Here is a 60948-nt window from a genome sequence, read left to right on the forward strand (position 1 = left end):
CCCCCACACAACACATTTAAATGTAGTTGGACTCCCAAGAGACTGTGATCTACTCACAGTATAAAAAGACTGCCTGTGACCTACCCATTCTCATTTGTTGTTGAGCTTTTGGGGGGGATTCCAGGGTTTGGGTCCAGAGTTCCCTCTGTTTGTTTGTTTGTTTGTTTGCTCGCCTGCCTCTTTTGCATCCTCTCCCTGCATAGAATCATAGAGTTGGAAGAGACCACAAGGGCCATCGAGTCCAACCCCCTGCCAAGCAGGAAACACCATCAGAGCACTCCTGACATATGGTTGTCAAGCCTCTGCTTAAAGACCTCCAAAGAAGGAGACTCCACCATACTCCTTGGCAGCAAATTCCACTGTTGAACAGCTCTTACTGTCAGGAAGTTCTTCCTAATGTTTAGGTGGAATCTTTTTTCTTGTAGTTTGGAACCATTGCTCCGTGTCCACTTCTCTGGAGCAGCAGAAAACAACCTTTCTCCCTCCTCTATGTGACATCCTTTTATATATTTGAACATGGCTATCATATCACCCCTTAACCTCCTCTTCTCCAGGCTAAACATGCCCAGCTCCCTTAGCCGTTCCTCATAAGGCATCGTTTCCAGGCCTTTGACCATTTTGGTTGCCCTCCTCTGGACACGTTCCAGTTTGTCAGTGTCCTTCTTGAACTGTGGTGCCCAGAACTCGACACAGTACTCCAGGTGAGGTCTGACCAGAGCAGAATACAGTGGCACTATTACTTCCCTTGATCTAGATGCTATACTCCTATTGATGCAGCCAAGAATTGCATTGGCTTTTTTAGCTGCCGCGTCACACTGTTGGCTCATGTCAAGTTTGTGGTCAACCAAGACTCCTAGATCCTTTTCACATGTACTGCTCTCAAGCCAGGTGTCACCCATCTTGTATTTGTGCCTCTCATTTTTTTTGCCCAAGTGCAATACTTTACATTTCTCCCTGTTAAAATTCATCTTGTTTGTTTTGGCCCAGTTCTCTAATCTGTCAAGGTCATTTTGAAGTGTGATCCTGTCCTCTGGGGTGTTATCCACCCCTCCCAGTTTGGTGTCATCTGCAAATTTGATCAGGACGCCCTTGAGTCCATCATCCAAGTCATTGATAAAGATGTTGAATAAGACCGGGCCCAAGACAGAACCCTGTGGCACCCCACTAGTCACTCTTCTCCAGGATGAAGAGGAACCATTGATGAGCACCCTTTGGGTTCGGTCAGTCAGCCAGTTACAAATCCACTGAGTGGTAGCATAGTCAAGTCCTGAATCCAAAAGGTCAGATCCCAGATTTTTTTTTGGACAAATCTGTCACTATTCATGTCGTTTGCAGGAAAGTATCGGCGAAGGATTTCAAGCAAGACTACAAAAAGAAGAAAAGGATCAGATTGCATTTAATAACAGCTCCATTCCATCTTGTGGTAAAAGCAGTGCAATTTGGGAAAGACATTTTCATCCAACAAATCAATTGATAACTACACGAAAGGCTTCCAGCTTCCCTAGTTTGTATGGGTGGCAAGCCGTTGACGAAGAATGAAATCTTTCTCCCATCCCCAAAATGTAATTACCCATGGAAGATTTATGTTTCATACTCCAATATGCAGAAGCCACTCTCAATAGATGTTTATAGATCACAATGAAACTTTAGCAAACACAGACAGAATGTAATGGCACACAGATAGGTCACAAAGAGCTGCTCAAAAGGAGGAGCGCAGGATTCGTCCCTCGGTGGAATTATTCAAGGCTTCTTGTTGGATGAGAAGGCATTTGCAAACTCCAAAGTATGCAGAGCTGCAACAAGTGAATAAATAGCAGCAAAATCCTTAGCATGTTAAGTGAGAAGCAAGTCCCTCTTTGTTCAATGGGGCTTACTCCCAGGTAAGTGGGCATGCAACGCAGATTTTATCTGCAGTGTATTGTGGCTGCTGCCGTGTAGCTCTTTCCACTGATTGACTGAACTGGTGTAATGGCCCAAAACATTCCAATGGCTCAGGGACAGCTCTGGGGAGCTCTGGGTGCCAAGGCACCCACAAAATTTGGGCCACCCAATGCTTCACGAGTGTGACATCACAGGGTGTGCCAAGTCCCGATGGGGCTTGTCACAGCCACGGGAGGGTCCGATGGGGCCCATTGTGCCGTGTGATGTCCCATGTGCAAAGCACAGGATGCCATGCTCTCTAGGCACCCCCAATGTGGGGCAGAACCCAGCATCTTTGCTCAGGGAACGAACAAATCTTTCAAAGTGTTTGCAGTTCTGCTTCTGTCAGGAAAGGAGAAAATGGCTGACTTCTGTTGAGATTAAAACTTCACAGAGACTGCGGAAGTAGAAGCAGTTTTGTGGTATGCACTGAGAGAAAAGTCCCAGAGTAAGATCAATGCTTATCATAAAGGTAAAGGTAAAGGGACCCCTGACTGTTAAGTCCAGTCGCAAATGACTCTGGGGTTGCAGCGCTCATCTTGCTTTACTGGCCGAGGGAGCCGGTGTTTGTCCGCAGACAGCTTCCGGGTCATGTGGCCAGCATGACTAAGACGCTTCTGGTGAACCAGAGCAGCACACGGAAACGCCGTTTACCTTCCCGCCAGAATGGTACCTATTTATCTACTTGCATTTTGATGTGCTTTCGAACTGCTAGGTTGGCAGGAGCAGGGACCAAGCAACGGGAGCTCGCCCCGTTGCGGGGATTCGAACCACAGACCTTCTGATCAGCAAGTCCTAGGCTCTGTGGTTTAACCCACAGCGCCACCTGCGTCCCAACGCTTATCTTACCCTTCCATTATTATGTGCAGTCTTTCAGGCGCCACATGCCTGAGGCCAAAATGGCCAGAGCAATTTACCTTTGTGGTCAGTTTGGCAATAGCAGATCCAGAGAAACCTGAGCCCCTAAAGGCATCACTAGAGCCCATCGATAGACTCAGTCCACTCTGTGTGCCAGCCATAACAGCTGTAAAAGTCAAGTTTTGTTCCACTTCTATCATAATCCCTTGAGATGGGTAACATGTTTTCGGGGGTCACCTGCTTACTCCCCAAATCTTCTAGCTCATTCTAAAGGCAAGTGTTGAACACGAATTCCAGCGCTTGTCTAATATTGCTTCCAACACACATTCTTGGGTGGTGTTAAGTGAACTTGACTTATGAAAGGTCCCTGTGGTTTGGAAACAAAACTGCCGTCCATCACTTCTGCTGCAAAATACATAAGCAAAAGTTCACTGAAATGCAAAACTGTTGTATGGTTTGGCGTTAAGAAAAAGGCACTTTTGAAAAGCAGCATGGACAACGAGTAGAAAAAGGTCAAAGCCTTATTTTTTATACCCTTATCTCATTTGTTGCAAAACTGGCATGTCGTTACTCAAAACTGTGATTTAAAAAATGAGGCGATCACATTCTGTTTTACTGCTGTACAAAATCAATTCCTTTATATTTGAGACATGCAGAGGCCAGCATTGCATATATCTGCAGCCTGTAGAGGGGAGGGGACAATGTAGATGTTGATTGCAATGGGATGCAACTCATGTAGCAATGCACTGATCCAAAGTCCGCTATGGGTGGAAGAGTACCCGATTCAAATCATGTCCCAGGGTATGGTCTGAAGGAGCATGGGGCCACCAGCTTGCTGAAACCAAGCAGATTGGGGTTTGGTGAGCACCTGGATGGGACACCACTAGAGATGGCGGAGAAATCAGATTCAGTTCACATTTAAAGGTGAACCTACCTGATTCACACTTTCCGAAACAATACGCAAACCGAAGCACAGCTGTCCTTCGAAATTCACACTTCTCTGAATTTTGCAGTGCCCAAACCCAGTAATGTCGACAAAAATGCATGAACTAAAGAGTGCATAAAAATGCTTCATATTAGGGGAAATAGCTTTGCAAAAAAAAAAAAACAACCCTGTGTGTATTAAGCAAAATTGCATTCAAAAATGTGTATATTAGGACAAACATGCACTCAGATGCTAATGAATTGTCATGAGGACTTTATAAAATGCAAACTGATGTATAAATGTGAAGAACTTGAACTGAAGACTGGAAGGAGAGGTAAATAAAAAGGTAAAGGACCCTTGGATGGTTACGTCCACTCAAAGGCGACTCTGGGGTTGTGGCGCTCATCTTGCTTTCAGGCCGAGGGAGCCAGTGTTTGTCCACAGACAGCTTTCCTGGTCATGTGGCCAGCAGGACTAAACTGCTTCTGGTGCAACGGGAGACCATGACAGAAACCAGAGCGTACGGAAACACTGTTTATCTTCCCGCCACAGCTGTACCTATTTATCTACTTGCGCTGGTGTGCTTTCAAACTGCTAGGTTGGCAGGAGCTGGGACAGTGCAATGGGAACTCACCCCGTCATGGAGATTCGAACCACCGACCTTCTGATTGGCAAGCCCAAGAGGCTCAGTGTGCAAATCTACACCCTTTTTTAGATCTATGACATCACCTAGCTCCTAGCTGCGATTGGTCAAGCTACGGGGCAGGGCCAATTCCTATTTCCTTTTCTTCAATCCATCCCCCATGTAGCAGTGGGGGGCTTTAAGCTTTCCAGTCAGACCTCTACCATTGCACACCCTCGTGTTTGCGTGAGGGTCCTTCCAAGATGTCCTAGCCACCAGCCTGAATCTAAGAGAATGAGGAAGATGGGGTGCATTTATTTGACCTGCACCAGAACCAGGAGGACCCCCCCCCCAAACCAGCTAGGGGGACAGCTTGCTGTAGGTTTTAGCCCCTCCACAGGCGATGAACAGAGCTGTTGTCCAACCATCCATTCAGCGCTGCCCAGGTCACCGGGCGTCTTCCTCTAAGAACTTCAAGGTGAGTTCCAACACCTATTTTTCTTGGGGGAAAAGCACTTCTAAAACAGCACCCTTGTTGGAGCTCAGAGGACATAATGGGACGCATAAGAGGGTAACCTCTAGGGTTATGTTGGGACTGACCCATCTGGAGTTTCTGCAAAACTATTGCCATCTATTATGCCTGGAAAAGAACAGAGTGCCACTGCAGATGTTAGAGCAGTGATGTAATGTGTTGCCATCCCTTAGCAGAATATGGCCTTCCTTCCTTGCAGTATGTCATCTTGCATAGATTTACAGGGCTGCAGCTTGGATTCATTGCCCGGTCAAAATAGATTTTGTGCCAGAGCCCCATTATTACAGCTGACATGCAATCTTCCATGTTTAAAGTTTCATAGTCCCCGAGTCGACAGGTGAGGTCTTGCTTGCAATAACGAAGAAAGCGCTGTCAGTGAGATGTAATAGAGAGAGAGATTACTGCAAGGGCATTTATGCAGAACGCGCTGGAGGAAACCTCGTGGATGCTCCTCAAAGTGGCCGTTTGTCACCGGTTTGGGATGAATTCATGAAAGACATTGTGAAACCATGCTTTATAATTGGATGCCTCTGGCTGCAGCTCAGTGCAGCATAGCAGACACAGGGTTCCTGTCCCTGTGCTTTGCTAGTTAGCCTGGCATCTTCAAAAAGTTTGTTTTACAAAACATTGTCAGGGAGATGTGTGACGTCCCCCACAAGGTTTAGGGAGGGTGCAAGTTGTGCGTTTCAGGCTCTGGGTCATGATTTGTGCAATGTCAAAACTATACTTGTGGAGAATGAGCTTATTGCTGAGCATCACAGTCAGAACTTCACGGACCAGTTTACTCAGCCATTTCATGTTCTTTATGGTATGTGACCATAAATGGAGCTGGACCATAAAGAAGGCTGATCGCCGAAGAATTGATGCTTTTGAATTATGGTGCTGGAGGAGACTCTTGAGAGTCCCATGGACTGCAAGAAGATCAAACCTATCCATTCTTAAGAAAATCAGCCCTGAGTGCTCACTGGAAGGACAGATCGTGAAGCTGAGGCTCCAGTACTTTGGCCACCTCATGAGAAGAGAAGACTCCCTGGAAAAGACCCTGATGTTGGGAAAGATGGAGGGCACAAGGAGAAGGGGATGACAGAGGACGAGATGGTTGGACAGTGTTCTGGAAGCTACCAGCATGAGTTTGAGGAAATTGTGGGAGGCAGTGGAAGACAGGAGTGCCTGGCGTGCTCTGGTCCATGGGGTCACGAAGAGTCGGACACGACTAAATGACTAAATGAAAATAAATGTTGTGTGACGCAGAATGAACACCTTTTTGACCATTGGTTCCCAGATCTACGTCAAATGGCAGCAGGAATCCAGCCATTCACACCACAATCTGGAAGGACTCGTTCTAATAGTCAAGAAGATTATCTAATTAATATACCAACCTCTGCTAATCTGGGCCCCTCCAAAAGTGTTGGATATAAAAAATATATTGGACTATGGCTGCCATTCTGGCTGGGGTGATGGGAGTTCAAAACATCTGAAGGCTGGTATTTTGATGAAGGCTGGGGTATACTTTTCTAGCAAAGTATGTGCTCTTTCATTATTGTATTTGTTTGGTCTCTTTGAAGGACTTTTTTTCCTCTTTGAATTTGCAATTCTGATATACTTCATAAAAGTACAGTTTTAAAAGAATAACCAAGTGCATGTACGATCCAGCTCCTAGCATAGCTTATATCAAGCTTCCTCAGTCTCGGCCCTCCAGATGTTTTTGGCCTACAACTCCCATGATCCCTAGCTAGCAGGACCAGTGGTCAGGGATGATGGGATGATGGGAATTGTAGTCTCAAAAACATCTAGAGGGCAGAGCTTGAGGAAGCTTGGCTTATATGATTTAAACAATTACATAATATAGAAATAAATTTTCAGTGTTGATGTTGGGATTTCAGTAAATAATTTCTCAAATTATTTGTAGCAAACTTCATTTTATAACCACTCACCACTATTACTTGGGTATTAAAATTTGATATCCGATGAACAAAACAGAGGTGTTGAAGTTTAATTAAATCCATTAACTGTTGCTCGCTTACATGAAACGACCACTAGAGGGAAGAAAACACTTAAATTTTTCACTCTTTTAAAAACAAACCGACAGTTGAATCCACAGTACAGTGGTACCTCGGGTTAAGTACTTACCGTAATTCATTCCAGAGATCCGTTCTTAAACTGAAACTGTTCTTAACCTGAAGCACCACTTTAGCTAATGGGGCCTCCTGCTACTGCCATGCCGCCGGAGCATGATTTCTGTTCTCATCCTGAAGCAAAGTTCTTAACCCGAGGTACTTTTTCTGTACTTTTCTGTACAGTGGTACCTCGGGTTACATACTGTCAGGTCTGCCTCTAGATCCCAGCTCACAGAGGACCAACGCCCGGTGGATATAATATACAAAGTCTTTATTGAAGTTTAGTTTCCATTTCAAAGCTCTGGGCGCGCAGACCCACGTCTCGACGCTAGACCGGCTAAGTCCCCTCTGACTCACTGCTCCTCCCACACCAGTTTAAGATCCTCGCCCGGCTCCACCTCCTACGCTGTTCTTTCCTTCGCTGGGTCCTTCTGCCCTCTGGGGTCTCCTCCTTCCTGGACTCCTCTGACGCTGACCCCCCTTGGTCTTCCCCTTCCTTCCGGCGGGCTTTAGGACCTGGCTCCCTACCCGGGCTCCCTGCTGTGCCGCTCGCCTGTACATTTGAACTTGGCGCGCGCGCCCAGCCAGTGAGTCCTCCGATTCGCTGGAGAGGCTTGTGGAATAACTCTTTCCACTGTCACTGCCTGCTCCCCCCTCGTACTCCTCCTCCTCACTCTCCATTTGCTCCCCCTCCTGTGTCTCTCCTTCTGAACCCCTGACACATACGCTTCAGGTTACAGACTCTGCTAACCCAGAAATATTACCTCAGGTTAAGAACTTTGCTTCAGGATGAGAACAGAAATCGTGCGGTGGCAGCAGGAGGCCCCATTAGCTAAAGTGGTACCTCAGGTTAAGAACAGTTTCAGGTTAAGAACAGATCTCCAGAACGAATTAAGTTCTTAACCAGAGGTACTACTGTATCTTATGTTCCCATTATCCATTGAATTCCAAAAGGTAGGCTAAATGAGGAGCCAAAATGACCTCTATGGACTGTTAATCATCTGATCCAAAGCTACCCTCACAACAATATTTGTAAGTAATATTCAGTGCTTTTTTTCCTAGAAAAAAGGTGCCGGTACTCACCATGAAGTTGTTACAGTAAGTGCCACACCTTTTAACAACAAGAATAACAACAACAACTGTGCCGTAATGTGTATCCTTGAGTGCCCCCCCGGGGGGGGGGGAGCACTGGTGATCTCCGATATTCAGCATCAGCATTTGACAGAATCGATATGTCCTTAACAGATTGGTAGTGTTGCTATACATCCTGGAAAACCCAGACATGTCCTTTTTTAGGGGACCAACATGCCCATCCAGGCGGATTTTTACATTTTAAAGGAAATGTCTGGGGTTTGGGGGGGGGTCGGGTTCAGGCTGTTCTGCACACCATGGCTGCTGCCATACTGAGCCAGGAAAAGAGGCACAGAGGCATGGCAGCAGTGGCCCCACGCGCCCGCACCCATGCACCACTTTCCCTGACTCTGGCTGGCAGCAGCTCAGGCTATCCTCTTTTTTGCTCTTCAAGATATGGCAACCCTATGCCTATGGATTGGAGAACCGTGCCTCCTCCTCCTCCCCCAAGCTGAACAAGTGCTAAGTAGGTTTTGTGAAGGAGGCAGGAGGACTCCAGCACCCTGACAGAGCACTCATGTCTCCTTCCTGTTGCATGAATTTATGTATAGTTTTTTTTGGGGGGGGTTCCCCTCCAGCAGATATCATACACATGCAGCCCACTACCAAAACCAGCACAATCACTTTTGTGACTTTTGTGATTTGTCCCCCAAAACACTTCATCACAGTTTCTTCCTATCTATTCAAAGGGCCTCTGCTGCACGATACCAAATGTAGGAATTCACTGATAAATGTATCTATGTACTGGCTCACTTGGAAAACTTCCGAAATTCATATAGACCTGTGAGGTCAGCTACTCAGCAGCCCCTCTGCCTGAGTGATTATTCCTGGCCTCCTGATACCTGAGTACCAGACAGGTAGCCATTCCAGAAATAACAAACCCAGATGAAGACAAAATGGTATGATTAACTTGGCTGGGAAACAGGGAAATGTAAATGTATTTTTTGTTACACTTGATGGGTGTTTGGTGGAGGGCAAGGAGAACCATGGGGCAGGGTCCAGGATGCTCAGATTACTGCCACCAGACCTCCCCTTTCATGATGTAACCATGATGTGTGAGTGATGTAGTTTGGGGAAAGTGTAACGTGGGGATTAGCAGCTAATAAAAGTTTGGGGGCTCTTTTGTTTGGGGCTTCCATCTTGTTCCACCTTGTGGCAGTTGGGAGTCCTGTGGCGACAGTCTTCAATAAAGACCAAGCCTACTGGCTGCTGTTTTGCTCAGGTATTCCTGGCTGGTGTCCTTGTTTTTTGTCCAAGGGAGCCCTCAGATTTCTCTGTTAACATCCCCAAAGCCCAGTAAGGGGCTGGACCAGTAATAACATATGGCAACCTGAGGGTTAATCTGTCATGTTTCTTGGATAGCCCATAGAAGCTGGCATCTTCCTTAATGGGAGGCCATTGTCATGCCATCTTAGTGTAGTCAGCACACTTACAGGTCTTAATTACCTTCTCTGGAGGTTCCTATGCTGACATAAGTGTGTTTAATTCATATTATTACAGGCCTTTGATTCTGAAACAGGATGTGCCCAGGGCACAAACTTCCTTTCCTTCCTTGGGGAAGGAACCACACATGTAAGACAGGAACAGTTTTCATCGTGAGTCCCTCTCCCCATGCAACACCATACCCTCCAACATTTCTCCAATTAAAATAGGAATGTCCTATTCTATTATTATTATTATTATTATTATTATTATTATTATTATTATTATTATTTTATTACCCCACCCATCTGACTGCTTTTGTACAAATCTATGGTGCAACTGTATTTTGAATACAGCAATGAGTTCTGTTTAGGTCACCTCATGTTAAGAGATGGAAAAGGTTAACAGAAGGGCATCCAAAATTATCAAGGGGGTGGAGTTTCCATGAAGAAAGATTGCAGCATTTGGGGAATTTTTAGTTTAGAGTCAATGAGAGTAAGTGTCAGGTGTCAGTGAATTCTATCCCCCCGTTGCCAGGAAAAGATAAGACAGGGAAAGTTCTTACCAATGTCTTTTATTCCATATTCACAGAGAGAGGCTTAGAAATGCAGCCTCTTGGAGTTATTTTGTTGCTCTGAGTAAATCTACACACACACACACACACACACACACACACACCTTCTCTCCACTTCCTCAATCATCAACAGCACCACCCACCTTATGGTGGCTGCTTAGGGTCATTTGTCTCTGAGACCTTTGTTCTCCTACTTTCAATGCCCACCAGGTTCTGGGAGCAGGGATCTGGAATGCTTTCTATTTTTAACGTGTCAGCCAGCTGCTCCAGCTCTGCCTCCTCTTCCTCTTCTCCCATTATTTCCCAACTTTGCCCTTCATTTGCCTCTGAGCTGTGACCTCCCGCAAACCAGTGGTTTTTTTGTTTTTGTTTTGTTTTTTATTAAATATTTTCTTTTCTTGATTTACAAAAGTGTGTGCAATGTCTCTCTCTCGTATTTCCCTCCCCCCATGTAACATTTTTACAAATCAGTTTCATTTGTTGAGACATTAGGAAGAAAAGGGGGAAAGAGGTGGAGGGGGGAGAAAATGGGTGGGGGTCAGGTGGCGATGTTTCTATTTTACTTACTATATGTAGGGTTTGGTGTCAGCGTTGCTTGTGCAGGTTCTTTGCTGTTCACTTGTGTTCTTTTGGTGGTGAGAGAGGTTGGGGCTGGCCTAGGGTGTGGTTATTCATTTGTGGTTGGCTGTGGTGGTCTTTGTTTTCGTGTGTGAGTGGGGTGGGTGGGTGTTTTGGATCAGGTTAGCCATATTGATTTGTATGCTGTTGATGGATTTCTGTCATTGTCTTGTTGGGCTTTGTATGTGACAAAGGAGAGCCATACCAGGGTGAAGGTGTCTTCTATTTGTCCCCGTGTCAGTTTCAGTTTATTGGTTAATTTTTCTAGTTGGGCTGTTTCCCATACAGTGGTACCTCAGGTCAGTGGCGTAGCGTGGGTTGTCAGCACCCGGGACAAGGCAAGTAATTTGCGCCCCCTAACCCTGAGTGAGCCAGGTAGGGGCAGAGAGCTGCGAGTGCGAGCGCGCCCCCTCCCCCGATGTTGCGCCTGGTGTGGCCGGCCCCCCCTGCACCCCCCACGCTACGCCACTGCCTCAGGCTACATATGCTTCAGGTTACAGACTCCACTAACGCAGAAATAGTACCTCAGGTTAAGAACTTTGCTTCAGGATGAGAACAGAAATTGTGTTCTGGTGGCACGGCGGCAGCAGGAGGCCCCATTAGCTAAAGTGTTGCTTCAGGTTAAGAACAGTTTCAGGTTAAGAACGGACCTCCAGAATGAATTAAGTACTTAACCCGAGGTACCACTGTACTATTTGGTACCATTGGTCCATGCTTACTCCTGACAGGTCTCTCCAGTGTCTGGTTATGGTGTTTCTGGCTTCTGAAAGTAGGTGGGTTATGAGTTCTTTGTGGTGTAAGTGGGCTTGGAAGTTGTCTTGGAAGATGTTTGGTAAAGTCAATTCTGGGGTGATTTCTAATGCTCCTCAAAAACAGTATTGTAAATCTATACTGTCTTCCTCTTCTCTGGAAGGTTCACGCTGGGGCAGCGATCTCCACCACTCTTCCTCTGTCTAGTCCCTGACAGTAAGAGGTGTCATGATACAAGTTCCCCCCCCCCATCTGTCATAACACTAGAACTCTTGGACATCCAATGAAACTGAAGGTTGGAAGATTCAGAACAGATAAAATAAAAGTCTTTCTTCACAGTGCATAGTCAAACTATGGCTCTCTGGACTAGATGGGTCATTGGCCTGACTTAGCTGGCTCGTCTTATGTTCTTAAGGTAAAGGTAAAGGTAAAGGTATCCCTGACCATTAGGTCCAGTCGTGACCGACTCTAGGATTGCAGCGCTCATCTCGCTTTATTGGCCGAGGGAGCTGGCATACAGCTTCCGGGTCATGTGGCCAGCAGGACTAAGATGCTTCTGGCGAACCAGAGCAGCGCACGGAAACACTGTTTACCTTCCCACTGGAAGGTACTTCTACTTGCACTTTGACATGCTTTTGAACTGCTAGGTTGGCAGGAGCAGGGACCGAGCAACGGGAGCTCACCCCGTCATGGGGATTCGAACCGCCGACCTTCTGATCAGCAAGTCCTAGGCTCTGTGGTTTAACCCACAGCGCCACCCACGTTATGCTCTTAGGTTTTACCAAAATCTGCTTCTGAGCCTTATTTGTGGCCCTGTTCCTAGCTATACTCCTTGATGTTGTTTCTGATACACACTGTACAATATATATGTCTATAACAACCTCATTAGAAACTTCACATCCTATATATGTTAAAAGCAGAACCATGCTGGACCATAGCAAGCTCATCCCTGCTTTATAGAAGGGAATCCCCTAGGACCAATATCCCCAAGACTGGGTTTCTGCTGTTCTTCTTTGCACTGGCTTAAATTTGTGCTGCAGTGATCCAAGAAATTAACATTTGGTTATTTCAGGCAGCATAACTAGAGACATTGCCTGTGTATTGACCCATCGATGAATGTTTCCTTTTTTAAAAAAAAATTAAAACTGCTGCCAGACACAGAATTATATCTTTGCTTATAAAACCCCAATTAAGGATCAATGTTGGCCAATTAAAAAATTTTTATCAGCAAGGTTTAGAATCGGCCAGTGATTAATAGGTTAGCAATTAACCTTTTCACCTTTCCCAAGTTGGAGAGTATATATTTTTTCCACGGCCAGGCGCTTGTTCAATTAAATATAGATTAATGGTGCCCGTTGCTGAGTTTATCATCTTTCTGGCTCACGGTTCATTCGTTATCACATAGATCGCTGCGACAGCCCACGCTATCTACAGATGCACCTGTTTTCATTTGGCCTGCCTTTCCAATACTTTGGCTATCTTTCGGACACCCGCTAGAAATAAGAATCACCCACTCAAATATGTTTTTATTAGGCTAATAGAGGTCATCTCTTACTCAAACCCCGAGAGTCTCTGAAATTGTTTCTCCCATTCTCCAGTAGCTCAGTTAAGGTTGCCAACTTCTTACCAACCCTGCTCCAATGCCTTTAAAAGCAGGTGTGCCACACAAAGATTTAGCAATAAATAAATACATAAATAAGGATGTTCTATGTTTTAAAGGGATTGTTTTATTGTGTATTTTAATGGTGGGTGTTTATATTTTTCATGATTGCAGGGTTGGTTTTTATACTTGTAAACCACTTAGAAGCCTATGTTGGCATTCAGTGGTATATAAATGAATAAATAATAATCCACTTGTAAGGTAAATCAGCATTTTTATTCACCCTATTGTGTGGGGTGGAGTGGGTGTTATCAAGAGTGGCTTGCCCAACTCTGTCATGAGTTCATGGCAGAGGCAAGATTCAAACCGGGGACTCCATGATTCCCTTCACCGGCTCCTGCAGCTGCAAAGAGTACATTAAAAAGAGAGAGAGAAACAGCTCAGAGTATGATATCAAATGCTTATTAACAAGGGGTACATTTTATGCTTCCGACAGCAGCATGCCTCTAATCTATTATACAGCGAGAAGAGAATTACATAAACCTGAATTCCAAGCATGGCTAGCCTGCCTAACAAACCCCATTCCCCTGAATGCTGAAATAATTAGGATACTGCTCATTCATAAAATTAAAGCCACAGATGTAAAACTGCAGCTGTGCGAGGGTGGGTTTTTGGTTTTGTTTTTTTGGTCGCCATTCAGAGCAGGGGGAGAAATTACACACTCTTGTGCACAATTCTGTCTGGGGAATGAGTGAGAGGCCAGGATTGCCACGCATGTCAGAATTCTTTTCTCTCTCTTCCCACGATGTGTTTATGTTTTTTGGTTTTGAAAACTTAATAAATGAAAACATGCAAACAAAACAAAAAACAACAGCTGTACCTTGTTGCACGTAGAATAAAACAAGCAGAAAGTTCGGTATACTTTAGTAGACATCAGAATAAAATGTCACATGCCTCTGCGACTCTTACTTCCCCAATGCCCCTTTGATGAATCTATTTCATTATGTCACAATTCTTGTACACGGTATAAGACCCTCTATGCTCTGATATCCAAATTTACAAATGAAGAGCCCAAGGATTAACCTCAGGCTATGCAATAATTCATAGAATCATAGAATTCCAGAATTGGAAGGGACCCAGAGGGTTATCTAGTTTAGGGGTCAGCAAACTTTTTCAGCAGGGGGCCGGTCCCTCAGACCTTGTGGGGGGCCAGACTTTTTTTTGGGGGGGGGATGAACGAATTCCTATGCCCCACAAATAACCCAGAGATGCATTTTAAATAAAAGTACACATTCTGCTCATGTAAAAACACCAGGCAGGCCCCACAAATAACCCAGACATGCATTTAAAATAAAAGGGCACATTCTACTCATGTAAAAACACGCTGATTCCCGGACCATCCGCGGGCTGGATTTAGAAGGTGATTGGGCCAGATCCGCCCCCCCCCCCCCCCGGGCCTTAGTTTGCCTACCCATGATCTAGTTCAATCCTCTGGAATGCAGGAATATGCAGCGGTCCCAAAAGAGGATCAAACCTGCAACCTCAAGGACTGCCTCTTTCCATATGAAGCTACCTGGACCCTGAGATCATCTTCTAAGGCCCTCCTTCGTGTGGCCCCTCTTTGAGAGGTCCAGAGGGTGGCAACACGAGAACAGGGCATTCTCTGCAGTGGCTCCCCATCTGTGGAATGCTCTCCCCAGGATAGTTCATCTGGCACCTTCATTATACACCTTTAGGCGCCAGGCAAAAATGTTCCTTTTTAACCAGGCCTTTGGTTGATCCGATTTATATCCTATGCCCTTTAAAATGTGTTTTTGTAGGGGGAGGGGAGTGCTATTGGGTTCTTATTTTTATTTTTATTAGGTATTTTGTGGTTTTATAGCTTGATTTTATTCTGTGAACTGCCCTGAGACCCTCGGGTACAGTGGTGCCCCACAAGACGAATACCTCGCAAGACAAAAAACCCGCTAGACGAAAGGGTTTTCCGTTTTGGAGGCGCTTCGCAAAACGAATTTCCCTATGGGCTTGCTTCGCAAGATGAAAATGTCTTGCGAGTTTTTCCGACTCCCCCCCACCCTTTTTCTAAGCCGCTAAGCCGCTTATCCGCTTATCCGCTAAGCCGCTAATAGCACTAATCCACTAAACCACTAATGGGCTTGCTTCGCAAGACGAAAAAACCGCAAGACGAAGAGACTCGCGGAACAGATTCTTTTCATCTTGCGAGGCACCACTGTATAGGGTGGTATATAATAATGATGATAATGATAATGATAATGATAATGATAATAATAATAATCAGCAGCAGCACGCTCTAATCCAGGTGTAGGCAACCTAAGGCCCATGGGCCAGATGCGGCCCAATCGCCTTCTCAATCCAGCCCACGGACGGCCCGGGAATCAGCATGTTTTTATATGAGTAGAATGTGTCCTTTTATTTAAAATGCATCTCTGTTATTTGTGGGGCATAGGAATTCTTTCATTTTTTTTCCTTCAAAATATAGTCCGTCCGCCCCCACAAAGTCTGGGGGGACAGTGGATCGGCCCCCTGCTGAAAAAGGTTGCTGACCCCTGCTCTACCGGCTGAGCTATCCAGGGCTTTGGTATAGTGCAGCCCAACAGTGCAGGAAATGCCAGCAAGCAGCTTCGGTCCCCAGTAATCCCAGTTCAAAGGATCTCAAGTTGCAGAACTAGGACAATGTCAGGCAGGCAGCCAGAAATAAATCACACGGAGCACATGAAGTTAACTCTTTATTAGTAGAATTTGCTCCCCCCCCCCCCCCACTTTCATGCCGTTTCTGCTCCTGGAAGACCAGAAGGAAGGGGAGCAACATTTTGAGTCCACTCCTTTCCAGCCTCTGCTTCTGCCTCTGCTTCTGGGTGGCTCTCCACCACAGCTTTTTCCTGCTCACTAAGCCCTGTTACCTCTTCAGCTTCCGACACCTTCTCCTCCTACTCTGCTCCCTCTTCTTCCTCTGACCGCTCAGTGCCGTCCCACCACAAGTCCCTAGGCTCTGAGCCTTCTTCCCTTGGGGGCTCTTCACCTAGTGCCCCCCACCATTCCTCTGTGACCAGCCAGCCTGTGATATTAACATATGAGAGAGCTGGAGGTGAAATAGTTAAACAAGTTATCCAATCAGAACCCGGGGGTGGAGTCAGAGGGACTATAAAACCTGCTCTGGGAGGGGTGAAGGGAGGAGTTTGTTGGGTGGTTGGTTGGAGTGGGAGTGAATTGGGATAGAGTCTGTGGGTAGGTTGAGTTAGTGTAGCGAAATAAGCTGAGTCAGGAACAGTTAGGAACTAGGAAGACGAGTATATCTGAGAGGTGGTTTAGTGAGTGAGAGCAGGTAGCGGAAGTTATAGGTCTGGATAGGCACCCCATGATTGTAAGGGACCGATACAGTTTATGAAACCACAGGCTTGTTAAACTGCAATAAATCAACAGAAGCTCATGTTCCAATTTAACCCTGACTGGACTCAGTATTGTACCAGGTAGGGCCTGGGTGGTGGCAGCGAGAAATAAAGTGGTGGCAGGGACGTCCGGGTTGGCGCCATCGCCGAATGGCGGACTCCCTCCGAGCTCCGGAGGGAGCCTGCCCGGCAGGGGCTGGGTCCTACCGCGCCGGCGACGCGGGGACCCTCAAAAACCATGGGCGCTGAAACCCATGGACATGGTGACTCGGCTGGCACCTTTTGCGCCCCCCCGACCCGCGAAGGAGCCTTTTTAAAGGCTGCGGAACGGGTGACGGGGGGGTGCTTTGAGTCCTCCGCTTCCCCTGCCGAGCGAAGCCGCATGCCATTCGACGGAGAGCGCTGACTTCTTCTATTGAAAATTTGGACTTAAAAGAATAACCCGTGAGTAATTGGAACCTGGACTAAAAAGGGGGATAAATTTTTAAAAAATTTGGAGCGAGCGGGGGAGGCGCAAAAAGGAAGTCAGCCCCCCCCCCCCCCGTTGTAGAGGAGTTATTTGTAAGAATTGGAATACAAGAGGGGGAGGGGAGGGGAGGGGAAGTCCTGGAAATATGTTATTGAAAATAAGATTTTAAATTCGGATGTTTTGTTTTTTTTTATTTTGTTGCAATTGGAAATTTCTAATAAATATTATTAAAAAAAAAAGAAATAAAGTGGTGGCACAGGGATCAATAGACCGTGAAACGGCCGGGGACCCTGTGTGATCGCCACACAGCCCACGACAGGCAATCATTTCACTGGAAATAGGACAGCCCGTTTTCTAAGTATAACGTTGTATCTTTTCTTTTTCATAGGGGTAATAAAACCATTTTTGCGCTTCTCGTGATCAGCTGGCCATGCTCTGGGAGATGACAATCGCAACATTTTTAGAGGTTCTGTAGTTCTTCCCCCCTGCCTATGGTGAGAGCAGGAACAGAGATAGAACACCATTAAATCACTTTGGGAGATTTGTCCACATCGTTCCCAGCCTATTACAGAAATTCCAGGGAAAGTTCTAAGATGCCATTCCTAGAAATCATGGGAACATCCCTTTGTTATACAGATGCCCCAGAAGGGTGCTTTTGTGCAGACTCCATCTCTAACAAAAGGCACTGAATGTTGGACTCAGAAAGTTCTGGAATGCCCCACGGCAGTTGGAAGTCGGCTGGAAGGAATAGGGACAAGCAACTTTTCATAGCAAAAGGGAAGGGAAGTCAGAAGGGAGTATGCAAAGGACAAGATTGCGAGGTAAGATAAAGTCTGTTGCTGTGTGTGTGTGTGTGTGTGTGTGTGTGTGTGTTCATGTGTGAGTGAGTGACCTGAGTCAGTGAATGAGGGAGTGGAAAAGAGAAAGACTAAAGGAAAGGGATGCAAAACAGGGAACCTTTCTGATGAACTTAAAAGCAATAAAAAAATAACTATCACCTTTCCAAATTTTGATTATCTTGATCATTGGCCAGCCAAAACAAAGCACACTTAAAGGTAGAACCATTGCCCTACACTTTCCAGGTTCACATTTAGAGCTCCATGTCCAAGTGCTCCTTTTTTTTTCTCCCCTGAGCTTTCTCTGTGAAAACCCGCTCCTTAAAGCTGAAGCACAGCAGACGTCAATTCAGTTTTTCTGCAGATTGCTGTTCGCTCCGATTCAGCAGTAAAGAGCAGGCTTTCAGTGGGAAAGCTTCAAAGCAAGAGAGAGAGAGAAAGAGAGAGAGAGAGTGCACTCAAGCACAGGGAATTCCTCGTGGGTCTTTTATTTTTATTTTTTATATTATTATTAGTTTATTTGTGTTAATTTTCTGAATATTTTAACTGTTTTTACCCCCCAAAAAAAAATGTTTTAATCTTTTTGCAAACCATTTTGAGGTAGGTTGGTTTGTTTGTTTTTAATCAAGCCGTATAGAAATCTTAGGAAATAAATCAAATAATAAATAAATTCAGTTCAAATGAGATGCCAGAGAGTAATTTAGCTCATGAAAAACACATTGATCTATTGCTTCCCAAAGCAATAGCAGACTTCATTAGAGCAATGGGCATATTTTTTTTAATTCTCTTTTCTTGACCCGCCAGTGGTGTCCAGTCAGTGGACTGGGGGGGGAGGAGGCTAGTCTCCTAAATGTTCCCCTAGTGCCTCCTCCCCAAAGCCCTGGAAGCTTCTGCCCGGCTTAGGGAAAGAGGCATGATGCTCTTATGCATCCAAGAGCCCACCCACCACCTTCCCAAAGTCTGATGGCCTTTGGGAAGGAGGCAGCAGGGCTCCAGCGATGCTCACACACACAACATTGGCCCCCTGCCCCAATCGCCCTCGCAAGCAGGCACCTCTGGCCCTAACTTTTGCCCTACGGAAAGTTTCACCGCATGCCACTGTTAGCCACCCACCCCAAACTACTGTGTATTGTAGCAACTATGTTGTTGTTGTTTAGTCGTTTAGTCGTGTCCGACTCTTCGTGACCCCATGGACCAGAGCACACCAGGCACTCCTGTCTTCCGCTGCCTCCCGCAGTTTGGTCAGACTCATGTTGGTAGCTTCGAGAACACTGTCCAACCATCTCGTCCTCTGTCACCCCCTTCTCCTTGTGCCCTCCATCTTTCCCAGCATCAGGGTCTTTTCCAGGGAGTCTTCTCTTCTCATGAGGTGGCCAAAGTATTGGAGCCTCAGCTTCACGATCTGTCCTTCCAGTGAGCACTCAGGGCTGATTTCCTTAAGATTGGAGAGGTTTGATCTTCTTGCAGTCCATGGGACTCTCAAGAGTCTCCTCCAGCACCATAATTCAAAAGCATCAATTCTCTGGCAATCAGCCTTCTTTATGGTCCAGCTCTCACTTCCATACATCACTACTGGGAAAACCATAGCTTTAACTATACAGACCTTTGTTGGCAAAGTGATGTCTCTGCTTTTGTAGCAACTATGATGGTGCTCTAAATGTTAAGACTCCAACTGCAATCAGCCCCAAGCAGCCTGGCCAGTGGTTAGCGGTTATGGGAGCTGCAGTCAAACATCTGGAGAGCAGCAGTTTAACCACCCCTACTGCAGTTGATAAGAGGGATGCGGGTGGCGCTGTGGGTCAAACCACAGAGCCTACGACTTGCCGATCAGAAGGTTGGCGGTTTGAATCCCTGCGATGGGGTGAGCTCCCGTTGTTCAGTCCCTGCTCCTGCCAACCTAGCAGTTCAAAAGCACGTTAAAGTGCAAGTAGGTAAATACGTACCGCTCCAGCGGGAAGGTAAACGGCATTTCCGTGTGCTGCTCTGGTTCGCCAGAAGCAGCTTAGTCATGCTGGCCACATGACCCGGAAGCTGTACGCTGGCTCCCTCGGCCAATAAAGCGAGATGAGCGCCACAACCCCAGAGTCGGTCACGACTGGACCTAATGGTCAGGGGTCCCTTTACCTTTACCTTACTGCAGTTGATAAAAAAGGTAAAGGTAAATGACAAAAGCATCATAAGCCTGATGCCGAGACAAACGTAGCAAGGATTGCCATGCAGTCAGCTGTAGCAGCGTTAGCCAATCACATGGCAGAGCAGCCATGCTTCTGTTTCAAAGAGAAAAAACACCTTACCCCAGTCTGCTGGTTGCTCAGCTGCAGTGACAAAATACATACTTAGCTAGATGGACCAATAACCTGAGTCAACATAAAACAGTTCCTTGTATCCAGCTGCTGTCTGGAATTGACAGCCTTTGTTTCCACAAAATGTTTTGATGCAGAAGTTTGGGTGGAAAAGTTAGACCCACTCTGAGTCTGGGAAGGCCTTGTGATCTTTTTGAGTAATAGTCATAGGAAGCAGCCTTATACTGAGTCAGACCTTTCGCCCATCTAGCTCAGGATTTCCTGCGCTCACATACCCTCCAACAACTAGACAGTGAAAACTGGGACACAATCTTCATGGACACCACCTTCCTGGGTTTTTTTTATGGCAAGAGAATGGTGGCCATTTTGATCGCTGTAATCTTGCTCGATTTCGGGGCACAATTCACACTTTCCCCAGGTGGAAATCATGGCACAAAATGATGCGAGATCATGCTGACCAAAATGGCTGTGTTCTCTCGCAATAAAACAGGGGATGTCCCAGTTTTCCTGGGATGCTTGTGGGGAATAATAATAATAATAATAATTAATAATTTATTTATACCCCACCCATCTGACTGGGTTTCCCCAGCTACTCTGGGCAGCTCCCAACAGAATATTAAAAACACAATAAAACATCAAACATTAAAAACTTCCCTCAACAGGGCTGCCTTCAGATGTCTTCTAAAAGTCAGATTTATTTCCTTGACATCTGATGGGAGGGCGTTCCACTGGGCGAGCGCCACTACCAAGATTCCCTGTAACCTCACTTCTTGCAATGAGGGAACTGCCAGAAGGCCCTCGGAAATGGACCTCAGTGTCTGGGCTGGACAATGGGGGTGGAGATGCTCCTTCAAGTATATTGGGCTGAGTCCGTTTGGCAGGCTCCCCCAAGCTCAGCCCTCCAGCTGTTTTGGGACTACAACTCCCATCATCCCTAGCTAAGAGGACCAGTGGTCGGGGTGATGGGAATTGTAGTCCCAAAACAGCTGGAGGGCCGAGTTTGGGGATGCCTGGTTTAGAGCTTTAAAGGTCAGCAGCAACACTTTGAATTGAGCTCAGAAACACACTGGGAGCCAATGTACATCTCAGGACCAGTGTTATATGGTCTCGGTGGCCACTCCCAGTCACCAGACTAGCATTCCACATCACTGTCACAGACTGTCCAGGATTTCACAAAGGGATCTCTCCCAGCCCTGACTTCACTTTGCCCTCCCAAGTCTCAGAGGTGATGACCACAAACGGCAGTATTTACCTGAAAGCTCTCCTTCCTCCACGTACTACATACCTGGATGTTGACCCATAACTAATTATGGATGGTCCATGAGGACAATGGGGCAGTGACCCACCAACCTGTCTTGCCTTCATGTTTGCAACCAGTCCAGAGCGGGGAGCACAGACGATCAGTTTCCTCTTCCTTGGTCTTTCATTGTAAAACTCAGCTTGAAGAAGAACAGGAGCAAAACTAGAATTTGTTGGTTCTCTAGCTCCATCTGCTATTGGTCTGTCTGCCTTCCATCTTAACAGTTCCAATAGATACCAGCCACCACGGACCATAACTATGGAACTGAAGGCCAAACCTCCCATTATGCTCCAAGAACACCGTGAAGCTACTGTTTTTTCCTTCAGTTACAGGCCTATGGGGCAGTTGTTACTAGGATTATTTATTTACAACCCCCCCCCAAAAAAAACCTATTTCTATACTGCTGTAGCATTTTGTGTGTGTGTGTGTGTGTGTGTGTGTGTGTGTGTGTGTGTGTGTGTCACATCACACAGTGGTTTACAGCAATATAAAAACCCAAAACCACACAGTAAAATCACGAAAAGTTAAAAGCAAAAGAATTTAAAACAGACCATTGTGAGTGAGAGACCATTGCCTGCATAGGCCTGGCAGAATAGAAAAAGTTTTCAGATGTTTAAAAGCTGGCACAGAATGACCTTCCCTCAATGTCCCAGGGTGGGTTACAGTATTAAAGCACAATATTAAAAACATATAGATAAGGAAAGGCACTGGCAAAGTTTGTCCTTCTATCGGAAGAGTTACCAAAGTAGGTAATGGTACAAACTATCAAGCATTGTCCAGCAGCACTAAACATTTTTAAAAGAACACAAACATGGCCTGGATATTTATTTTAGGTAAATATTGTCAGAGCTGGGCTCTAAGAGCCTGTTCCATGGGCCTACTGACTTTCCTGATTAACCAGTAAGCTTTTATAATCTGCAATTAAATTTTTAATGGATTAGCCATGCAGATGAATCAATTAAATTCCAGGACCTCCAGCTGAGTATTATTTTAGACTGTTAACAGTCTGCAAAGATTTATAAATGAGAGACTCCAGGTCATCTGAGGCTAGTTTTGGAGGCAGATCACATAATCCTGGCCTCCTAAATACTTGTGGACGTTTCCCAGGATTCCCAATGTGCTCCTAACAGCTGCATTCTCCCCTTGAGAAACTAAACAGCCTTCGCCTGTTGCAGCAGGGCTTTAAATGCAAACAAATCTAGAGCAGTTATACAATAGGGAGTCACAAGTGGCAACTGCAACAAAATGCTGCAGTCTGCCCCCCCCCCCAAAGCATGCTTCTGCTCAGGGTGCCAGCAAGCCATTTCCTCCCAGCAAGGGATTCCACTCCCCTTTCAAAATCAGTTCAGTTAGGACTAAGCACGCTCAGCAGCCTCTGCAACCTGGAGAGGGGGCGTGACGCCCTTTGGGGTTTCGTTTTTACTGCTTTTCCTTTTGTAGTTCTGCAAAACATAGTATTCCCTAGAAGCATGGGAATATCTCTCTTTCCCAATGGCCCCATTTTGACTCCAGGCCTGTCGGCACTCAGCACCTGAGCTCAGTATTAGATGGAGTGATAGAACTAGCTACTCTCTCCAGTCAACCATGGAGAAAGCAGGTTTTTCCTATGAAGAGCTATTGTGTTCCTTTGGTGTCTAAGTTATTGCTTTGACCTTCCATCAAGTGTGTGTGTGTGTGTGTGTGTGTGTGTGTGTGTGTGTGTGTGTTTTACCCTTTCTTAGGACCTTACCCCAGCAATTCCTGTGCTTCTTAGAAACCAGTTAGTTATGACTTCTTTTATGCACTTAAAAATATACATCCTGTTTTCTCTCCAAAAGGCGGCCTTGAAGTGAGTTACAAGAATGCCTTTGATGTTCTGCCAGGTTGTGGGGAGTGTGTCTGGATACATGTGTATATAATTTTAAGGGATGTGTAAGTTGAGTTGTTTATGTGCGTTCACAGCCAGCCATGGTGCACATTCTCCAGGCCACGTATATAATGGGCACATGATCTATTCACGAAGATGGAATGTTGTACATTCTCCGGTCATTATGCATAATCCCCAGCTGGAGAATGTGTATATATCAACTGAATTTTGTACATTCTCTGGACATTTCAGATACAGATATATACCCACCACAAACAAGTGAAAAGCTGAAAAGATGAGCATCCCAGCTGGAGTAAAGGGAAATAGGGAGAGACACAGGCGAATGGAAAAAGGAATAACAGACGGGGGGGGGGGCTGTCATTGTCCAAGGCAACTAAGCACACTTCTATTTATTCTGTTGTGTCACCATTTGTTTCATTTCAGCAGAGCCTCAAGAGGCAAATTCTAATGAGCACAAGAGCCCTTTCGGATCAGGCACATCAAGTCCAGCACCCTGTTCTCACAATGGCCAAGCCCATAAGGAGGACCCACCTATGATTCTACCAAACGGTAATACTAAATGGAACAATGCCTTCGTGTTTTGTGCAGATAGCAAAGCACATATCTAGCTTTATAATTTTTTCTCTGAAAGTGCTAGGACAGACACACCCTCAGTCCAACTATCAAGTTTAGGACAGAATAGTCTTTCCATGGCCACTCATGCTCCAAGGCAGCTTCTGTCCATTGGACAGTGCCCATGACATCACAGCATGCCTTCTTGAACCCACTGTCATTTCCAAAAGCTTTCACTCTAATTTTTTTACCTACCGTATCTTCTAATCCCTCCTTCCCCCATTATGTAGGGATAGCATTAAAGCATGGGTTAAAGTGATGCAAACCCTTGTTCCTTCAACACCATCCTATTCCCTGGTAATATGCAAAGCCCTCCTGAATTCTGTGGGGATTCTACTTACCAACTTTGTTATTCATGTAAAAGCCCACATTTGTGGAATTGGCAAACCACTTAAGTTAGGACAATGGGGTGTTCTGAAATCGACAGTCCAATCCTATTTGATGTACTCAACAACACCATAACATCCCAATTTCCACTGAGACACATTGGCACAGAAATCACTACACCCCTTCCGAACCCGTCCTCACTATTTAATAGCAAAACAATCCTTAGAATTAGGCTATTAGTCTTATTGATGTCAGTAGGGCTAAAAGCCTTCTTAAGTGGTTTGTGGGTGTCAGCCAGGATGACTCAAAAGCATATTTGCAGAGCTTCAGGCATGCAGGAAACATAAGACGCATAGCAAAGGCAATATGTGTGTCATCCTAACTGTTTTATATCACATAAAGTTTGAATAAATATTTATTTTCCAGGGGAAAATGATGAAGGTTGGCTTAAAATAGAGCCTTGCAGATAGTCTGGAAATAGTCTAAGCTCACACCATATTGAGATTTCTTCATAAAGCATGTGTCCACAGGAAAAGGATGAAAAATTCAGTCTTCTATGACCTACTTTCCCCTCTAATATTCTCCTATGTAACAGTAACTTAAAAAAAAAAAAAAAAGGCTGCGGAACAAGTTAACAAGGGAAGTTGTGTGATACTTATCACTGGAAGACTTTAAAAAACTAAACTGGATAAACAGCTCTTATGGGAGAGCTAAGGTGTAATTCTTCTACCCTCACAGTTTAAAAACACATCATCAGCTCAAACTTTGTTAACTGTAAAATTATTCAGAATGTTGCAACTCCCAAATTGAGCAGCAGACTCAAGTTGCCAGCCTAAGTAATAGGCCCTCAGACTCACATTTCGTCTCAACTCTTGTCTCCCAGTACACATTTGCACAAGGCCAAATGGAAAGTGGGGTTTGGGGAGGTTGAGTGGGGACATTTTCAATCATATTGCTTGAGGTGCCTTCTCCCTTGGACCCATAAGCAGTACCTTCCCATTGGCAGCATTCAGATATTGGTTCACACAGAACACTCCATTAATGGTAGCTGCTTGAAAATGCTAGCTTCATGCAAGCTGTTCTAAGTGGAAAATAATTTGTCTGAAGTAGCCACCACTCATGAACATAAAATTTATTACGGTCAGAGACCAGCTTGTGAAACACAAATGGAACTACAATCCCAAAAGCAAAACAAACATTTAAAACAGTACAGTGGTGCCCCGCAAGACGAATGCCTCGCAAGACGGAAAACTCGCTAGACGAAAGAGTTTTCCGTTTTGGAGGTGCTTCGCAAAACAAATTTCCTATGGGCTTGCTTCGCAAGACGAAAATGTCTTGCGAGTTCCTGCGGGGTTTCCCCCCCCCCCCCTTTTCTAAGCCGCTAAGCCGCTTATCCGCTAAGCTGATAAGCCGCTAAAAGCCGCTAAACCGCTGATAGCGCTAATCCGCTAAGCCGTCAATCGGCTTGCTTCGCAAGACGAAAAAACCGCTAGACGAAGAGACTCACGGAACGGATTCTTTTCATCTTGCGAGGCACCACTGTATACATTTAAAACAATAGCCACCACTCTAAATCACCAGTTTTCAAACATTGTTGGCTTTTCCACTGTGGAATGCCACATTTGCCATGAAACCTCTGTGTATTGCAGAGGACAGGGGGCATATTCTAGGGTAGAGCTCTGGAGTCTGTGTTGACCCATATGGGTTACCATGTGCTCCCTACATCCCCCCTGCACATTGCAGAGGAAGATTAAGACTGGTGAGCAACTGTCCTTCGAAGAAGCTTGCCTGCCATTAATGATCTCCTCAAAGAACCCCTTTTACGTTTGAAGAATCCCAGCGGTCCCTAAAAGTCTTAAAAACCACTGCTGTGGTACAGAGATATGGAGAACACTGTAAGCCAGGCTTCCTCAACCTTGGTCCTCCAGATGTTTTTGGCCTACAACTCCCATGATCCCTAGCTAGCAGGACCAGTGGTCAGGGATGATGGGAATTGTAGTCTCAAAACATCTGGAGGGCCGAGGTTGAGGAAGCATGCAGTGTAAGCAATTTGCTGACGACAGTTTTGCTTCTCCTTAACATCTGCAAATGGGGCAGTGGATGTGCTGGATCGTTGCCTTGTCTCAGTAATGGAATGGATGAGAGCTAACAAACTGAGGCTCAGTCCAGATAAGACTGAGGCACCTTTAGTGGGAAGTACGGTTGCCACCTTTGTCCTGGCAAAATACAGGACAGGCTGGGGTGGTTGGGAATGTGATCTCTCCCCCCCCCCCCCATATGTTGCTGAAGTGACTTCAAAGCAACCCATCACAATCTATTTCAGCCTAACAGGATGGCCCCTCTGGAATTTGTCACATACACACGTGTGTACACACATGCACATGAATTTGTAAATCCTTCCGTGCTTGGCTACCCAGAGCTTAAAGACATGACCTCTCACACACTCTTTCAAACATGCATTTGGAGGATTCCTAACTTGGCATGCGCACACACATACACACACACACACACACAGGGGCAGAGACGACCTGTAATACATGACAAAAGTGTATCAATGCAGGACATAGCATTTTCCACTGAAATATACGGGACAATCCTGTATTATAAAGGACAGGTGGCAACCCTAGTGGACCGTTCCCTAGATCAGGTAGATGGGATGTTGCCTGCTCTTGATGGGGTTACACTCCCTCTGAAGGTGCAGATATGTAGCGCCTATATCTGGACAGGGATAGCCTAACTTCTGTCACCCACGCTCTGATAACCTATAGGTTAGATTACTGCAATGTGTTATACATGGGGCTGCCTCTGAAGGTGGTTTGGAAACTTCAGCTGCTGCAGAAATCGGTGGCCAGGTTGCACATCTAACACTTGTTGTGTTAGGAATCCACATCACCTGGCCTTTTAGTTTTCCTTTTGTTTTCACTAGTTTTAGCATATTACAACAGTCCTGGCCTGACTACACCAGCTGCCAGTACCAGTTAAGTTTCCAGGCCCAATTCCAAGTGCTGGTTTTGGCGTATAAAGCCTTAAATGGCTCAGGATTGCCTCTCCCCATATGAATGGATCCTACGATCATCCCAAGGACCTTCTTTGTGTGCCTCATTTCTGCAGTGGCTCCCCACTTGTGGAATGTTCTCCCCAGGGCAGTTCGCCTGGCGCTTTTGTTATATATCATAACATAAACAGGCCTTGAACTGATTAAACATTCTATGGCCTTTTTAGATGGTGGGGGGTGTTATTGGTTTGGTTCTATTATGTGTTTCGTGTTCTGGTTTTTAATTTTTAAGTTGTGAACCACCCTGGGATTTTCAGTTGGAGGATGGTTTACAAATTAAATAAAGACGGAAGACATATCTCCTTTCTGCCGCTTTTAAGAAACCTGATGGTGAGCAGCGGAAAATTGACAAGGGGTAACTTAGCCCCAGCCTGCAAAAAGCAACTTGGCCTTCTCACCCAAGAAACCTTTTCCAGGCAACTCTCCAGGAAGCACTGTAAACAAACAAACAAAAAAACCAACAACAAAAACCAACCCTTTTCTTTTGGAGAAAGAAATTCACATGCGCTTTTGCAGATTTTCAGCAGAAGCTTGTTCTGGAAGGAACTGGGCTAGTTCCCCCCACTCTCTCTCTTTTGTCAGGGCTGGTGCCACCCTGCCATTTATTATATAGGAGGCTCAGGCTTTCCTGGGTGGAAGCCATGCCTTTGATCTGGGGAAGCTTCTGGGGGTGAGACTTGCAAAAAAAAAAAAAAAAGTAAATAAAAAAGTTGTGTGCGCGCAGGTGCGTGCATTCTGTGCATGTTCAGAGGCACGCTTGTGTGTGAAACTGTCGAATTATTATTATTATTATTATTATTATTATTATTATTATTATTATTATTATAATAAAATGGCATATAATCTCTGGACGGGCGCCCATCCTTTGTCTCCTGCTCCTCCCTCGCCTCACAGCGGCTCCTGCCCTTCAACCTTCCCTCCCTCAGGCGCCTCTGCCTTTCTCCCTCTTCCCTCCGTTCCTCTTCCCACGCGGGATGAGGCGGGGAAGCGGGAAGCTGACCGAAGGCCGGCGTGAGTGAGGGGTTGGGCCAGGCCAGGCCGCGGAGGGCAAGCAGGGCAAGGCCTCGGCTCACCCGGCCGGCGCCGCCGCCGCCTCCCTCCCGCCCCCGTCACAATACCCGCCCGGCCGACCCAACAATCCTGCGGGGCCTGGCGGCGAGATTGGGCCCGAGGCGGGCGAGCGAGCGAGGGCGGGCGGGCGCGTGGATGGTGTCTGAGGAGACCAGAGGGCAGGAGGGAGAAGAGCAGCAGGAGCCGCCGCCGCCGCCCTCTCCGCAAACGCCGCCGCCGCTTCTTCTCGCCCCGCGCCCCTTTCCCCGTCCAGGCGCGGCCGGAGCAGCCGCTTTCCCCCCCTCCGCCGCCGCCTCCTCCTGCAGCAGCAGCAGCAGCAGCAGCCACCGCCTTCCCGGGGCCCTGCCCAAGCGCCGGCTGCTGCTGCTGCGGTTGCTGAGCCGCCGCCGCCGCCGCCGCCGCCGCCACCACCACCCAATCGCCCGGCTGGGGGAGCGGCGCGGGGCGGGGCTGGAGCTGCCTGGGCCGCCGCCGCCTGCGGCCGCCGCCGCCGCTGCTGCTGGAGGAGCCGGCGGGGGGAAGCCGCCATGGAACAAAAGAAGCGCTGAGCCGAGCGGCGGCCGTGGCGGCGGCACCACCGTCGCCGTCGCCGCCGCCGCTCCTGCTGCCAGCGCCTCGCCTCAAGCCCCGCAAGAGGCGGAGGAGGAAGAAGAAGAAGAGGAGGAGGAGGAGGAAGAGGAGGAGGAGGCCGTCGTCCTCGCCGCCGCCGCGGGAGAGCCGGCAGCAGCAGCAGCAGCAGCAGCAGCATGTCGCCCAGCAGGGCCCAGTAGCCCCAGCGCGTCGCCCCTTCCTCCTCTTCCTTCTTCTCCGCCCGCTGCTGCTGCCGGCGGCGGCGGCGGCCTTGCCGAGGCCATGCCGAGCGGCAGCGCCTCGCCGTCGCCTCAGGAGGAGCCGCCCGAGCTGGTGGGGCTGCTGCTGCCGCCGAGGCCACCGCCGGGCCTGCTGCTCCACTATCACCACCATCACCCGCCGCCGCCGCCGCCGCTGCTGAGGGAACGCCTGGCCGGCTTGGGCCTGGGCGAGGCGGCGCCCGTTCCGTCGCTGGAGCGCCCGGAGGAGGAAGAGGAGGGCGGCGGCGGCGGCGGCGGCGAGGAGGAGGAGGCGGCCCCCGAGGGCGGCGGCGGCGACCTGGAGCTGGACTTGGAGGAGCCGCCTGACGAGGAGGACGACGACGACCGAGGCGGCGGCGGCGGCGGAGAGGCCTTGCTGCTGGAGCCCGGCGGCGGTGGCGGCGTCCCGGCGGCCTCCCTCCTGCTGCTGCCTCCGCCGCCGCCGCCGCCGCCGGCCTTGCCCCCCGGGCTGAGCTCGGTCCTGCTGCCGCCGCCCCTCTCCGCCGGCTCGGCCTTCGAGGCCCAGGAGGCGGCGCTCGGCGGGGCGCTGTACGGGCCCGGCGACGATGCCCACCACGGCGGCGTGATGGCGGCGATGCTCTCGCAGGGCTACGGGCCGCCCGGAGGAGGTGTGGCGGCGGCGGCGGCGGCGGCCGGGATCCCTCCGGTGCCGGCCTTGAACGGCGAGCAGGCGGCGCTGCTGAGGAGGAAGAGCGTCAACACCACCGAGTGCGTGCCGGTGCCCAGCTCCGAGCATGTGGCCGAGATTGTGGGGCGGCAGGGTGAGTGCTTTGGGGTGGGGAGGCTGAGTTGATCGGGGATCGGGGCCCCGAAATTAGGTGGGCGCCGGGGAAGGAAGGGGAGAGGCTGGTGCGTGGGGGGGGGGCGGGATCTGGATAAACTGGGTTCGGGCGAGGCCTCCCTAATTATTATTATTATTATTGCCATTGTTGGAGGCTGCCCTGTTCTCTTGTGCATGGGAAGCACGAGGGGGGCGGGCGGGTAGCATGGCACACGAAATTTGCACGAGGCCAGGGAAGCCAAGGGTAAGTGCAAAGGGATACTGGGCAGGGCTGGGTCTGATGGAATGGGATGCACGCGGGGTGACTTGGAGCGAAGTCGAGGCTCCGGGGTGGGTCAGGAGACCCTCGGAGCAGGAGGAAATCTGGTCTGAACATTGGGATTGCCAAGATGCCAGGTGGGGGGTAAAGGGGAGGAGGAGGAAATTGTCTGGAGGATAAGGGGTTTGGAGGGGTGCGACCTCAGGCGATGCAGGATCATAGCTGTCAACTTTTCCCTTTCCTTGCGAGGAATCCTATTCAGAATAAGGGAATTTCCCTTTTAAAAAGGGAAAAGTTGACAGCTATGTGCAGGATTGACATGTGCTGGAAGTTGAGAAGACCTCTTGGTTCTGGAACTTGGGGGTTGGGATTGGTAGGTGCCCTGCGTGGTTACAGGGTTGCTAAATGGGTTACCTTGGTGGTGGGAGGTAGGTGGGTAATACCAACAGGTGGGTGAGGAAGTGGCGTTCCGAAATGTGGGGTGCTTTCTGGTGTTCCTGTGACCTGTAGAGAAAGGGAAGCTGCGCAAGAGTTTTGAGCTGGATTGGGAAGGAAAGGCCCAAGGTATTGTAAAACTAAATGTAGGAGGCCTTTGGACAGGCCTGGGCATGTTCCACAGAAAGCAAGAGCAGATTTGGGTGACTTAAGTTTTCACAGACAGTAACAACTTAGTTGTATGGGTGGTAGAACTGAGTAGGGCCTGTGGGGTTTGTTTTTTGAATGAAGAACAGACACTTAGAAAGAATGTTTGCTTCCATTAAGTGGGGGTGGGAATACTGTATATTGATCGTAAAGAAAGGATCAGAGATCTTTCAGGAAGCATTATTTTGGAGAAGATGAATAGAACATTTATCGCAGGTAGAACTGTGCACAAAGTCTTATTGTTGCAGAGTTTAGAATGGATGATATCGAAGCCTGATATTAGGAAAAACTTTCTATGTAAGCATAACTTAGCAGTGGAAAAGATTGCCTGGGGTGTGGTGGAATCTCCACCCTTCAGGCCAGGGGGAGGTTAGGAAAGAATTGAGTTGGGATAGTTGATGAATTCAATGCCTGGGGCTGGCAAGAGGCATGAATATTGAGATGACTTCCTGGTAGAAAGCTGGTGTGATGTTAAGAGTACTAGGGAGACCAGAGTTCAGTCCCCAACTTGGTCATGTAGCTCACTTAATGATGCACTTGTCACCTGCTCAATCTTCATTGTGAGAAGAGGTCCCATTATCCTTGAAAAGATAAACATGTAATGTGGTGTGAGGCCATTGCTAATATACACAAGCACCTTATAGGACTCCTACCACAATAAAGGGTTACTTCAGTTGTATGGTTCTGAGAGCTCTTTCAATGACGGATTTGATATATCTTAACTGCATGCTCTGTGGTGATTTGCTATCTGCAGGGATACACTTGGGAAGATGCTGTTTTGTTGCTGTAGGTGGTCTGTAACGCTGTCAGTAGGAATATAAGTGTGGGAAGGGAGAACTCTGGCGACAGATCTACTGGGATATAATAATTTATAGTTGAAGGGTTGGCATAATCCAAGCTGGTGCAGAGGGATGGGTTAGAAGATAACTAGCAGAGCCGCTTTGTAAAGCAACATGCAAATAAAGATGAGGAGCAGCCACTTTTTCCACAACTTGTGCTTTCCTTGTCCCCCCCTCCCCCATCTACAGTGTAGAGTACTGTATTCCAAGTTTCATAAAAGCACAAAAACAAACCGGTTGAATTAACGCCACTCATCCTTTCCCAAACTCTTTCAGTTAATTGTCAGATGCTTTTCTGCTCCTCTTCCTCCTCCTCTTCAGAGTTATCCCCCATCTGTCCTTTTTTGTCTAGGAGCACAATAACCTGAAGTTGGTGGGAAGGCGTATTCAAGGACACAACAAAAGCGCCAGGCTGGTGTGACCTGTGAAGCAATAAATAAAAAGCTGAAGCAGACATAGCTGGCTTTGCAGATACAAGGATAGGCATCATTTGCTGCTATAAATTTTAAGTGGCTATCCTTTCCCCAAAAAAACTTGATTTTGTTGTTTTTCAAAAACTTTAGCTCTGATTATAACTGAATATGAAACCTATTAACCTCAGGCCAGATGCTGCCACCAGGCTTTTAACTACCTCTGTTAGCAGTCAACTGACTTGTTAGGGACTGACTCAGATGAGCAAAGTTATGCTGCTATGACTTTTACTTTGACATGCTTCCCTTTGTGCTGAATCAGGCCATAAATAAAAAGAAATGGGTTTTACAGTAAGCAGATTTAAGGAGGGAATAGGTGTATTGTTTCATGTTTGCCTGGCCAATGTCTCCAATCCTCCAGCTTCTGCTTTCTGCTGTTGCTTCTACCAAGTACCCTGTTTCTCAGTTTGTGCTTGTCTGATAAGGACATGACTTGTGATGTCATAAAATCAAGTTATCACTTCCTTGTGGATGGTGTGGTCAGTGATAAAAGCATTTCCATTAAACCAAAGTACTATCTAGCATGTGATTATTATTTTTTGTTATTTGATAAACACTTCAAAAGTTTGGCTGTCTCTTGTGTTTTAAAAGTATTTGTAGTCAATCATTGTGCTTCTTAACTGATTAATCAGCTACTTTAAATTTGGTTAATTTGCATATTATGTATGATGCTGAAAGTCATTTATTATTTAATAAACGGTACTTATTTCTCATTATTAGAAAATATTAACAATCCTCTTTCCCTGTATTTCATTCCATGTCACAATAACATTCCACGACCAACAGCTTTTCTGCTTCTGGCTAGATAACCTTTTAAAGATTACTCATGTGATGTACTTATTCAGTAGGGCAAATTGGACTATACTTTCCTCCTACCCGTGTCCATCATGTGGAGAGGAGACTGGCCCACTGACCTTCATCTCTAGCATCCTCAGCTGTCCATGTGGGAAAATTCAAATATATCCAGCACTCATGGTGGGGATCCTCCTGCCCACAGGCTTAATTATGCTTGGCTAAGCCATGCCCACCTGCCATACCCCTAACTTCATATGTTGTCAGGTATGGGCAGATAAAGGCACAGTGGGGCTGCAAGGACGTCAGTCAGCTGATCAGCAGGACTTGCATAGTCCTGTGCATGAAAGCTCAATAATCAGCTGATTGTTGGAGCTTGCAGAGCACAGGGTTAAGGCTTCCATGCTCATGCTATGCAAAAACCAGTCATTGTGATGCCAGCTGATTGACAGGTGGATAGTCCTGTCCACCTGTCTAACTTAGCCCACAAGGCTGTGGGAGGTTAGAAGCCCACCAGCCAGCCAAATCCTGTTCCCACTTATTTCCTAAATCAGGCACATGCAACAGGACGTCTGTGGTAGATCACTAGACAATCACTGGCTTCCCCCAAAGAAGTTCAACATTTAAACCGCCCTGCACCCCCAAAAATGGGGCTTTCGTCCTCACTAAAAAAGCCTTGACCTGAACCCCAAAAAAGGGGGCAGATCACTGCTAGTCTTAAAGTCTGTGAATAGATCACAGTCTCTTGGGAGTTGGCCACCCCTGCCCTAAATCATCCTTCCACAACCTAATGTATTTTAGACTGAAACTCCCATCATCCCCACCCAGTGGTAGGAAATAATGGTAGTTATAGTCTAAAAAGATCTGGAGGGCATCCAGAAGGGAACACTATCTTATGCGCCTAAAATTCAACATGTGTAAGTCGAATCTTGTAATCAGTTTATTGACAAAATCTGCTGATGAATAATATACACTTTTTGCTTGTGCACATAAGAAATTATGCACTTAGATAGTATCTGAACATGACATCCCCATGGTTAGGGGCATCAGAGACTAAGTGAAGAGAGCATGCATGCTTATGCTTCCCTCCACGTAATAGACTGCCTTTAGGGGCATGTAGTCCTGTGGATTTTATTACCTTGGTAACTGGCAAAAGAGAACACTATTTAGAGATTAGAGCTGCCATGGAAGTCTATTTTAAATCTCAGAGGCAGATCATAGAATTGTAGAGTTGGAAGGGATCTGAGGGGTCACCTAGTCCAGCCCTCTGCAATGCAGAAATCACAGCTAAATAATCTTTGACAGATAGCCATCCAACCGCCGAAGGAGGAGAGTGCACCACCTTCCGATGTAGACATCAAACAGCTCTTATTATCAGAAGGTTCTTCCTAATGTTTTGTCGGAATCTCCTTTCTTGTTATTTGAATCCATTGGTTTGGGTTCTACCCTCCGAAACAGGAGAAAACAAGATGGCGGCATCTTCCATGTGACAGCCCTTCAGATATTTGAAGATGGCTATCCTATCCTATAGGGCAGGGGTACCTTTACCTTTACTTTATCCTATCCTATAACCTCTTGGTATTATCTTCTCCAGGCTAATCATGCCCAACTCCCTCAACCATTGCTTATAATGCTTGGTTTGCAGGCCCTTAATTATCTTGGTTTGTCAATATATTTCTTAAACTCTGATACCCAGAATTAGGTGTAATTCCCTAAAAGGCTTTATTGAAGTAATAATATTTTTTAAAAACCCATTACAAACTATATGTTAAATAAATAGCTGTCCCATCGTTTCTTATGTGACATAGGTTGAAGTTTCTTGGGTGCCTGCTTTTTATTTTCATGTTTATGACAAAAAGGCTCTTCTGCTCTCAAATTTATGCCCTGTTTACTCTAGATTCTTTCTTTATAGCTGTCCTGAGGATCTTACTACATTGCACAAAAGCAGGAAATCATACTTTCAAAGAAGAAAAATGCATTTTTAAATGTGGACCTTTTGTACAAACAAAAGCAGAAGAAATGTGTTGGAGTGCTCACAGTTACTCCTTTTAAGAGAATCGCAGGCATTAGGGAATTTAAGAAACTGTGTGACCATTTACTGTGCAATCATGACTCCCACATACAACACATCCCCACTATTCCAGCTGATATATTTTTCACCCCGGCTGAGCTCTTCTTAAACTGGCGACATAACTTGGCACATTTGCTTAGACTGTCTGTGTTCAAGCCATACTGGCACAAATCAAAGTGGTGGGGGGAGAGAGAGAGAGAGAGAGAGAGATTAGGGCAAAAAGGGTTGTGTCAAGTGTGGAAAATGAGTGTGCTGGGGTGGGGAGAGGAATAAAACAACACTGCATCCTGACTCCATTCACTGACCCTGCCCACCTGTTTGGTGTAATATACACCACCAAAATACAAGTGTAACTAAAATTCATCCCATAGGCATCAATGGAAGAGCAGAAAATGAAGGTTTACAGTTCCACCTATATACACCATACACACAAGAGAAGTTACAATGTAGTTAAATTTGCACAGAAGATAGGTTGGATTATCTGCCTCATTAGTAGAGGCTAGAATCCTATGCACAATTTACTTTGGGTGTAAGTCCCATTGAACTTAAGAGTTGTCTACCTAGAAATAAATTCCTGCATTGGATTGCTTTGCTAGTCCAGTAGCTGTCAAGCAATATCTTCTGCAGCCTGGATTGTACTAATTTGTTGATTCTACCAAGAAGTAAGGAAAGAAGTAGCAGCCAATCTAAATACATTGTTTCCCCAATCTCCGTTCTCAGTTCATAACAAGTGGTTGAACCACCTTTTCACAGTGAGGCGTGAGCTACTGCAAAACAAGCACACTATAGGATCTGTTGCTTGGCATCTGTCATAAAGGTTGGTATGCAAGTTATGTTAACTACCTGCAATTAAATGTTGCAAGATACAATCTTCAAGTGTGGTATATGCTTCTGATATGCTCCTCAGTGTTGAACAAGTAGCTCTTCCCCAGAAGTACTTTATCAGGGATTCAGTTCCTTCAAACCAGATTCAGAAAATGTTATTTCCATAAGAATTGAGTCCTGTTCTGTTTCACCACCACCACCACCAAAGGCTATTGTTGTTTATTGCAGTTACTTTCCGTACTACATGTTCCTGCTATTTAGTTTCTGATGCCACTACAGAGTCAGCATAGCAAAGAACATGTCATAAATAGATTTGTGACTCCACAAAGAAATTCCTGTTTAAAAAAAAAATTCTGTAAAGATGCATAAGTGAAGAGAGGAAGAAACAAACATTAGTGCATCTGTACATATTAAACAGTTCTCAAAATTATATTGTGCTATTTGAACCTAGAAAGCAAAAGTTGGCCAGTTGAGATGTCTGAGTAGTTCTGCATTCAAGACTACACCCGGCCAGCTCAGCATTCGATGCCACCATGGTAGAATTTAACATTTCTGAAAGTACCTAAAACAGTTGCCCAGGTTATTTCTCCAGCCTTCCAAAGGCCAAGTGGGTGGGACAAAAGAACTGTGTTTTATCCAGAGGCAAAAACAAAAACAAAAACCACTAACATGAAGGAATCTGAGTAGAATTTGCCATTAAAAATGGATGGGGCTAAATGGATTTTCCTTAGTCACATAATTCCTGCTTTGCCAGGCACGCTCAGTGACAAAGTTGCCATAAGAGGCATAGTTAATCCAGGCTAATATAACCTCAGGTAACAAACCCCCCCCCCATAGTTTTTTTTGGGGGGGAGGGAGTTATAACCATTGTATAGTGAATGGCTTGTTCCACTTAAAGATGTGGTTGTCATAAAACATTTTGAGGAATGTTGAAAAATAGATACCCGTTCAGAAGGACATTTTGTTAGAATCCTTGCTTACATTGTACAGTACAATTGTACACGCCATGTAAAGTCAGAGCCTGTATTACCAAAGCAGGTAGAGCTCCATCCCCTTTGCTATGGATGGGCAAAGGGCTATTGGTCCCATTTTGTACAATCAGCTCCATAATATTCTTGCAGTGAAGCTGGTAAAATGTGGGTTGGGTGATGTAAGTCTTAGGTAGGTTTATAGCTGGGTGTCTGACCATACATAAAGAGTACTCACTAACGGTTCCTCATCATCCTGGAAAAAAGTGACAAGTGATGTGCCACAGAGTTCTGTCCTAGGCCCATTGTTGTTCAGCATCTTTATTAACTACTTGGATGAAGAAATTGAGGTGATGGTCACCAAATTAGCAGATGGGAGGGATAGTTAATTCCACGGAAGACAGGATTCACTCCGACCTTAACGGATTGGAGAACAGGGCCCACACTAATAATATGAATTTCAATAAGAACAAATGTAAGGTTCTGCACTTAGGCAGGAAAAAGCAGCTGCACACATATAAGATGGGGGACACTTAGCTTGGCAGTGTGATGCAGCAGCAAAAAAGAAAGAAAAGCTAATGCTATTCTAGGAGGCATCAACAGATGTACAGTGTCCCATTCAAGGGAATTCAGTAGTACCAGTCTGTTCTGCCTTGATCAGATCACACCTGGAGTACTGTGTCCAGTTCTGGGCACTGCAGTTTAAGAAGAATATTGACAAGCTGGAATTTATGCAGAAGAGGACAACCAAGATGATCAAGGGTCTGAAATCCAAGCCTTGGGAGGAATGGTTGAGGAAGTAGGGTAGCCTTGATGAGAGGAGATATGATAGTTGTAATGGTTATGGGTGGGTTACTCGTGCGTAAATTGCCTCCAGTTCAGTTAGATCGTTTGCTCAACCATGTTTAGGGTTAGAGCTCGCCCTCCGTGACCTGTTAGTCACTTGCAGAATCCGTCAGTGGGCGTTTCTTGAATCTCTTCCAGCATAAAAGCTGTTTGACCCCAACTCTCCTCCTATGTTCCCTGCGCGGAACGCATCTGCGCAAGTAAGGGGACGGCAAGGGTGTGCCAGCGCTCTCTCCGCTGGTTTCGGTTGAAGGGTCTTGGAGCCCTGACACCGATTCCTCCATCTCCCTCTCCTCTCTATTGGTGTCACGCTGAATTCCTTCCCCCCGACTGGTTCCCTCTCCGGCATCACTCTGGAGCCCTGCCTCTGCTTTTCGCTCTGATGTCAGTTCCCTGACAATAGTCATCTAAAAATCAAACTCAGACTCATTTCCTCTCCAGTGTGGCAAAGTCACAAGCAGGGGAGGAGCAAAAGCTCCTTTGTGTTTTATTTACATTACAGTAGACGCTCGGGTTGCGAATGTGATCTGTGCAGGAAGCACATTCGCAACCCGCAGCGCCACATCTGCGCATGCACGGGACATGATTCGGCACTTCTGCGCATGCACACAGTGCCATTTAGCGCTTCTGCGCAAGCGCTGAAACCCGGAAGTAACCCATTCCGGTACTTCCAGGTTCGGCGCGGTGCGCAACCCGAAATTGCTCAACCCGAAGCGTCTGTAACCCAAGGTATGACTGTACTGTACATAGTTTATGTTGTGTGCAAACTAGGCCAATGTAAGTTGTTTCTCCCAACACAATTTGACACTTCTTTGAGGACAAGTATAGCTTCTACAAGCTATAGAAAGGTAATAAATTGAAGGTACATTACATGTTATTAAAGTTCTCATTTGACATAAATAGTAATTTTATGAAAAATGGATTTAGTTAAATGATGGTTAACAAGGGGGGGAAAGCTCCACAGGTTTTAAGAACAGTAAATGGCTCCCCTGCTAACTAGGCTGCTCATTTTTACCCATTGTTACCTTGTTTGTTCTTTGCTGACTGAAAAGTGTTAGGTTTAAAAGGTACTTGAAATTTCAATAGAGGTAATATGGGAGGACCTCTGTGCTTTATGAAAGCAAAACAAAACATACAATAAAGCTGATTTATTTAGCTGGAAATTGCCATTTAAGTTTGCAATTTCTTCAGACAGTCTTTTGTACACTCCACATTTAGGATGGAGGATAAATCAAATCAAGTTCATAGAAGATAGGTCTCTATCAACAGGTATTAGCCATTACAGTTATATGGAACCTCTGGATTCAAAGGCAGTGTACCAGATGCTGAGAAGGGCTGCTGTCTTCCTCTTCAGCTTGTGAGCTTCCTGGAGGCATCTGGTTGGCCATTGATGGAAACAAGTTTCTGGGTCTTAATATAATACAGTAGGGTACCTCTTAAATTCTTATGATAACTCCTGTGAAATTTGCACTGCAAGAAACTGAATTCCAGAGCATTAATAATTGGGGTAGAGTAGTTGCAGATGGAGTGATTTATTTTGTAAAGGAAACTTTACAATGGTGAAAGATTTGTGAGCTTTCTGAAAACAGGGCCAGATGGACATTAAGATTACAGTTCTTGAGAGAGTTACTGAAGAGTGGTAACTTAACAGAAATGTGGTAACCTAATCAAGCAAGGTAATTATGCATCTTGATGACACATGTTTTCCATCCAGAATTAGTATATATTGAAATATGCTAGTGGCATATTCTTGTAACTTCCACTGTGGAATATTAATACATCAGAGTTCCCGGAGTCCGAAACTGGAATGTGTTAGATATTTTAGGTCTTTTTTTCTTTTTTTGGCCTTCGTGTGATTTCAGTGGGTGGGCATTATGTGTGCACATTCCATTTCTTCAGCTGCTTGCGAATTTATAGCCTTACATTCAGCACCGTCAGTACTGAAGCCATTGCTGGCAGGGCTGCAGTAAGTATCTCACAGCTCCATTCACTACAAGCTTTGCTCTGTGTTATGAGGCACAGAGTCATCCAGAATGATTTGCTGCCAAAAATGGACAGTGTTAGGCACACTGCACAGCAAGCAGAGAATTCAGGCCAGGAACAAGTTTCAATGACCACCTTGAGAATAGGTTGGTGACCGCTGCTGGTTGGCTTGCTTTGTCTCCAGCCCAAATTTGGTGGCTGGTCTCACCTGCTGCATGTGATGACATCACAGAAACTTGTAGTACCATTTCCAAAGAGGAGGGCCAGGCAGTCCCCAATCGAAGCTTTCTTGGAGTCTGCACAACTCCAAACCTCCTTGCAATAAGAATAGGGAGGTCAGAAGGGGGAAAAAGAAACCTAGCCTTTGGTTTATTGAATCTCCAAAACAGAGGTCAAAAATTAAAAAGGAGGCAAACTTCTAAACCTGCTAAAGAAAATACTGTCATGTCTGTCTGTCTGTCTGTCTGTTTGTATTTTATATAAATTATGCCTTTTGAGTGCCAACATCAAGAGGCAGCTGTCGGTATTTGACTCCTGAATGAGTAGGAACATAGGAAGTTGTCTTGTATTGAGTTTATCAAGCTCAGTAGTTTATCTAGCTCAGTATTGTCTACACTGGAAGGCAGCAGCTTTCCAGGATTTCAGCTGGGGTCTCTGCCAGCCCTTCTAGACGGAGATTGAACCAGGGACTTTCAACATGAAAAGCAACTAATCTCTGACCCTGCCACAAATAAAAATGAATTTCTTTATCTTTGTGGACATAGGGAGCTCCTCATTCGGAGGATAAGAAATCACTTTGAGTAATAATAAAATATTGGAGTGCATTTCCAGACATGAACTCCAAAGTCAGAGAAGTTAGGGGGAGAGTCCCATATTGCATGCTTAAATCTCTTCATGCATTTCCCTAGATGAGAGTCAACTTGTAAAACATTTCCGATCTTTTCAGACCCAGCACCCACTTTTAACTCAAACATGCATTTGGGGGACCCATTTCTTAACCCTTTACCATATATGTGCATGGTGTTAGTTAAAACATTTGAGAAGCAGTGATACAATGGATGCCCCCCCCCCTTTTTTCATGGTGCTTTATTTTATTTGCTAAAATAAATAAACAAGCATTGAAATGCAGACATACAAGACTCCAGGAGTGTGAGGCTGTAGAGCCCTTGAAACTTTCTGTGTATTTGTCCAATCTGGCGCCTTTGAAGGGGTATGGGACTTAGATTTGTTTGGTGTAATAGAACATGTAAACCTGACTCAGGGAGGTGGGTGTTCAAATCACCATCCAGCTGTGACTCTCACAATGTAACCCTGGGCATAACCTACTCTACAGGTAATCTGAGCTCTCTGGGAGAAAGGGGTATGCAGATTTGTCAAAATTAAAACGTATTTTTCCAACAATGATCATAAAGACGCACAATAGTCACCAGTGTGGTGTAGTGGTTAAGAGCGGTAGACTCGTAATCTGGGGAACCGGGTTCACATCTCCGCTCCTCCACATGCAACTGCTGGGTGACCTTGGACCAGTCACACTTCTCTGAAGTTTCTCAGCCCCACTCACCTCACAGAGTGTTTGTTGTGGGGGAGGAAGGGAAAGGAGAATGTTAGCCGCTTTGAGACTCCTTAGGGTAGTGATAAAGCGGGATATCAAATCCAAACTACTACTCACCTTAATAGTGATGGGGTTTGAGAGCTATTGCAAAACTCTTGTTAGTCCTGCAAACATAGAGGAGGGATTGCTCAAGGCTGTAGATTCTGGGACAAGAAGCCGGGCTAGAGGCTGTGTTGTGGGTTAGGGAATTCTGATGATTAAGGAAGTTCTGCCCATGCTTCCTGCTCACATCCTCTCTGGTTTCAGTCTTTTGGCAGGCACTGTCTGCACGTGATTTTAGTTTTGCTTGACAGCTGTGAGGGCTCGAAGCACTTCTCTGTGTATGTTTTTGTTAGGCTTATTTTAATGAAAGCTGAGTTCCCAGAGTCCTCCTAAGAGGCCAAGGCCAAGTGATCTGATCACAGCCATGGAGGTTTTGTTTATAACTCTTCTCTCTGTTCCATAACCTTTGTGACTAATGGCAGTCGGTGCCCTTTCCATGCAGAGTGATTGTGACTGTTATCTGAGGGCAAGTTATGCAGCCCATTTGGGCTCAAAAAAAGAAAATAAATGCTGAGACACTTCCTCCAGTGCAGATAGTCTCGCTTAACATACAGTTGTGAACTCCAAATGTAATTCAGCGTGTTATATATTGATATGGCATGTTATTTTTTCTCCATTACCATTCTTACTGGGGAATTCTAAATAAAATTTCAGTAACTTGCGGTTCCCTTTCAGTTCTTAGGAAGTTCTGCAACATTTCCTCTGGGACCCCCTGCAACTGTCTTATTTCAATGTTATGGTTACCTTTTGAACAGATTTGTGTCAGCCACTGAAAAGTCTTGGTAGTGGAAATCTAGAGGCTTGGTGAATTCTGGCTTTTAGAATAGTTTTTCCCATTCGTGATACATTAGTATTTCAGGCTTATTGCTGCATCTCTTTAAATAAATTTGTTTAAAATCAGTGCTAAGGTAGTGCTTCAAAAACGCATCAGTACTCACGAATTATGTGTTACTGAGGACTCAGCTATACAGCTGCAAATAAAATGTTTTAAATGTGTTTTAAAATACAACATACAAATGTGACACTAGATGGCGATGGCAAGTTATGGCAAATTCAATATATTTTTCAAAACATGTTTTAAAAAAGCATTTTCACAGCTTTTTTCATATCTGTGTAGTTTCCACATGAGGAGGGATTTCAGTGCTCCACTGTGCTCCTGCTTGCAGCTGTAAAAAGCAAGATAGCACTGTGTTTTTAATGCTGTGAAATAATATCTACTTATAGGCAAGTACAAATGGGTGAGTTATCCTTGGACTGGCTCAGAACCAGTTTGATTCAAATCTTCTACCCATACACAAATGACAACGCAGCCAATAGAGAGAAAGAATTGATGGCTGTATGAAACAGTTCCACGCATCTGGTGATCACACGAGACATCAAAGTTAGTCCACATAGTGGGAAACAGGCAGCACTGCCCAAAGTACCTGGTTTGGGGCCACCCCCACTAGGGACCCTCTTTCCCAATCACATTTGGTAAGTATTTGCATCCCACTAGTACAGTCATACCTCAGGTTAAATGTGCTTCAGGTTGAGCGTTTTCAAGTTACGCTCCACGGTGACCTGGAAGTAACGGAGTGTGTTACTTCCGGGTTTCGCCGCTCGCGCATGCGCAGACGCTCAAAATGATGTCATGCGCGGAAGCAGCAAGACACGCAGTCGCGTCTTACGTTCTACTCAGGATGCGAACGGGGGTCCAGAACGGACCCTGTTCACATCTAGAGGTACCACTGTATAGTGTTCATAAGACTGGACTGTAACAATCAGCAATATCTTTTCAGAAGCAATGAATTGTAGTTAGAACAAAGCAGTGTTTTCTGTGTAGTGGAAATAGACTATTCATTTTGTTTATGTTGTTTATAGAAATTATTTCAGAACTTTAATACATTGCAGTTCCTGGGTAGTTGGGCATAAAAAAGGAGTATATGATCATCATAAGTACTTGGTGTATGATCCTAGTGAGATTCAGAATGGCATCAACTAGATTCTGCTGCCATAGAGATCAAACCATAATATGAGCACATGGACTGTTGTGCTGCAATGATGATTACTGAATATGTTTTCCCCACAGTGATTGCTTTTCAAACAGTAGCCTTTCATCAAAAGCTCACAAGAGTGACATAAATACAGTTTTAAAGAGATACAGTGGTACTTTGGAAGTCGAATGGAATCCGTTCCAGAAGTCTGTTCGACTTCCAAAACGTTTGGAAACCAAGGCGCAGCTTCCGATTGGCTGCAGGAAGCTCCTGCAGCCAATTGGAAGCTGTGGAAGCAGCGTCAGACGTTCGGGTTCCACAGAACATTCACAAACTGGAACACTCACTTCCGGGTTTGCTGTGTTTGGGACCTAAAAGGTTCGACTCGCAAGGCGTTCGTCAACCAAGATATGACTGTAATGGGCAGGATTCACCTTACAAACGCCCTCAACAGAAACCCTGTGCAACTGGGCTCCCTCCCTTTTACTCCCTGTTCACCCTGAAATTGGCTCGGGGTGTGTGTGTAGGAGAATCCCCAGCATAGTGGGGGGGGGGGAGGAATGCTATCTGGCAAGGCTGATAAGCTTATGTAAACGAAAACACTTGTAGTATCACATTAAATTCCACTGTAAATGTTTGCATTACGTTCAGATTTCATTTTTACCAGTTTTTTAAAAAATAGAAACTTGTTATACTTGAAGCTTTTACAATCTGGCAATCTTCATTAAAGTAAAACTTTAAAAGTAATCAGTTTTTATCTCTCCTGGCAGTGGGTGGATGAGATAAGGAGGATATGACAATGTGTTCCACATACTAGTTAACTATGTTTAAGGTTGAGGTTTTTTACAATCAGGTGATTGTGTCCATTTTCTTAAATAAATGAATTCACCCCTACCATTTCTGTAGCTGTGACTTTTAAGCTGCTAAACATGAATAAACCATAATGCCCAGATCAGTCTTTGTACATAAGCTACACTGTATAATTGCATGGTTCTTTCTCCCCATCCCCACCAGTTTGAGTTGAAGTTTTGGAAGCTAGTTAACAGGTGTCACTGAACAAGTGCTCCACCTTGTTTTGTGTAATTAAAGTTGATGAATTAATTGCTCCTTTGATTAAAATATACTCATTGTAAGACTAGTTGAGCTAGTATAACCTGGCTTCTGGCCTTTGAATCAGTACAAAATAGTGAAAGTTCCCTTTTGGGCACAGGGTTATTATTTAATGAATTTATTATCCCACCCTTCCTCCCAAAGGTGACTAGGGTGGCAAGCAAATTCACAGTTGTTGTTTTTGTAAAATCAACCTTATAAAACAAGATAGAAGGAACTGGTCCATCTAGCTTAGTATCATCTCTTGAAATGGATTTAGTTCTCCAGCCCTTAGGCAGCAGGCTTCTCAACGCTATGCTACCTAGCTTCCTTTAGCCGAAGGTGCCGTGGACCGAACCTGGGCCCTTGTGCTTACAGGTATATGTTCCACCTGCCAACTTATATGGCAATCACATTTTATTTACAAGAGCTTGGAACCAGAGACGTCTTGGAACCACTTACGCAAGGCAGTCGCCTGCCAATTTATCTCTTGTTACCCTGCCCTGCTATGGTCCCCCATACCCAGTCACACGCCATTCCAGAGAGTCCCTCACCCTTCAGAAGTGGCTTTCCAGGGATCCTTGGGATTGCAGTGCAGATGCCTGGAAAGCCCTGCCACATGAGTGGAATTCTGCTAATATATCTCAAGATCCGATGTTTTAATTGCTATGCGTTTCCACCACAAAGATGTCTCTTTCGGTGTGCTTTATTGTAGTGTTTCTTCCAAACTGACCTGATTTGGAGCCAAGTACTTTGTCTTCAGCAGCCTACCTTGAGTGAGAGTGAGAGGGAGCTATCAGGGATTGTTAGTTACTTAAGAAATGTGCATATATTTTTCTAGTTTACCTCGGCAGTATTTCCATATGTGCTGTTTCCCTCTATAAAGTTATGCATTTCAACATGGAAACGCTAATAGTAATTACTTAACAGACATGCCTTGCAGAGACTAGCACAGGCTTGTTATGTGCATCAGTATTTGGGGGTAACTGCCAGAGTTCCCTTGGGTATTGTTTTTCTCTCTCCTTAGGCTACTCAAAGTTGCCAGTGAACAGACAGTTTTGTCGTCATATAACATAACTTGCACTGTAAAACTAGCAGAGCCAAGCAACTAACTTTGTTTGGTTGGTGTTGCTTTTCTCATCACAGGAAAGGGTCCAGACTCCACTCTCAGAGCAGGATTGGTGGAATATCTGTAGCATTTGCCGTGTGCTGACTACTTGCAAAGTTTAATTTTGTGGGGAGACTTTTGCACCCTGATACTTGTTTCCAATCATAAATGTGGAGGAATATGGGGTGCCTTTGCATGTGGCTATGCGGTGCAGACAACCGGCTCCCCATGTGGTTGTGTGCATCTTGCAATCAAATAATTGTCACTTTGATAGTTCCAGTTACAGATAGGTAGCCGTGTTGGTCTGCCATGGTCAAAACAAAATAAAAAAATTCCTTCCAGTAGCACCTTAAAGACCAACTGAGTTAGTTCTAGGTATGAGCTTTCGTGTGCATGCACACTTCTTCAGATACACTGAAACAGAAGTCACCGGACCTTTCTATATAGTGAGAAGGTGGGGAGGGGTATTACTCAGAAGGGTGGTGGGAATGGGTGATTGGCAGATAGCTGCGATGAGCCTGTTGACGACTCTTAACGACTGCAATAGGTCTAACAGGTTAGACCTATTGCAGTCGTTAAGAGTCGTCAACAGGCTCATCGCAGCTATCTGCCAATCACCCATTCCCACCACCCTTCTGAGTAATACCCCTCCCCACCTTCTCACTATATAGAAAGGTCCGGTGACTTCTGTTTCAGTGTATCTGAAGAAGTGTGCATGCACACGAAAGCTCATACCTAGAACTAACTCAGTTGGTCTTTAAGGTGCTACTGGAAGGAATTTTTTTATTTTGTATTGTCACTTTGGTTCACCCTTTGCTGTTGGAAAGAGAGAATGGTAAAAACACATGTAAAACAGGCAAAGGAGAGAAGGCTGCAATGATACAACAGACTGGTGGGTGGGGGGTGTATGTATATATACACAGAGAGAGAGGGGGGGGCCCTTCTTTTCCTCTTTGAGACTGTTGTCTGTCAGTTTATTGGCATACAATAAGCCTGGTGGCACATCAAATTTTGCTGAAGTGCAGAAATGCAAGGAGACAGGTTTTTGGGATCTGTATTCCAAAATGTGGGAGCTTCCTATCATTCACACTTTTTTTGTGCAACTAGAAAAATGCCTGCCCTAATTAGAGTTAAAAGATGTCCAGAGACTTTAGTGGTTGCCTTGACTGTAGCTTAGAGGCCCAGTGAATTCAGGCACTTCTTAACCTCTATACAAGTTACCGTATATATTAAGCCAGCTTTTGCCAATCTTGTGGCCTTCAGATGTTTTGAACTAAAACCACACCAACCCCCAGCCATCACTGCCATATTGATGCTGATGCTGATGGAAATTGCCACCAAAAAGATAGGGAGGACACTAGATTGGTGAAGGCTATATACAGAAGTCATGCGTTTGGCTTGCATATCTCAAGGGAAGCTAGCAGATTTTAAGGTGTGCCAAGTCTAAACAGATGTCAACAAGAGAGGTGAGAGGGCAAGTGGAACAGCCGACTTCTGAACTGCCACTGTTCCAGACCAGAGGCTGATGGGTAAGCACGAGTTTTCTTGTTTCAGTTCCTTATTCTTCAAAGAACAGCACTTGCAGTGACGTAGGCAGCACTTCCTTAATTTGGTGCCTCTCTTCCATGTAAAGAGGAATAACCAAGTAGAAGGAAACAGGTGGGCTTGACTGCTAAGAAGAGCTGTACATTTCAGCAGGCAGTGTGACGTTGCTACACATGTGCAAGCAGGCATAGACTCCTGGAGATTAAAGCAATGACTGAGATATGCTCAGCTGGGCTGTTTGGAGAGTGTCTGCCATGTCCTTGCTGTGCCTGAGGACATCACCTGTTGACACTAAGATTCCCTTTCTTTGAATAGGAAATAATTTCTTGGTTGTTTAGCAGCAAGCTTATTTCCACACTCAGCTGCCTTGCAAATATCCTGACTGGTAGTTAATTACCGTATTTTTTGCTCTATAAGACTCACTTTTTCCCTCTTAAAAAGTAAGGGAAAATGTTGTGTGCGTCTTATGGAGCGAATGCAGTCTGCGCAGCTATCACAGAAGCCAGAACAGCAAGAGGGATTGCTGCTTTCACTGCACAGCGATCCCTCTTGCTGTCCTGGCTTCTGAGATTCAGAATATTTTCTTGTTTTCCTCCTCCAAAAACTAGGTGCGTCTTGTGGTCTGGTGCGTCTTATGGAGCGAAAAATACGGTAATCCATTATACTTTTGGTAAGCGTTGCTCCAAAATTGCTCATTTTTGTGCAATTTTTTTAAAAAAAGTAAATTCTGGTTTAGAAAGATTTTGGTTGTTTAATTGTTGCTTAGCTTTTGGGTTTGAAAGGTTGTATTCAAAAGATCTTGGGATATACAGTGGTACCTCTGGTTACGTACTTAATTCGTTCCTGAGGTCGTTCTTAACCTGAAACTGTTCTTAACCTGAAGCACCACTTTAGCTAATGGGGCCTCCCGCTGCCACTGCACCCCTGGAGCACGATTTCTGTTCTCATCCTGAAGCAAAGTTCTTAACCCAAGGTACTATTTCTGGGTTAGCGGAGTCTGTAACCTGAATCGTGTGTAACCCGAGGTACCACTGTACTCTTCAGAAGGAAGCAGTGAGTTAAATCAGGGCGGTTCACTTTTCATACCTGCAGGCCCACACACTACCTTGTTGCACAAAGTGGGGAGCCAGGCCAAAAGGCCAGCTAAGCGAGGTGTCAGGCTTTAGGAAGGAGGCACAAGGCTCTGGCAGGGTTCTGAAGCCTTCCCACCTCCTTTAGCGCCTTACCCAGCAGTGGGAAGGTAGCACAAGGGCCACATGTTGGACCACACTGAGTTAGATATTGCGAAATGCGCTTTTGTGTTCTCAGCCACTTTAAAGATGTGGTCATTTTTAAGGGAAATAAGTAAGCTATAATGGAAGGAGTGTAATAACTTAGGCACAGGCAACGAGTCCATAGAGAAACATTTCTGAAAATCAGTGAAGATTCAGTAACATTTGATTCTGTGGTGGAGGAGAGACAAACAGGTGGAAGAAACATCAACTTTGTTCTCGTCTGACCCCAAACCTGCCATGTTTGATTTTGAGTAGATCTTTTCTTGGCTACATAGTATTCAAAAATATTTATTTTTGGTGTATTATAATTTGTTTCTATGATGTGATGTCTAAATAGAAGGTGTCATTTCTAGAGTTCCTCTAGTTGCATAGCAGCCAGTTATTTGCTTTCTACATTTCCAGGAATAATTCTTTCTATGCTTGATACAGGGGTCAGAGATATTGGCATGCCTTGGTACCCAGCCAAAATGTCTTCCTGCCGTTGCGCTATCCCTCCTCTCCAGAGAGAGGGATTCCTTGCACCCAAACATGCAAATAATATGGAATGATAACAAGAATAGGTTTTAGATAACATGGCGGTCAAGCTTAGAGTAGGGAATTTCAGCACCCCACTCCGCGATAGATTACTATTGCCAGTTATCCAAGCTGACTTGAGTCCCATCAGGGGGAAAAGCAGAGTATAAAAAGATTTATCATCATCTTCATCATCTACTATGCCCCATCTTGTATTTTCTCTTTCGAGCATCCTCTGCTTCCATTGACAGCCCCATTAAATTTCAAAATCTTTTGAAAGCATCTATGTTGAAAGCTGAGTTGATGTAAAACAAATGCATGCAAATCTGCTTAGCTAAAATAATGTATTCTAACACAGAGTTTGCACTTTCCTGGCAAATAAAATAACATTTGTGCGCTGCATGCATCCTACCCACAATACCAGAGAGAGAGAGAGAGAGAGCGTGCACAGGATCAGCCCAACAGATGCAGAAAGTATCAACTAGCTGACTTGAAGGATAAATCTATTATTATGGAAATATAACCCAGGATACATGTAGAAAAGTTTAAAACTACAAATACTGCACAGATGTGGGGGCAGTGAGGGGAGAGGAGTGGTGAACCTACTCAAAATCATGATAGGAACAACCCTCAATTATTGCAAGCAGCTTCCAGCATTAAATTTTCCTAGTGAGGTGAAGAGGAAATACTGCTCCAGCCCTAAGGAATGTATAAAAGAAACTTGGCCACACATCCCATTAATATTAGCAGAAGCAAAAAGCACCTCGCTTGGCACAGTAACCTTTTGGACATGGCTTTGAGAGAGGGCAAAAAGATAAATCCATTGAGAGTGAGGGCAGTCCTGCTATGTTCCATCTCAGCCACACCAGCATGTTGTCAACTTTGGCACCATCTTCCTCACTATACGATACCCACTAAGCAAGGATCATCAATGAGATTATTGCCAGGAAGAAGACTCTGTTTACTTACTCATTTTGAGGATTTATAGCCCAACTTTTAATTGAGTGGATTAAATTAAATGTTTTCTTTTTTGATGGCATTGAAGGAGACTAGTAAAAAGCAGCAGACTGAATGGCAATAAGCAGGGGATTTTTTATAAAGCATGTTCACAGCACTGTGGGGGAGGTGCTATTTAGCTCTGTTCCCAAAGCAACATTTTCTCCCTGAGCATGAAGCTGGCAAACAATAAGGACCGCCCTAGTATGTAATTTGGCCAAGCTTTTACCTGTTTGTACCAGTGGTGATAGAAGACAGCTGGAAACAGAAGGCTCACAACTATTTTAAGTCATATTAAGGGGTGCAAACAGTCTTACAAAATTTAGGAGATGGATTGGAGGAAGAGATTTAGGCAGAAAGAGAACTGATTTAGGGAATAGGAGCCTGCTCTCTCTTATTCTCCCCGCCCCCCAAAATCCCAATTTCCCTTCAAGTACAGTGGTGCTTCGCATGACGAAATTAATTCGTTCCGCGAATCTCTTTGTCTTGCGGTTTTTTCGTCTTGCGAAGCACCCCTATTAGCGGTTTAGCGGATTAGCGCTATTAGCGGCTTAGCAGCTATTAAAGGCTTAGCGGCTTAGAAAAAGGGGGGAAAGCGAAAAAACTCGCAAGACGTTTTCGTCTTGCAAAGCAAGCCCATAGGGAAATTCGTCTTGCGAAGCGCCATTGTATTGCTCTTGGAAATTATTATCTCCAGGTGTCTGCTGGCTAGGACTACTTAGCAGTGAAGGAAAATAATAAGAAAAGCCTACTGGACCAGGCCAGTGGCCCATCTAATCCAGCACCCTGTTCTCACAGTGGCCGAACTGGTGCCTTTGTGAAGCCTTCAAGCAGGATCTTAGCACAAGAGTATTCTTGCCTGTGGTTTCCATCAACTGGTACTTCTGTTTGGCTTCCAGAGTTCCCACCACTGAAATGAATTCTGGAACTGTGCTCTGGGGAAACCTTGGCTCAAAGAGAAGGTGGAGGAAACAGCAAGGTAGTACAGTGGTACCTTGGGTTAAGAACTTGATTCGTTCCGGAGGTCTGTTCTTAACCTGAAACTGTTCTTAACTCGAGGTACCACTTTAGCTAATGGGGCCTCCTGCCGCCGCCACGACGCCACCGTGTGATTTCTGTTCTCATCCTGAAGTAAAGTTCTTAACCTGAGGTACCACTGTACCAGCTAGCACCGTGGTAGCTACAGCTGGACAATCAGATCACATTTTAGATCTTATTCCACCTACAACGGTTGCTTATTCGCTTCTGATCACTTTAATGCCGGTGTTAACCTTTAAAGCCCCTACCAACCTAGGTGACCTCAAGGACTATCTATTTATGTGTAAAGGTGCCTGGTTTTTAAAAAATAAATGTCAGAGGACATCTCCCTTTCTATTACAATGTGAGATTAGTCAGGCAGGTACAAGACACAGCATCCTCTGAAAGCACCAAAACTATGAGATGCCCTTCTTGTGGAGATTCATCTACTCATAAACTTTTCATCACAAGCTTTTAATGCTTAACAATTTGCTGCTTTTAGGGATCTTTATGGACTGCCGCTTCTAACGTGATTTTTTTAATAGTGCTGCTATTTTTAGTACTTTATCAGCTGTAATTGTATTCTACAGAAAGGTAGGATGTAATTAAAATTAATAATACTGAGGGGTCTGCTTTTTGCCCTCATCAGCAGCCTAGACACCATTCACTGAGCCATCTTCCAGAGAAATCTGAGGTCCTGGATCTTGCTGCATGTCATAGTGGACTGCTGCAGTAAGGAGAAGCAGCACTGGTCTTGGAAGGAAACCCAGGTCTGTTTTACCACCTGAGAAGGCTAAAAAGTAAATAAGAGTCTGCCTTGCTTCTTCTCCAAACTTCTGGAGACTCTGGAAAAAGGGGAAGCTGCTCATGGTGATCTGGAAAGAGGGATTTGCCAAGCATTCAGGGCGTGGACACATATTTCCATACACAACCTCCTTATCTCACACACTGATGCAGGAGCATTTCAGCCAGTTCACCACAGATCCACCCAAGCAAATCAGACCAAAACTTATGCGCCACAGAGCATCGTACCTATAATGCCAGCCACAGTTGGAAACAAAATGAAGGACTTGATTTGTCTGTGGGTCCTATCCAAGGGACTCTTACAAGGTTCCCAGAAAGCTACTTAAAGCAAACAGCTTCAAGCTGGCCCAATCACGTAGTCAAGCCACGTGAAGCAGAAAAGCTAACAAAAGTAGTCTGGATCAACAGTCAACCTGAGTAGAGAAATTCTTGTCCAATTCTAATTAGTGGTCAGTGGTGAAAAATGAGCCTATGCTATGGAAATTCCTGAGCAGTTGCATTGGAAGGCAGACTGCAATATAGTTTGCAAGCTGCTGAACATGGGACTATGTTTATTTTTATTCACAAGTAGGGTGATGGAATATTTCACCTAGCAAATAACTAGTCAGCTGCATTTGTGGAAGGGGGTTCTCCAACAAATTCTACGGTCAGAAAGGGCAGCAATGGTGCGTAATGAGTATCATTGTCTTTCTGGGAAAAGGCAATGATTAGTTCTCCTGGTTGTATGAGGGATTTGGCACTGAGTAACTAAAGAGAGTTTCACATACACATGCACACCGGAGAGTAGACAAAAGGTCTTACAAATAGAGGCTGATTGAACCAGAACCCTGATATCTCTTAACTGCACATGGCTAAAGGCATTGTTATCTTATTACTTGAGAAACAAATTCCAGGGCTGTGATTCAGGGAGAGCAGGGTACAAGACTTGTAATGTAAAAATCAGCAAAATGTTAACAAACAAACATATATATCTCTTTCACCTGGAAACTTAGTGAATAATGTGTTCCATCATATTCCAGGCTGCAGAAATCTCAAAAGAAGCAACAAAGGCTCTGAACCACTCACCCTTAGATTATAAAATCTACATTGAGAACATCCAAGATGGGTGCAATAGGCACACATCTTGAATTCTCTAGTCTCTCTCCCCCTCCTGCCGCAGTAGGTAATGGGCACAGCTTCTGTCTTAAGCAGGTCGAGAGGTTATAACTGTTAGTGTCCTCCCCCTTTAACTATGTCATAAACACATCACACAGGTTCAGTGATAAAAGGGAAAGGACCATAGGCCTTGCCCAAAGTGCACCTTGCAGTATGCAAGCTCCAAGCTCTTTTCCCCCCTTCAAAGATGCAGTGAGAGATTGACCTTGGGGGACATGCACCCTCTGGTCCAACACCCAGTGGCCCAATTCCCTCCTTCCTGAAGCATTGTTTTAGCTACAAGGGGAATGGCCCATTAACAAGTTGCAAGAGGAGCAGAGGCTTTGCCTTGGGAATGCACTTCCCAATACTTCCCTCTCCTTTTCCACCCATCAAATGTCCACATATCCCAGTTTGTGGTGCATTTAGGCGTTGTTGTTTAGTCGTTTAGTCGTGTCCGACTCTTCGTGACCCCATGGACCAAAGCATGCCAGGCACTTCTGTCTTCGCATTTAGGCCTAGTGGTATATATTTTGCATGTACATACTGAAGAAAATTACAGCAGCGCTGCCCTCCAGTCCTGAAAACTATCTTTGCTTATTCCCTCCATCCTTCTGCACATACCTGGCTGACTTGACTTGGGCACCCTCAATGTGATCTTTCACCTATAGAAATAAGAGGAATAATGAAATGAAAGGGCTGGTAAAGTATCAATTAAAAAAAAAAAAAACCACTTGAGAGAAGGACTGTGTTTGCCTGCCAAGCTTTTGCTTTTACTAAAATTGTTCATTTTTGTTTACAACGATGGAAATATTCAACTCGCAGGCAGGCATATCTGTACATAAATCTTGGTGACTACATTGGAACACACTGTAGTCTTTCGGTGTTCCGCATCTAGAATTGAGCATGTAGTTCAAGGCCTCAGATAAGAAAAAACAACTTCCCATAGGTGGATGTCTGTTTGTACATACAGTTACACCACCTTGTACCAGTAAATAGGGAATCACCTGTGTAGTGTGGTAGCTTGTTCTCATAGTTCTAGATCAGTAGCCCTAGGTTTATTCATGAACTGTGTGTATCCTTTAACATCTCTTTGAGCGTGTCTGGAGACAATATCTTGCTAACAAATCAGCACTGCACAGTTTAACTCAGTTTTTCCAAGCATCAGGTCTGTTCTGTCATCACAGCAGAAAATGCATGTGGCAATCTCTCACATGTCCAGGGATTTGGAAACAAGGTGTGGGAGATTGTAAGCTTCCCTCCTTTATAGCTTTGGGCCTCAGCATCCAGGACAGTCTGTTAGAAGCATAAAATGTACCAGTAACTCACCCTAGCTTAATACTTTACCAGGCTATTAGATGGCATGTTGAAGACGTGATTTAATGGAGAAGACAAGGAAGGCAGCAGACACGAAGGTCAGCCAGTGGAACTACAGAAGAAGGTTAATGGCCTGTGTTCTGGCCTGGCTGCCTTTACAGTAGTCTATTGCATCTGTATCTTGCTACCAGTTCCTTACAAACTAAACTCATTTAGCATTGATTGATGACGCATTCAGAAGTTTCAGGTGTCGGAGGCTGCGGCTTTCTCTCGACTGCTGTTTCTTCTCTCCAAATAACAAAGGAGAGATTGACCTTGGAGTCTGTAGAGTCAGCTTTCCTGTAAAAGTCACTTTAAGAAAAACTTTTTAATGGTCTTGTTGTGTTGGCTTTTCACATAATAGATCGGGACTTGGCATTTTTCAGTGACGTTCCAAACCGCATGCATTTCTCCTGATGAGAAACCTAAAGCCACTAAATAGGGTGTCTTCAGCTTGGGAGGCTTAATTCTGTACTGTACTGTATATGCGATGTTTTAATGGTATGACCCTGAATGTGTCTACTCAGAAGTAAGTCCCATTGAGTTCAACAGAAATATCTTATTTTTGGCAATCTCTGTTCCGAAAATTCACAAATTCCAATTTCAAGTAAACCCTTTGCCTAACTTTTCTAAACCAAGCTAAGTGGGTAAACTTTGTCAAATATAGTGTATCCCACACTATTCACCCTATTATATTCCTGCACACTTTGAATTTTTTACTTTTTAAAATTTATTTGCCACCTCAGTTGGAGTTGTAAAATATTAAGTTGCCCTCCAATTCTGTAATCTTCAGATGGTATTATATTCTCAGTGTATCATAGAATAATTCTTACTGGTGATGGCAATAATGGAAATGTGCGCAGTGATTCTAATCTCAACAATTTCCATCCAGTTCCCTTCAGAACCCCACCACATATGAAAGCCACATACTCTGTGCTGGAAATGCACTCACTCTGTCATTACCCTATTCATTTTTGCTTAATTTTAAAGGATTTAAATGTTTTTTGTATAGAACTTTATAATGATTTTCCTTTAAAGCAGTAGGAATTGAGATATAAGAGTCTTTTATGAAAATAGCTTCACCACCCCACAATAATTATTCCATCTAGCTTTTAAACCTATCTATATTTGCTTTGCTTTCCTCAACCATTATTCTCCAATATATTTTAGATAATTATTCTTTAGAGTTCTGTAATTATGAAGTTAATTTTTCAAACCCTGTTGTCTATTAATTTCATTTTGCCTTATAAGGTCTTCTAGCAGGCGCATTAATTGAAAACATTCAAACCATTGAATTCTATTATTCCATCTTGTGCAAATTATCAAATACTGCAAGACTTACCATCTTTTTTGGGGGGGGGGTGATATTTAACAAAAACCCACATTTTCCTGGGCTATGAAATTGTAAATGTTATTGTTGAATATAGTTAAAATATATATGCCACCAAGCAATATCTGCGCTCAACTAGAACTGAACAGTTTTCCAGTTAATAAGAAAAGATTGTATCATATAATTAACAGAGATATCAGATGACCATCTAGTATAGTTATACCTTTATTAACACCTTTAATAAGATCTCCAGACCATGTTTATTCTTTTATCTATAGTAACTCTTGAGAAGGCAGCACCATACTATTATTGGACCGAACTTTGTTTGTTTATTTATTTCAGTGAGTCGTCTTTGGGTGTGCTTTTTGTTGCTCACACATATGTCGTTATGCTGCATTTTCTGCTTCTGTTGACCTTATATGGGTTTTACTCATTTTATTGTAAACAGCTTTGATATTCTTTGATGAAAAGCAGCATATTGAAGAAAATTAAATCTCTTGTTCAGTTAAATAACCTTCATGTAGCTTCTGTTTAATTGCTATATACGGAATGGAATGAAACTGTCTGCTACACCATTGATCAATGTGTTTTTGGCTTCAGCTAATTACTTGGAAAAGATTTCTTTGAAAACCTAAGTGCGCTGGCTTTAGAGGTTGTTCTGCACTCCGCAGAGGAACAGAACAAATACAGAAGTCAACAACTTTTGTTAGCTTAAGACAATGATTTGGAAGAGGCTTGTAAATAGTCACTAGCCAGGCAAGGAGGCATTTCAAAAAGTTAGCTCTCTTTTTCAAATTGCAGCTTGGTATGGATGGGTAGGTTGCTAAAGGTTTCTGTGAGTTTAGTTACTTTGTGACTTAACTGCCTTGCTTCCTAAGCACTTGTTCTCAATAGCAACCTTCTTTAATTGGGTAATTGCTGTCTTCACTGTAATGGTGTGATTTTGCACTGACCTAATGGTGGGGAGAGGGAGATGTTGAGGATCAGAGTGTCAGCACAAAGCGATTTTTGCTTCTTGCATCTTTTTCCATTCAAGATTCTTCACTAAAGCACTGTTATTTGTGCTTTCTCCACGCAGGTTGCAAAATAAAGGCATTGAGAGCCAAGACAAATACCTACATCAAGACCCCTGTCCGTGGAGAAGAACCCGTTTTTGTTGTCACTGGGCGCAAAGAAGATGTAGCCATGGCCAAAAGGGAAATTCTTTCTGCTGCTGAACACTTCTCCATGATTAGAGCTTCGCGCAACAAAAATGGCCCAGCACTGGGAGGGCTGTCTTGTAACCCCAACCTACCAGGCCAAACTACAGTCCAGGTCAGGGTGCCTTACCGTGTTGTGGGGCTGGTGGTGGGCCCCAAAGGCGCTACAATCAAGCGGATCCAGCAGCAGACCCACACCTACATAGTTACTCCCAGTAGAGACAAGGAGCCAGTCTTTGAGGTTACCGGTATGCCTGAAAACGTAGATCGTGCTCGCGAAGAGATAGAAATGCACATCGCCATGCGCACTGGAAACTACATTGAACTGAACGAAGAAAACGATTTCCATTATAACGGTACGGACGTGAGCTTTGAAGGAGGGAACCTGGGATCTGCCTGGCTTACTTCCAACCCAGTACCTCCTCCAAGCCGCACTAGGATGATTTCCAATTACAGAAACGACAGCTCCAGTTCTTTAGGAAGCGGCTCCACTGATTCCTACTTTGGAAGCAATAGGCTGGCTGACTTCAGCCCCACAAGTCCATTCAGCACAGGCAACTTTTGGTTTGGAGAAACGTTGCCTTCTGTAGGTGCGGAGGACATTGCAGTTGACTCTCCTGCGTACGACTCCTTGCCGACGCCTTCTCAAACCATCTGGACACCCTTTGAACCCGTTAACCCTCTCTCCAGTTTTGGTAACGAACCTGCTAGTAACGTGAAGGCTCCACGGAGAGGGAGTCAGCCATCCACTCCTCGCCTGTCGCCTACATTTCCCGAAACCTTGGAACATCCGCTGGCAAGGAGAGTCCGAAGCGACCCACCCAGTACAGTCAGCCAAGTTGGCCTTCCAATCTACATCCCTGCTTTTTCCAATGGTACCAACAGCTACTCTTCTTCCAATGGTGGCTCCACATCTAGTTCCCCTCCAGAGTTGAGAAGGAAGCATGACTGCGTGATATGCTTTGAGAACGAAGTAATCGCTGCCCTGGTTCCGTGTGGCCACAACCTATTCTGCATGGAATGTGCCAACAAGATCTGTGAAAAAGACATACCCACGTGTCCAGTTTGCCAGACAGCTGTTACTCAGGCGATTCAAATTCACTCTTAAATATATAGAGATATTATATATGGACTTTTTAAACTCTTAATGGCTTGGATGTAATGGTACCCCCTAAGTAAACTTATAATGAACTCAGACTGTTATTGGGCTTTCTTGAGATTAGGCTAATGTTGTTTGAAAGGCATGTACTCTCTTGTTTTCTTTTTCTTTTTTGGAAAAGGTCTGTACAGTTTAACACTAAGCCTAGCCAGTCTTTGTCCATTTTGGTTGCAGCTGTGGCACCTGTAGCAAAGTTCTGGAATGAAGTTGTGAGGCGATAGGAGGGTCAGGAACTTGGAACAGGACAGAATGGAGCGTGAGGCTTCGCAGGTCATGACAGCAAAAGCCTGACACAGCCCTGAATGTAGAAACTGTCGGTTTATAAGAGGGAAGGGTACAAAGGATTATCAATGTATCAAACACACTTCCAATGCTGCCTTCTTTACACTGCCAGTTTTTCAAAACAGGTTTGGGGGCGCTTCCCCCCCCCCCACTTTACAACATAGGCTTAACTTACCTAATGTTGCAAATAATTTTATGATGCACAATTTGATTTCCTGGCATTCAGCAAGTAGCGTAGCGGTAACTTTTATTAATGTGATCATTGTTCATAAGGGGACAGAGGACAGGGCAAAATGGTATGAATTGACCACCACCTCCTCCAATATGCAAATGGGGCATCTTAAGAGAATCAGGAATGTGCGGGTCTTCCATTGCTGAAGCGTGGGAAAGTCTGCCTTGCCTTGATCAGTGCTAAGGGACGCAGGGGAGGCTCCCAACGCAAGCAGAGAGTCCCCCCCCCCTTCCACAAGTGGCTGGCCTCCCCATTCATTTCAAGGGAGGGAGTCGGTCTATCGTTTTGTATCCATAGATTGGCTCACCCCGTTGAGAGTAGGGGGACCCCTCTGCTTGCACTGGAGCTCTCTGTGTTTGACCCACACCACACATGGAATCCATGTGAAGAGCTGTGGTGTTCCGAGCAGCCCACCAAATGTCCCTTCCTTTCCCCCTCCCACCTTCTCCCCCCCCCATCTGCTTCAGAGGAGGGGGCGTCTGGTGGAAGGACAGCTGTCGGGTCATTGCACCCTTTGTATCTGATAGCGAGGATGCTAACATTCCATTGGCTAGTTTGATCAAGCTGTTCTTAAATTAACTATTTTAGAGAATATCAGAGTTCAAAAAATGTGAATCATTTTTATGTTTCAACCATAACTTGCACATTATGTGAAGCATGTATTTTATTTTTAGTAATGTAAAAGGGTGGGGGGACGACGACAGAGAAGCAGTCACATTCATGCTCTTGTATCATTCATGAGAGCAGCTGCGACTGTGGCCCAGCGAGGGGTTTATCTCATTTCAAAGCTACCCATCTTCCCCTTTGCAAGTCAATATGAGCTTCTCCCTGTTCCTTTCCTTTGTGTTTTCTTTACATTTCAACCTGTGGATGTTTTCTTGCTTCTTCATACTCAGAATGTTCCCAAATCTGTGCTGGCATTTGAAAAAAAGAACACTCAGAAGTTCTGGTGGATTTCTTTATTTTTTTATTTCTATCTTTTCTTTTCCTTTTGGAGCAATACCTTCCCGAGTTGAAACAAACAGATTCCCCGCTCCCCTCAGTATAGCAAATTCTATGTGTATTGAACTAGTAAATATACAGAAATCTTTATTTTTTATTTCCACTTGAAAGGGTTACATTTCGTATTAAAAAAAAAGTTTACAGATAACGGTTTTTATTTTATGATTTTTTTTCAGTATAAAAGTTGCCTTGATGGCATATTATTATTATAATATTATTATATTATGAAATGCATAACTTTAACGCTAACAGCTTGTAGGATAGTTTAAATGTCAGTATTGAAACCTTAATCTTTAGCTGCAGTCTTGTAGATATGAACAATCTCGTTCACCGAGCATGTATTTTGTACTCTTGGATTGTACACTGAAACTAATAAGCCAAGGAGTCGACAGACATTAGGTGCGTGTACCGTTTCTATAAACCACAGACTCAAGAATGACAAAGCTCTCAATATAGTTTAGTATTTGCTAATTTTACTACACTCTTTTTGTTATGTATATGTAGGGAGGTCATAGGGATTATAAATTCAATTTGAGTAAATTTAAAAAAAACAAACCATATATTTTATGATAAAGGGCCTTTAACTTATGGTGGCCAAAGCACTGATATTATATATTTGCTGTAAAGAGAATTATAAGAGTTTTATTTTTCTGATATTAAAAGTTACTTAATAAAGACTTGTTTCCATTAACTTGAATGTTTTCTTGACTTCACTCTTTTCATGGTTTGCATGTCGCCTCATGTTAAAGGACATATTAGTAACCCGTAACTAAAGAATTCATGGAGGGTAACTAGTGCACTGAGAAGAAAACAAGGGAGGGAAGCAAAGAAAACGTCTCTATCTACACTATTACCTTGCGCGCACACACCCCAATTCAGGGCCATTTACCTCCCAATGCCAGGGTCAGCCCAAGACATACTGGCACTCAGGTGAACCACAAAATGGTGCCTCCCGCCAGGGAAGAAGGGCTGAGTGAAGATCTACATCAGAAACAAGAGGGAAATACAGATCTGCATTGGGAACACAGTGGGAGGAGACCAGTACAGTGGTACCTTGGGTTAAGTACCATATTTTTTGCTCTATAAGACTCTCTTTTTCCCTCCTAAAAAGTAAGGGGAAATGTGTGTGCGTCTTATGGAGCAAATGAAGGCTGCGCAGCTATCCCAGAAGCCGGAACAGAATATTTTTTCCTTGTTTTTCCTCCTCCAAAAACTAGGTGCGTCTTGTGGTCTGGTGCATCTTATAGAGCGAAAAATACAGTACTTAATTTGTTCCGGAGGTCCGTTCTTAACCTGAAACTGTTCTTAACCTGAAGCACCACTTTAGCTCATGGGGCCTCCTGCTGCCACTGCAGCACGATTTCTGTTCTCATCCTGAAGCAAAGTTCTTAACCCAAGGTACTATTTCTGGGTTAGCGAAGTCTGTAACCTGAAGCCTATGTAACCTGAAGTGTATGTAACCCGAGGTACCACTGTAGTGCCTATTCACCAAGAGGTCTTCAAGGTGCCTGCTGCAGCCATTGCTGCCACCATGGCAGCAGCGGCAGTAGGAAGTACCGTATTTTTCGCCCTATAGGATGCACTTTTCCCCCTCCAAAAATGAAGGGGAAAGGGGAAAACTGGGCCAAAACAAACAAG

The 60948-nt window shown here is 44.9% G+C and overlaps 1 protein-coding gene across 1 annotated transcript; it reads left to right on the forward strand.

Annotated features, from left to right (window-relative positions):
* Nucleotides 1–28408: 28408 nt before the first annotated feature.
* MEX3C (mex-3 RNA binding family member C) lies at nt 28409–57830 on the forward strand. Its single transcript, XM_081881413.1, has 2 exons — nt 28409–29928; nt 56515–57830. The coding sequence occupies exons 1-2, from the start codon at nt 28452–28454 to the stop codon at nt 57741–57743; spliced, it is 2706 nt and encodes a 901-aa protein (XP_081737539.1). The 5' UTR covers nt 28409–28451; the 3' UTR covers nt 57744–57830.
* Nucleotides 57831–60948: the final 3118 nt, after the last annotated feature.

This window comes from Podarcis erhardii, assembly GCF_964252035.2.
Source record: "Podarcis erhardii genome assembly, chromosome: 11".
NCBI classification, from domain to species: Eukaryota; Metazoa; Chordata; class Lepidosauria; order Squamata; family Lacertidae; genus Podarcis; species Podarcis erhardii.

Bases quoted from the DNA above. Each gene is read 5' to 3' on its own strand.
- MEX3C (XM_081881413.1), top strand. From the start codon at position 28,452: ATGGTGTCTGAGGAGACCAGAGGGCAGGAGGGAGAAGAGCAGCAGGAG. The intron at 29,929-56,514 runs GTGAGTGCTTTG...TTCTCCACGCAG, and splicing joins CGAGATTGTGGGGCGGCAGG to GTTGCAAAATAAAGGCATTG.